The sequence below is a fragment of the Hylaeus volcanicus genome, chromosome 8 (genome assembly GCF_026283585.1).
Source record: "Hylaeus volcanicus isolate JK05 chromosome 8, UHH_iyHylVolc1.0_haploid, whole genome shotgun sequence".
NCBI classification, from domain to species: domain Eukaryota; kingdom Metazoa; phylum Arthropoda; class Insecta; order Hymenoptera; family Colletidae; genus Hylaeus; species Hylaeus volcanicus.
The window spans coordinates 13,238,391-13,299,338 of NC_071983.1; the positions used below are offsets into that span (position 1 = coordinate 13,238,391).

A 60,948-nucleotide genomic window follows, 5' to 3' on the forward strand; every position below is an offset into this window, starting at 1 on the left:
ATTTTTCTGTTTACTCTCCAGAATTCGAAGTAAAAATATTTTGTTGCTATAGATATTTAATTAACAGTAAAGTCCAATGTAAGCCAGTAGAATATTATAATTTAAAGTCAATTTTTCCGATTTATATTATAATATAGTGTTAGACGACAAAATTGTAGAGTCAAATTAAATATATCTGTAAGAACGCAAACAACGAATAAACATAGATATTTGTGGACAAACAATGCACTGATTAATTCCATGAAACAAAACGTACAAAAAGTTGAAATTATAAACACATTTTTTTATTATTCGGATTTAAAGTCGCACTTGGAGTCATCAGCGACCAGTTACTATTAGTTGCGTGGTTGTTCTTAAATATTTGACCAGGTGTACGCGTCTTTGAGTAGTTGCATTATCTTGTTCTACACGTCTTTTGTTTCAACGTTACACCGTAACATTCAGCTACACTTATTACTATCAATTGGTTACTCGTTGCGTTCCTTCTGTTAGTTTTATTTTATTAATCAAGTATACTATACCGGGAATACAAAACTATTTTTTAACAAAAACATAGTTGTTTAACATAATTACGTTCAATTTAAGTTTCAGTTCCACTTATTCACATACATTTCCACTCGTTCAACATAAACATAATTCCTAACTCCAATTAAAATTTGTAATAAGCATATGTATAGTAATAATTCGATTATGAATGTTTATGCAAATGTGAATAAACGAAACTCGAGTACCGCAATAATAATAATAAAATATATATAATGTATATATGTAATGTAGTATAACGTAAAGTAGTATAATAAAGATATATATATAATATTAATTTTAATGAAGACAATATTGAAGTGGAACGTTGTACAAAATAAATCTTTTCTGAAACATAAAAATAATTTTTGTCATAAAATACCACCAAAGTAGCTGTCTTGACCACATCTGAATGCACTTATTAGAAAACGAAAGCAGAGAATTAAATATTTTATGTAATATATCCTATGTGTTACACGTATTATATCGAACTTGAACGGTTCATTCAAGAGCAATCGCGGGAAATATGATTGCGACAGCTGTCTGCTGAATCTTCTTGAGGATGTATGCATCGTACAGGTAATTGTGCAGCGATAGATAAAAGCACTCGTGCTTCAACGAGTATGGTCAGTGTGTTCTCGGACGTCGATCGGTGAACCACGTGAATTTTGTTCAGAATCGCTTCTGTCGTTACACGATTCCTTGAACATTCGATTAAGAATAACGTAATAGTTAAAAACCGTAGTGAAAAGTTTCAACCTGTTCGTCTTCGTCATCGAGTTCACTTGCATCGGATCCCTGTGAAAAGTATTCCTTATCTCTGGAATTCGTGAAGGTGATTTATTGGATTTTACCGCAGTTTAATATCGGTGATGATGAAATCGCAAGAATGTTTGATGTTACTTTTAACAGTGGTGCATATGGAACCTAAATATATAATATAATAATATAGTAGATATACTGTAGTAAAGATATGAATAAACGCGAGCGAATGAAGTAAGAGTAAAGGAATGTCTTGTGTTCTACACGCTATACATGTATATTCTATTTCAGATATTTTATATATATACTTATCCCAAAAATCTATAGTAGATATGCTATAGTATTATAGGTTTGAAAGGTGAAAAATTATTCACGGCTGAAGGTCAGGAATGGGCAAAATTTGCATCGAATATTACGTGACTGACAGTTTCAATATCAGAGGCAGTGTCTCTGATCTAACATATACATTTCATCTGTTTTGACAAATATAATTTTTTACTGCTCTGAGAGATTCAATAAATATAACTGCGACCAATAATTTTATCGATGATACCGTGTAAAACAAAGTAGAATGAATTGTTTATCGTTATCAACTTCATTTATGAATCAACGCAATTGTTTGTATTTCATTCTTTACATGAAACTTTCATGTGAATATTGCCATTACATTCATCTACGCTGAAGGTCGTACCGCTTTTAAACGGTTTCAATGGACTCCATGCATTCTTTATTTTGTGAACAAATATGCCATGAATAATATTCGATTTAGGACGATCGAAGATCCGGTACAAAAGTTTATGGGTTTCGTCGAAATAGCGGTAATTTGTAGGTCAACGGCAACTTACTTTCGTTCTGAGACGATGTGAATATTCCTCGATATTTTTGATGTCAAATTATGCGTTTTAATTGTCCGTATTTAAATCATTCGATCTTCTACTTGTGTAGCTACTTGTAATAGCTATAAACGTCGAATTAAGAGTCTTTACATTTTAGACCCTCGAAAAATGGATCATCTGTGAACATTTTTTCGACGAAAAGTACAAGCTTGATCATCCTCAAACTTGGCACCAATCTTTATCCGTTATTTAAAACGTCCTTACATTTTTATAGTTAAACAATCAACGTGTAGTGTCGCCTCTATAACTTCACGCGCAACCATTGCATTGTAGGATAAAGTGAGGAATAGCTGCGCGAAAAAAAATTCAAAGGAAAATTTTGTTTGTTAATATTCAAAGGTATCCCAAGAAGATTGAAAATAAAATTTGCTTATAAAAGTCGAGATTTTTCTTTAAGCTGAACAAACGGAAGTCTTTGAATTATAAAGTAATATGCATCATATTACATTATAAATAACCCTGAAATGTCTATTTAGAATCTACATAGAAGATTTTCTGAAACTTCAGAATACAAATAAAATATTATCTCGATCTGTCAATCGAAAAAAAATAGCGTGTAAAATGAAACAAAGGATTGATTAGACATTATTGAAACATTATTATTGTACACCCGACAACGTTAATTAAATTGTCTTGTTCCATGTACCTAGAGTCAAAAAATGCACGTAGATAGAAATTTTAAGCACCCCCTAAAAAGCAAGAAAATAAAAATGAAGAATGCAGCTGTAAAAAAAGAAAGTTCTATTTTTGAGGTATCTAAAGTGAAAAGACTACTTCAATAAGTCCATGGATCTATTGATTTATGAATAGTAGCTTTGAGAAATTAACGGATGCAAAATCCGGAAACATAGGAACACTGATTTGAAGGCTATAAACTGCCAATGGATTAATCAGATAACTTATCGTATATGTTGCAGGTTTCATTTAAAAGACATTCGCGCCGTATGCAACTACTCCTCGAAGAGGTTGAAACGTCTTATCGTCACCGACATCCATGACTTGACTAGATTTCTATTATCTCACGCATCGATAGCGAGTAAATAATCAACGAAGCAGTTGTAAACTGATAGAGCTTGGGTGTTTCAAGGAAATATCTCTATAAATACGTCGAATCTCCGGCAAGCAACGCAGGAGAAACTTCTTCATCGGATTGCCACGAATCTTTGTGAAGTTCAGGAAACGGAATCGACCTTGGCTGTACAACCAGAATCAAGGAAACCTAAATTCACGAGAATAATTCCCAAAATCATACCCTTGGCGCGAAAACTATAATCTCTGGTAAAATCGAAGAAGAATACGTAAAAAACAGACGCTTAATTCACAAAGAGGTTGTGGATGATAGAAGATGTTGCTGATGATTCGAGTGGTTCAGACTTTCCATTTCGATTTCTCTGCGGTTATTGACACGTGATTCTTGAGAATCTTCGCGGACAAAGCTACACTAATACGACGCAAGTTGAACTCTTGAGAAGTTTGTTAACAAGATAATACGGATAAAGGGACACAGGAAGCTGAGGAATCCGCTTTGCAAACGTTTCAGGAACGTTATAAAAATTTTATGACAGTTTTCGCAGATCCTATAAAAAGATTTCGGGGAAACATGTCTGGAAACACGCAGAAACTTTTCATATTGCTGCTCCATATTCTTTGCAACCTGGGGATTTGCATCGCCCATGAGAACAATGAAACAACTATACACTTCTTCCCTTTGGTATGTATAAGTATAACGTAGTAATGAGATCGGTAAACGAAAAAATAAAATATAGATTTAAACATAGCAACGTTATTGCCAAGTGACAAGTAAATATCTGATACAAGTCTTTATATATGTTACATAGTTTACATGGTTTTCATAAAAATATGTTAATTTATATAGAAATGATAAGTAATCATCTATGGTACATGTACTATTACAAATGTTACAATATAATTTATACACCCTGAATATAAGTGGTGGAAAGAAAACGAGAAAACACTTCCTTTTGTATTAAAATCATCAAAGTGCTCGAGATAGACCAGTCACTTTTTCACTCGCTGAAACTCAAAAATTTTAAATAAAACAATGAAAACAAATTAGTTTTTCTTCTTGACAACACAAATGTTTTCTATGCAACATTATAACTAGAATGTCACTAATACACGATTAAATAATAGCAAGATTTAAAAAAGAATTATTAATTAAAATTAAATTAAGGGTGTTCATACGTGCAGTTGATTAGTCTACAAAATATTCAAATATTCGAGTAATTGAATTATATTTAAATGAAATCATTCAGCAGATGAAACATTTGAATGCAGATGAAACTCAACAAGCAATCTCAGCTCTGACAGAAGTCCAACCATAATGATAAATAACAATTTCTAAAATTACGTCCAGAAATTCCGAATGTCCATTTCACTCTTATCACGATGATTTTCTAAATTCTATTGCACATTTTCTCACAGTGTGTGCGTTATAACGTATTTCATTACATCTCTGAGAAGAAACCTAATTAACATATTCATCGGTTTTGAAATTTCAATCTAAGGGAAAAACACACAATTGCGTATTCGTTGTTACAAAGTGCGATAAATATAGGCTCGTGTATGTTTCCAAGATTATTTTTAGAGATCTCGCTATCCATTTACCTCTATCTTTGATACCATTCGAATTTCCGATTTACGTCTGGTTCTAAAAATGAACTCCGTCGATTATCGACTCACCCAGTCAGAGACTGTTAACGATTATGCAACTATCGTCAAACGAGGCAAAGAGGAAAAACCTCGACTTTCATTACTATGTATGATTTAATTAGCACTGCTCGATGCAAATACTAAGCTTGATATTAATGTGTCTACTCGTTAAGTATCGACTTCAGTTCTGATGCTATGCGATTTCGTAAGCTAATGGTTCTTGGAGTTGGAAAACTTTCGATTAATTATCTTTCGCGTAACTTTCTCTAGTTGAGGTAAATTAAATCAGATTAAATTTTCAAGTAAATTACTCTTCTCTTTGGTAAAATATCTATTAGGTATTAACAAAATTTACGATGAAAGGATTAACAAATTTACAATTTTCATTTTCTCTAGTACAATTGCATTAAATTGATTCGTAATACACGTTACATATCATAAGAAAGGTTGTAACCACCTATCGTTAGTATTTTCGGTTATGCGAGCCGGAGAGGAGGTGACCGAAAGAGCCTCGCGTCCCTTTTGGGCACGTGGCTTATAATCACCTAACTTACAACGAACTAGTTGATTATACACCATCGAGTGAGAAGCAAAATATGGAGGGATGAAAAAAGGATACATATCAGTTTTTCATAATTCTCATACTTGGCCAAATAGGCCAAGTTAAAACCTGATATATTTGGCTCAATATGATAGTTAAAGCAAATATCACTTAATTTCCAGTCCCTTTAGTCGCCATATGTTTGGTTTTAACATTCATACTTTTATTAGAATATTTTGGCAGCCATATGGTTACTTGTCATAATATCTGACATCTGATGTAACAATAATACAAACTATCGAAAGTCAGGTTATTCCATAATTATAATTATAATTTCACATCAAGTTGACGTAAAATCCGTCATTGAACTTAAAAAGTGAACTTGATTTTATTTTGGAATCACGCTTTTTTATTCATTTCTGTTATACCTGGTACGTGGATTGAGGAATCTAGAACTTCTAGATTAGACTAGACTAGAAGAGCGTGTCAAGGAATAAAGAAGCCACTTGATGTGAATGAAACTCAGCTATCAGTTCTTTTATCAATGGATGGTGAAGCTGAAACCCTAGTAAGCTCCTTCTTATAGCCATCACTGCTATCGATGCATTATCTGTATGATTTTAGAGTCTGAAGTGTTAGAAAATGTTGCACTGAAATTTGATAACCAATTGAAAATGGTGACATCAATGTTACATTTTAAGAATGTTTCGAAACAGAAATGCAATATGTTCAGAACTAAACAGACGTACTTATTTGTTTTTATTTTTATGCAACTCTATTGTTAAGTTGAACATGCTCGGGAGCACCTAGACAATATGTAATCAATGAAATTATGGTGGAGCCATGATCTATATTTCACACCTGTCACCAGCGATCCAACGACGTCATTTTGACATTCGAATGACGTCGAAAAATTGGTCAATATGAAAGTACTAATTGGCATCAAAGACTACGTCTCATTTGACTTCAAGTTGACGTCACTCTGACGTCAAAAAAAAAGAAAAATGATTAAAGTCTAGCAGACCAAAATGTATTACGAAGTATTATAATGAGCAAAACTATGTTTATTTTGTTTACAATGTCCAAATTGGTGCAGATAATACTCCTACCTATAACATTACCTTTTAGAAGACAATGGAAATATTAACGGAAAATACTTTACTTTTATAGTATTCGAAAATAATTTCATATTAAGTATTAAGATGTCGTAGGAGTACTAAGCTTGTACTAAAAACTGGAAATTTATGTCTTATTTGATACATTACGATCTCTCTTGCTGAGTTAAGTTTATTATAATACTAGCGAGTTTGTTATGATATCGATGTCACGAATTCTCATTCGTTGCTCTTCCATGCATCCTGTAACAATAACTCACAAATTGCAATTTTCAAGGTGTATAATTGTTCCAGCAAATGAGCGAGATGCCAAGATAACCCAGCAGAATATTTCAAGGAAACTGAACTCATGAATATTTGAACATTCGAATGTACACTTTGTACTTCTTCTGTGTTTACATTTTCTGGTTACAGATTTTGACCAAGAATTTTTATAAATTCCTATAGGAATATAGAAGGAATAGATATAGAATATAGAAGGAATAGATGTACATATTAATTCGAATAACAGATAAACTCCGCGCAATCACGTATAGATCTTCGGATAAGGCTACTCTTAAAATTACTTCCGTTAGAGCTGAATTTTAAATTTTTTGATTTCATTTCTGATTCGATTAATTCAATTACCATGAAACAGTTTCCCATAGAGTTGAGCAACTAATTACATTGTGATTAGGTTTAAAATTGGTTAATGTAAATAATGATAATGTAGATAATGAATATTAGTAATCGATTAATCCAGCTCTTTTCGCTTTCACACGATATAATTTACTATTATAAATTGTGAAAATGACTTAATATCAAAACTCGAAACGTGTCAAATAGTTTCGAGACTGCCAAATATTGCCCTTTGGAACTCGATCGTTTCAAATTTCTTGTTATCTATGTCTATTGTGTTATACTGAATATTATACGACTAAGATTTGTATGAAAGCATTGTGTACCATAATTTTGCAGGAGAACATGACGATGATACCAGATGAATACAAGAATTTATCAAGGGTTGGAAAGTGTTGCCCGCCGGGCGAAGTTTTTATTAAAAATGGAGAAGATAAAGAAGGGTACTGCTCCGTTCCTCGATTACAGCTCAACCAAAGCTTTTCACCTTCCTTCAGTGATTTCAACAGAACTGGCTATTGGATTCCTGCTCAGAAGCATAGCGAGTTCGTTGTAATCTTTGGGGAACCTTGTAAACATAAAAGGTGACAATTTCAAAATTTAATTTCTCTTGTTTCGATAAAATATCCTTATCTCGCCAATTTAATACAAATTACCCTCTTGATATTCGAGTCGATGATCTCCTTCTCGAGGTCGATCCAAGTAGTTATCATTTTTTTTGTTCTATTCCCATGTTTAAACATTTGGAATGTTCTATAAAAGCATAGGAGAATTTCAAAAATAGAGACTGTACAGTAATAAAATATCATTCCATTCCTGACTTATTGGATTGATCCTTCAGAGCAATTGAAAATTATGCTAAATTATTTAATATTTTTAAATTAAATTTGGAGATGAATCGTCACTGAACTCTCCCTTTTTTAACAGCATGATTGTAGACTTATTAATCACTCCAATCGCTACAATCCTTGGCATTCCAAGATAAAGTCTTCCTCGATTCACTTATTTTGGATGGATTGGATCGTACTTCTGATATCACAATAAATAACATATTTTTGGTTGCGCCTTGTGATGCTATTTCGATTGTTTGTTTAAAGCTGTACTGTTTGCTGTAGTGGACTATCACTATTATGTAGTTTGGTTTTAAGAATAGACTGTCAGTGTATACGTGCGCGTGGTTAGGGTAATGGTTCTTAATATCTTTAAGCGCAAGGCGCGGTTAGGATAGCATTTTCAATCTTTTCGACTCGAAGCCCAATTCTACATCATTAATAATTATAGTAACAATTCAAGAGAACGTATCAAAAATTGATCGAGCTACCTTATTACGTAGCATCTTCACGTGAAATATTCTATATAAAAAGAAAAAGAAACAATTTTATATTGATTATGATTAAATGGTTATCCCAGGTACATCCTAAATCCGTGGAATCAAAACGATATCCATCATTTATTAATAAATGGATCTGTGTTTATACCGGATGAAGAGCCGTTAATGTTGATGCCCGGAGTTAATTACTGCATGGAAATTGTTGAATCATTTGGACTCATGACTTTCGTATGCTACGAAGGTAAGCATAAAAATCTGCCATTGTGACATTGACTGCTATGTTGGTCATTCGCCACCACTATGAACTTATTCTTGAAATGTTTACTACTAAAGTTTTTCACTTGGTAACTTCTAAATCTAGTTACCAATGCTAGAAATGTTATTAAATAACAATGAGTCAATTAACTATCGAATCTCTCTAGTTTTCATAGTATAGTTTGGATGGATGTCAAGGACGTTCCTAGCCATGGTAAACTTGCGTGGTATTCAACGTGATAACTAAACTGCGGATGTTGATGCGAAATTCATATTTTCAGAAACATTGAAAAAGAATTGTATTTTAAATGAAAGTTTGTCTCATCTTCCAAACGGCATAAAATCTATATAATTGTCGGTATTTTATATATTTTTACATTTGCACGCATTTTTATAGATTTACAGATGTTTTCATTCGCCATAAAGGCACAAACATCCGCAATGTCTAGTAATAACTTCGTTAGGTCAGAGTTGGTTAATCTTTTCCACTTGCTACTTTTTTACAAGATGAAATTGTCAACGACCCTCTTCTATGAAATATAGTTACTACGAATTCAACCATAGCATGCGATCGTAATAAGAGGATTGGCAATTTAAAGAAACACTTAAAACGTAATGCTTGAGATAAGCACATTTTTCGTGTAAAAGCAAGGATAAGATCATTTGTACTTTTTATGTTCAACGTTTTAAACAGAGCTAGCAATTCAAAGACCACCGATTTAACTCATAGATAATTGTCTCAAAAATCGAAAGTGCAATGAAATTAATTTGTCCTGCATCGTCGATTTTTGCATTAACATTGATACTAACTGTTTCAGACCTTACAACCATCGCATCTCCGCAATACAGTATTTACTCCGTGGGTCTTTTAATATCCGTGCCATTCTTAGTCCTCACTGTCGTGGTCTACTCCATCACTCCAAAGTTAAGAAACATCTACGGAAGACTACTGTGCCGTTACTGCGGATGCCTAGCAGTAGCGTTTACTACATTAGCGATAACACAACTAAGGGGTTCGCATATGTCGCAGATGGCGTGTACCAGTTTAGGTAAGATCGCATTCATGAAATGCATCTCTTACATTACTAGCGATTTTTCATTAAAAAAAAAAAAAAAAAAAAAATTGTGAACGAATCTCATATGTTTTCGCGTAACGTACTCTTGTAATATTTTCAAGAAATTATTAAAATTGACTTCAAGAAAAGTTAGAGAGTGCTTCGTGTAGAATAAAAAAATATTTTTTGTACGATGTGTAAACGCTTCATTCTTCTTGGCTACAATAGAAACAATCTTACATGTATGTGAAAAATACTGGGTAAATAATATTGTAAAAGAATATAACTTAACATTGTTATTAAGAGATGAAGAAGGCTAGAAGAAGTAAACGATTGCATATATTACGTTTTGTATCTTCTATGAAGCGACATTTTCTAACTTTAATGTTGTGACAACAATTTCGCAGAACCGAGAACCTTTTCTTCTTACTGTGTTTAGCACACTTTATGGTATATTATAAAGTGGCACGATACGAGTGATTCCTTTCGAAGATAGGCCAGTGGTCATGTGGGACCGATTAAAAAGCAATTTGCTTTTTCAGGGTTCGTCATCCAGTTCTCCTTCGTTGCCTGTTTCTTCTGGCTAAATGCGATGTGCATCGAAATGTGGTCACTGGTGCGTAGTCACGTGGATCGTGAAACCTACAAGAGAATGCAGCCCAGAACCATATTCCTTTATTACTCTTTATGGTGTTGGTGTCCCTCGGTGATATTTACCTTCGTTTTGATAATTGCGGACCTTACCCCGGCAATACCTGACACGTATACGAGACCTAACATCGTCAAAAACAGTTGCTGGTTAAAATGTAAGTAAAATTGAATTTTCTTTTCTTAATCTTTCACCGATAAAATTATACAGGAAGTCCCATAATTATTCCTGCCCCCTTCGTCTATTGAAGAAATTTGTTTAAATTAAACAATAAGATTGATATTTTCAAATAAATTTGTCATTATACATATACGTATAAAGTTTACATCTGCATATATTTATAACGAAACATTTATTTGAAAACATCAATCTTACCATTTAATTTAGACTTTTTTCAATAGACATACAGAGTACGAATACTTATGAGACTAAGACTACGTATGTTAAAATAAATTCGTGATTTATTTGATAGTGGCAGAAAATGACAGAAAATTGTTTGCAACTTTATGAAGAATGTTCTGCTTCTACTATTAAATACATCTCTAATTTATTCAGATTAACATATAATACAGAACTATGATATGGTTTATGGCTTGTTACGTCAACACAAACAATATGATGGCTATCAATCGATATGACTAACAATCTTAAACGAGAAATTATTAGCGCAACATTTCGGAGAACGTTACTTGAATACAGGAAGATGGCTTCCTAAAACACATTTAGTGACATCATGTTTCACTCGTGTTAAAACTCATTAGCATTGCTCTCTTATTAGGTACAAATCTATGCAATTTCAAATGATCATGTATTATTCATTTATTTCCAACGAACTTATTGGCAATTCAATACTCGTATTTATTTGATAATATTATTTTATGTTTTGAACGACAGAGCGACAATAATTATTTAGTTTTATTGAGTAAACGAGGAAGGTTGAAGAAATTTATTTAATTTTAATTTTACAGTTTAATTTTACATTTTGTTTATTTATTCACAGCAAGTTTTAATCCATCGAATAATTTTATACTTGTCTTTCCAAGTCGCAAACATGATTGGCATTTGCGTACGCTATTCTTCGCCAACTAATGTGTGCTCTGCTCTTGTGTTTTCTTTATACGATTCAAACTGCTAGGTGCCGTCGTTAGTAAAAGTAAACATTAGTTGACGAAGAACATAGTACGCGGAAGATGCCATTTGTTTGCGATTCATAGAAACAATTATAAAATTATTGCTCTACGAATAATTAAAGCTTAAAGAGACATTCAAATATGGCTTTGGCCAATTTTAAATACTTCTTCTTAACAAACAGAAAATTATATATTAAATTCAATACTTGTACTGTATTACGCTTTGTTTGGGATTAAAATATGTATTTAAATCTTGAGAAAAGATTCTTCGATTTTTGCTACAATTGCATACCCCCCCGCTCTCCCTTTAACCCTTCACGTTGACCAATAATCATCATCGTTAATTCTTTCGATCATCTTACAGCCGACGACGAAGTATTGACAGTCTTCTACCTGTTGACCGGACTGCTTCTTTTCGGGAATATAATTCTCTTCGTTAAAATGTTCATCAAACTGAAGAAACACCAACAGAAGGTTGATGCAAGTATCCTGTCGAGAAATGATGAGTCCGATCATCAAGATATGAAATATTTGAGACGCCTGTCGATAATGGCGTGCATTAGCGCGTTCATCTGCTTCTTGATGACCTTCAATTGGATGTCGGAGCTGATATACTGGCTTGTGATCAGACATTCGTTTGCCTGGACGAGTTTCGACATCGTGAACGCTTTTCAAGGCGTCCTTATCTTCGGCTTGTTTGTGCTACGAACACCTCAGAGGCACTACGCTTGGTACAGGATACAACAGATACGCGGCATCGATGCTGCGAAACCAAAAACGGAAGACATGGTGACGTATTTGTTTCCAAAAGAATTGAGATCGATTTCAACGGTTTAAGTGCGCGCGATGAAGAGTCGTTGCTATTACCTCAAGTTGCTTCAAAGTTCCTACGAAGAGACATACAATTCCAGTGTGACTTCGCCATTAAAGCATCGTGACGAGTTATGAAAACTCGACAATTTCGATGAATCTGCTTTAACCCGCAAAGATGGTACAAAATTATTGCTCTGCAATATTGCAGGTATATTCACAATATTGCAGCAGTATGTTTGCGCAACATTATTCTGAAAATATTTTAAAAATATTCTGACAATATTACAAGGCCTTCAAGTATATAAGTTTTATATATATATAAACTGCTGCAATATACATATATATAACAACTTAATTTTGAAAAGTTATTCTCAGTAATTGATCAATGAAGAATAATACTGTGATATTCTGCTTGCATATTTCGCAATGACGTAGTTTTTATCTGGATTTTTTTCACATTCTATAATTCAAAGAATATTAGCGAATGTAATTTGTTAGGAATATAACATTTTTATTTATTCAATTTTTTTAATGAAAAATTTTTTTAATGAAAAAAAATTGTTAGTGTTTGAATAGAAATAGAAATATATACCTGTAATATTTTGAAAGTCTTCGGTCATCGTAGAACGGTAGTTAACATTTCATAAATATTTATATTTCATTGTACAAAATGCGCAATGTTGACTGTTATTATTTAAAAAAAAAAAAAGCGAAATCGTATCATAGGAATTCTAATTTCCGATCGGGGATTATTTGAAATAATTTATTAAAGAAAATTGTTACTGTTCAATGCAAATAATTCGAACAATTTTCTTAGCATACTATTCGAGCGAACGAAACCTAAATTTCTAATGTATACGAATATATTTAAAATCTTACATCGTGTTCGATGTGTAGATTTCACGCGAACGATACAAGAGGTTTGCAATCGCTGACATTTTATTTATTTTGGCTGTGATAATGTCACACGCCATGCCAAACGTGTATTGTAATTATACTCGCAGTGAGGCACAATTTAGATCTCATAGACTGAAACAAATATTGAAAACATTATTTTTCAATAAAAGCCCAAATTCGATTATGTAAATCAACTTAGGGTACTGGTCTACCAGACTCGAAACTGCGTTTAAAATTAATCTATGCTGTTTTACAAAGTCATTAGTGTTTTCGGACAAAAAGAACATAATTCTTGGAAATGCTTGTTACATAAAAATGTCTGCAACTCGTTTTACAATTGGATGTGCAAGTCGTGATGTCTGTATACCTATTGCATAATAGTGAGAAACAGGATAGGATGTGTTGTGACCTTACATCGAACATTTACGTTCTACGAATCCTGCAAGTAATATTAAAGCATTTTTCACGACTTCTATGTACAAAATTATCTTCTCGAGTACATGAGATATCATTAGTTCAAAAATCACGTAGTATTACTTCCTTCATTTTTCATTCATAATTTACATAAAGTCGCATGTACAAGTCATGTATATGTATATAATAACTTACCGAAAGTCGTACATCCAATAAAATACATAACATAGCATACTACAATATTTTGGCTAAAAACCAGAATGTTATCTTGTATATAAACATTTTCGTATTTTACTCAATAAAATGTTCGAATAACTTTATATTAGTTTTAAAGCCATATTGTTTGTACGCTAATATTGTATAGCGGCCATATGTTATAGTAATTTTGTATTATTTATTTATATTATTTATAAATTATTACTCACAATTACAGACAAGATATGGCGTCCTGTAGTATCACAAGAAGAGTGTACGTTTTATTTATTGTAAAGCTCCTAAGTTATTTGTATAAAACTAACTTATCGAATAAACGTTTTCTTGTAAATATTTTTTTTTTTTCGACGCAGGATTAAATAATTCATCTACCGAGTAAAAAATATTATTCTTTATTTGCATACCCTTTTATACCACAGTGTATATTTGTTCGTTTTTTTGCGTTTCTATCGCACTATAAAAATAAAATAGCCGCGGATTTGTACAACCAAACCGTCGTAACGATTTGCTAAACCAATCGAAGGTATTTAAGGTAACGATTCTCATCTACGATAGCAGTCGTACGTCAGGTGCATAAAATTATTTCAGCACTCTCTAATAAGCTCCGAAGCGTAAGACATTTAAGCACTAGTGCCTTTGGGCAATAGCCCGACAGGAAAAACCAGGTACCAAAAGTAACATTCGAACACTGACAAAGAAACCGGTTCTTACATGACATTCGTAAATTAGTTTGTTTCTCCTGTCTAATACAATGTTACTGTACGATTCAGTAAATATTGCACTTTCAGAATTGAGGAATGTAATCAGTTTGATCAATCTCGTATATGCGAAGAAGCTTGTTATTCGCATATTAGTTTAAATTAATTAATTAGCAAATCTTTTTAATATAAAAAAAATGAACTATTTTGAGAAATGTACGTTATTTACCGAACGATACAGTATCAACTACAATTCTTATTTCAGTTTACTAGTCGCAATTTCAAATCCCTTACATTTACGTTTTCAATCTTGGTAACTCATTATGCTATTAAACAGTATCGTATCTAATCCCTTTGTGGTCCTCTGATGTATGATATATGTATATCTATATACATACATATACATATTATTTTATTTTCATTACTGAAATGTAACAATTTGAAACATTAAGGACACGTAATAGATTCTTTTACCAATTTCGAAGTAAAATATACTGTAAACCTAAATATAAAATATTGCCCCATCTCTTTGCGAATAAACATCGCAATAAAGTGTTAAAAAATGTTGGACCTCAAAGAGTAAAAAATTCAACGAAAGTAATTTACAGCGACTCCATCATAGTGTCTCAATTCTTATGTGAATTTGACAATTAAACACATATAGCAAGTGCATCGGCTTATTTGTAACATATACATTAACAGTCGATAAATAAAAAAAATTAATCAGCCAAGTCTGTGATATCCTGGGAATGGTGGACTAACGCCTAAAATTCCAACCAAATTCCCCTCTTGAGCAACATAAACCAAGCGATATATTCCCGGTGCACGAATAGCCGTATCGCTGAAATAAATTCGTTCCGTGATCGCGTGGGGTTCAAAAGGAATCGGAGACGCTTTACCTAAGATACAATTTTTATTATACACTCACCAATATGATTGGGCCATATCTAAAATGTAACTCGATAAATATGTATAAAGTTGTACTGAAAAAACTCTTACCTCGACCTACATACTCATAGACGATATATTCATCCAAGCTAGAAAATTCATTATGAAAAAGGCCTACCCAGTCACCACTAGCACGTTTAGCATCTCCTAACAATCTATACGATACAGAATTTTCTTCGTCTATGAACCATTGTGATACAGGTTGGAACTCTACACCATGATCCGGCACTCCAGGCCTAACCTACAAATCGTATCATTATATTTGTTTAATGAAAGAAGGTATTATCATCCATTAAAATTTTTTTTAAATTCTACAAAAAGTATCTTACAACAATATCAAACTCTCCTGTGACAGGTTTATGGTCTGATTGTATATAATTGGAATGACTTTTATAATTCTGCTGAATAGCGTTAAGTTTTACATCATCGTAAACATCTGCATTTACTTTGTACAAAATTCTATCAGTCCAAGAAGGTCTACGCCTGCTTGACAAATTTTTAGTTAAAACAACGAATGTTAAAAAAAAAGTATTATACAAATAAAGAGATTATACTTGAGATCAAATTCCTGCGATGCAAATTCATATTTGTAAGTTGGAGGAAATGTAATAGCATTTTCATTCAACTCGGCAAACGCTTCGCCATTCTTCATCACAGATTTCAGCTGATCTTTTTCCAGCAAGCATTTTAATTGATTTCTTTTAACCATTAAATCGATTTCGGTAGCAGATAAATCGTTTTCAATTAATCGAAAATTTAAATCTCCAATCCAAAATACATAGCTGCATAAAATGTTATTATTAGAATATACCTATAACTATATCACTTTTTCTTATAAAAATTAATTTTAATTAATATACGCACTCGTGATATAATATTTTTGAAGTATCTGAACAAGTAAAGCTATGATTTGTGAGTATCGTATTATAGTCTATTATTCTGTCTGCCAGTAAATGATCATGAGGTGTTAAGTGCGTGTTTACGATACACATACTGACTCCATATATATTTAATCTTATACTGACTGCTCCTTTGTTGCCCTGAAAAAAACATGATTCTCATTAAAAAAATTACCAACTGCGTCGTACAATTAAAATATCCTCTTACCCACATGCCTTTGAACCCCGTTTTTGTATACTGGGCTTCTATCGATCTTAAGTGTGTAATGTGTTTCCGTAAGCAAAAACCATTTAAAACAAGACCTTGTAAACGCTGCGTACGTATTTTTACATAATCATACTGTTTCAATATTTCTCTACAAATATTTCATATATGATAATTTGTTTTAATATAGAATAATTATATCCATATTTTCATGTAGAATTAAACTTGTCTCCATAACATTTTAAACTGTTTAATATGCTCACCTAAAAGACTTAGTCCATGGATCTTCAAAGAACATATCTAAAACCATATTCTGTGGTTGAGCTTTCACTTCCTGCAATCTAACATTACTGATAAGTTCAACGGTTTCCCACATAATTAAAAATGGTAATATTTTATAAGTACCCAATGAAGTATAAATCTGGTAATGTTCTCGATGAATTACTATGAGTAACATCGAGAAGTTGATATAAATTTTGTTCCGGATATTTAGTCGCCACATTCCATGTGACAAAGTAAATCCTAAAATAAATAATAAATATTTATTAATAAAAGGGTATACAATCAACTACGAAATATAAGTGACAAATAAAATTAAAATTAGTACCAAACAGAATAGAACTTTCTACCTGTCAGTAAACTTTTAATTCATCATTCATGTTTAAAACATACAGTACCAAGATGAAAATTCGTTTCAAATTACTCAAAAAATATTGATTAAAACGGACATATGGTGAAAGAAAAAAAGAAATACAATAATATTATTACTTACCTGAGATGTTCCAATCTGTCAGCCATTTTTAAGTAACTGTCGTGTGTTTTGTAAAGTAATTTCACCCAAATATTTACGCAACTATATTAGTATTTGAGGACAGGTTATATTACGGTGACTGTGCAAAGTGTTTGCCAACACATTTTTGAGGTTAAGAAATATTGTTCGTAATGCCAACGTGTGGCTGAATGATTTGACGGACGTAAATGTTCATTGAAGAATTATTTTTAATTGATCCACTGGGTAATTCACGAAAACCACGAGGTTTCTCGTTTTACCGTACATCAAACCAGCTATTTAAAGAACCATACTATTGACAGCTGCGGAGAAATTCTATCTCCCCCACCATCTAAGTTCGCCACGTGACGTCAACGGAGCAATTTGTCGCTTGCTGTCAAACAAACACCACACGAATGTGTAATCATTTCCTAGATAGTGAAGTAGTGGGTACGAAAAGCGCCCTAATCAATTTCCTAAGCCTTTCATTCCCACTTGCAACCATATAGTTACATATTTAAAAGTATTAAATAAATTATTACTATCATTCGTATATTCAAATCTGATAGTATGTATTAATTTCTTATAACTAATATTTTTCTCAATGAATTTTTAATAAGATGAAAATGAAAGAGTTTTATGTAATTTTGCTATTCAATTTTAACAGAAATATTTTACTGTAATTTACTATTGTAAAAATAAACACTTATTGTTTGTTCTAATAATATTCGTGCCACCATTGTTAACCAGAAATCACAAAGATTAAAATATATCACGTATATACCATGGTGTACGTTTCAGAACTGAATGCACTTTAACTGAAATCGCAATCAATGAATTTAAATGGATTTATCAATACAGATAATAAATAAATGGCGCAAACGGGGCGAACAATTCTTATCATTCAATTGTGCAAAATATAGGATATCCTCTAATAAATGTAGCTCAATTTCTGTTAAAATCTTAATTTAGTATACGGTGAAAAAAAGAGATGAATGTATACAAGTGATGGAAAGAAAAATAAGGATTATAAAAAAATGTCGTACCTTTATTAAAAATTGTTCGCGTAATTCGCATCCGGCTGCTATCGTTTGATTTTTTATCAAAATAACCGAGCACCGCTTCTACAAAGAAACGTTAACGACACTCTAGCGACACCAGCTCGTATTATTATTTACAATAACAAAGTGAACAAACGGGGAAAACGTAGTCCATTGTGTTGTGGCTATCTAATCTAAGAACGTAGGGAGTTCTCTAATCAAATCCGCAGACGATTGCGTGAAAGAGTTTCCGGGGATGTTATCAGTACATCATCCCTGGATGAGCCGCACGTTGGAAAAATACATTCGGGTTCGCTGATAGTGTTGTGTATAGGTTTCCTGCGTCTTCCGGCCTCAAGTACATGCCGTGTGGCAAAACAAATGTTTCCATCGGCCCATGAACATCTGCAAAAGACATATGTTTCATTATTAATCGCATTCGTTGCGGAACTTAGTACTTTATTATTGTCGTTGACTCTATTAACACGTTGACTGCCATGTCACCCATATATGGGTGACAGTGCTTTTTACTGAAGAAATAAAAAAATTAATTTTGAAAGTTAAATATCAAAGAAAATGAATTTACATGAATTATTTGAATTTCGGTGAAGTTACAAAAATAAATACCACAACAAATGTTTGATTATGTAGTCTCCAATGGTCAATAAATAAAATTTCATCGCAGTAGAAACTTGTAAGAGTATTAGTGTGGCAATCAACGTGTTAAATAGTTTGATATACTGTCATAGCTAGAATAGTAGCGGAAAATAGTCTTCATAATTTGGAAAATTGATATGGTTCTTGGTAAATAAAAACAATGCAATTTACGTAATAAACGCCAATACTTAAACTGTTACATAATTTGTAAATGCATTATTTGTATACGATGACTTTTTTTTTCTGCAATGAATTAATGCACATTGATAAATGAGTAACAATTTATTACATGTTGAAACTAATTAACAAAAAAAAAGAAAAAGAAACTAATTAAGTATTGATCAATTTTTACACGAATGAATATGATTACTCTTAATAAAAATAAATAGGATTTTAGTTAGAATGAACACAGAAAATATACATATTCACATTACATGTATGGGTAATTTATCTGTGACCTGGCGTTTTATAACAGTTAAAAACTTCACAGACAATTGTTAAATTGTGTATGGAACATCAGGACAAAGTTCCCATTAACGAGCGGCACAATTACTCGGCAAACCTAGCCGCGATTTAAAGTGGGTCACACCTGTCACACTTTTCACAACCTTATAATTATTCGAAAGTTTCTTGCAACGGACGAGTAATTTTATTATCTTTGAAATCGAATCGCTAGGAAGAGGTGATAAAAACTGGATGAAACGGGCCAATAACTTCCACTAAGAGGAAGCTTATTCTCGTAACCGATGAGAAACTTAATGGAACTACTATACTATACATAATGTACATAATCATGAATTCTGTGTTAGTGCTGTTATAGTTTAATGAACAAGTCCAAAAAATAAAACAATCATTACGTAACATAAATTAATCGAAAAGAAATAAATTACAAGAAAAATATATAAAAGAAAGAAAAAAATTTATGCAAAATTTCCAATCACATAGTGACTTAGCTAATCTAAAATTAATTTTATTAACAAAATTCTTCAAAATTGAGGTCACTCTACAGCAAATAGAGTAGCGATCAAGGCTTGTTATTTAATGAGCCCTGTAATTAGTTCCCATACCCTACAGACTATCAATATTGTTTTTTTTCCATTATGAAAGTCATACGAAAAAATGTTATTCTACGTTCTCAGTTTGTTTTTGCATGAAGAATCGTCTGCTTCCTGGTTGCGGTATAATTACCGATATACACCGTAAACAATTAAAAAGAAATTGGATATTTGAAACAAGATTGCGACAGAACGTTTGATAGAAAAACATCTGATTTATGTAGTTGATGTTATAGCCCTAAAGTGACGTGGATGAAAATTATGATTACCACGACCGGTGTCATAAACGAGCGGATGGTTTATGCCTGGCAGGCTGATGACCTTTGCCTCGCAATTTGTAGTATACTCCACGCCCTACTCGCAATAATGGACATTACGGTAAGAAGACATAATACGAAGTTAACATGGTTGTTCGATGCACTGTGCATTTAAAAAAAAAAAGGTAATTGTCACTGTACTTGCATAAAACCAATTTGTGAATAGAAATGAAGATTGACAGACTTATTAAGAAAATGTTTATTCAACGCTTCGGACTACTTACTGGTTTGGTTTGCTTTCAGAATTGTATAACGCACGATAGGATATAGCTTAAAGTAACATTTATACAATGTGAGAAACAGTTTAAAATTAATGTGTCTATTATAATGTAGAAGGTAACACATTCTGATTTCTTAGTCTTCATTATCCCATTATATTTACTTTAATTTTAAATTATTCTCATAAAACGAGAGTCTAATCATTTTATATTGTATTTAAAAATTCACGAATTAATTTTGTTGTTTTTCATTTTTAATAGGTATGTGTGAATTAAATTGGTAGTTCTTTGATAACTGAAACAAATTACGCTCATACTATTCAGCTGAATAGTAAAAATATAACTTGTCTAATTTAATTCGCATTATATTATATTATATTTTATACTGCACATGTTTTATTGTATGATATACAATTCTGAAGGTGACCCAAATTCTACTTACATGAACGGTGAGAAATAGCGTGCATTTGAGCATTTCTTATGAGCAATATTTTACGTGACCCATAGCATGAGTAGCCATTCAAAAAGTAGATCAAAGAAATTGAAAACCTGAGTATCTTCAAAGATTATTACTTTCTAAACGTGTCTATTAAGTCTTTCGATTTCTTTGAATGTGTACTACAAATTCCTAAATCGTCTCTTTATAGTTTATCTACAAGTTCTCCAAAAAAATATATTATCACATTTATGATCAATTAATCATTATCTATCTACAGTGCTAATAAAACCGAATGGAAGGTATTTACCTGCAACGGTACTTATATTATTTGGAACTGACCGATCGTAAAGTTGTGAAACTTTACAGTTATCTTCCGATAAAAACGGAGCAGGTTTTCGTTATGGTTTCAATCGAAGTTTCAAATTATACCCACTCCGAGCGTAAAATGAATAAACTTCGTTTCGCTCTGTGCATATTGTCAACGTTACAACCTATGTAAACTATTCTCATTTTTTCAATATTTTCTAAGTCTATCGACCAAGTTCCAATTTTTTTGGTTATTTTCGATTTTGTTTTGTCACAGCAATTATTTGTAACAGGTTAATAGAAAGAAAACTAGTTGTTGTACGAAAATAAAATATTTCAAAGATACAGAAGGACCAGAAAATATGAAGAATATAGGGTATCCATATTCGTTTCAAAGGGTATACAAAATTCATATCTCTGCTCGTAAAAAGGGTTCGATCATTCACCGACAAGAGGACACCGATTAACTAGCGTCGTCTGATCTAACGGGATTCATTTCCCCTTCCAGTTTAATTCTCCAAGAAGCGCTTGACCTCCGCCTCGAAACTTTCTCCCTCTCCAACCTTTCCACCACGAGGTTTTTCCTCCCTTTCGTTCGTTCCTGGAGGTGAAGGTCGCCAGAGGCGACGCCGTAACGGAGGAAAAACTTGGTAGGGGAATACACCGAGTAAACGAACCCAAGAATTTCCTGGACGACTTTACGAAGCGTGTCATTTTTATCTATCCTTCGACACTACGGTTGGATCAAAGTGTCGGTTTGATTACCGGGGTGAGTTCTACGAACGAGGATCATCACCCTCTTATCCTCTTTAACCACGTTTACTTTATGTTTTTTCTTCGTGATATTTCTTTTTCTTTAAATAAAAAAACTCGTTTGCCTCTGTTACGAATTATAACAATTAATAAATATTCCTAGTTCCTAGATAATCACTCAAGGATGCAAATGGAGGAAAGAATTCTTGTCAGATTCTTTTTTTATGATGATTAAATATATTTTCATCATTTGGTTTATGCAGTATCGGTTGATTTGTGTTTTCTGTCTTACGAAATGATTATTTTAATTATGAGAAGACTATAAATAGACCTCTTTTGTACTGTACAATAGTACAAGGGAGATTAGTATAAGTAGGGACGTAAAAATAGTATTTACATATTTAGAAATTGGTATATCGTTTATAGTATACAAACGAAGTGACGTAATAATTAATGTAATATAATTAATATATATTCATTCATATTATATTACGTAATTAACATAATTTGTATACTATAAACGATGCAACAATTTCAACATATTACGTAAGTACTAATTCATGTATAATAATTAATATATATTAATTTATATTATACTATATAACACATATTAACTAATGAATTTCGAATTTCAATAAATTGATATTATATCATATTTATGGAAATAGTGTTCAATTGAAATAATTATTTTCTTACTGTGGCTACTATTAAAGTGATTCGTAGAAAATGATTACGACATATTCATGTTTGTTAATAACTCGTAAAATGAGCGATCGGCTATTAAGTAAATCTAAATCCACGGAATGCTTCATTGAATTTCCGCCATTGGTTCAGGAAACGTTAAACCTGGCGTGTCTATAAATACTTCAGCGTGCACTTTAAGTTATTGTAATCGATAATACCGGTATTTAATAACTAACTAATTTCTGAAAAGTCTCACCGTCGGAATATATGGGGCTTCCACCGTGCCTGCAGGCAGTACATCCAGGTATAGCGGATGAAACTAATGCCACACGATCTATAATTCAAAGAGCATCGACACAGTTAACACAACATTAGAAATAGTAATATTTCCATAACGCTACAAGCTATTTGCATAAACATTTCCTTCGCATTATACGCGAGGAATATCGACTAGATAACTTCATTCTATAAATTTAACGTCAATTTGATTGTGAATATTATATCCAACATATATGAAACATCTGAATTTGTAACTGTCTTTTTTATTTCAATATTTCGCTGTAGTATGCGTAGATGCGAGAGACAGGCAAAATTCTTATCTAAATAAGCAGTACGGGTAGTAAATACAAAGTAGACTATCATTTGTCAAATAAAAATTTGAATTTAAATTTGAATTATAGAAATGAATATAATAGTTTACAGTGACCAGATCAAAGTATTAACTGTATATAATTGTTCAATCGAATGAATAAGTCATCAATTATTGCAATACAATTTTCACCATCTCTGGTAGCTCGCTGTATTAATTGAAATGTATAATAACTGAACAGTAGAAACAGATTCTGTATTTTTCTGCTTAGCCTTTATGAAAAAAGATATGGCGAGTCTATTAACAGAGTACTGAATGAACGAAATGGAACGAGAATCACGAATACTACGCAGGATATAATAGCAACCATTACCGTACAGTGCGTGCATGAAAACGCAGGTGAAACTAACTTGTTCGACAAAAAGAAAAGAAAATTATGAAACCACCGTTGCATGAAGTCGAGCTTCAGGTCTTAAAAAATATTATTTACAGACACTAACTGTTCGAGGCTATGAATAGACAGAATTCAGACCATCGGTGTTGATATAAATTCTGAACAACTGGTCTATTTGTCACAGAAGTAGTAGTTGATTTAAGTTTCTAAACAAATTTTTGAATGGACAAATTCCTTTGCTAAGTAAAATATGTTTTAACGTGTCTACTAGACACATCAGAAATTGTTTGAACTTCGACGTTATAGTTCTAGCCTAAACCATGCAGTCCTATCATGACCTGATCCTATCAGGTGAATGTGTCACCTGATGATTTTGTATAGCAATAATTATAGACTTGTTTAATTATTTACTACTTCGTTTCAATCTATCGTTTGTAAGATCGCGTTAACAAGTTATTACTAACAAATATGTTACAGGATTACCCTTTACAGAAACAAACAGATAACAGAAGATTTATATAGACTGTATTTTATATACTAATTACTATATAAACTAGCAGCCAAAAATGATAACCATTGCGCAAGTGCGAGGTATATTTTAATATTCTTGCAATGTTACATCCTCCATATTTTATTGGATCATTTCCCTCTGCAGAAATGATTAAATAAAAGAAGATTAACAGTGAGACAGTGTCCTGTTAGTCGATCCCATAAATGTATAAAATCCTCAGTCTGGAGATGAGATGGGTTGTATAAGCAAATGTGACATGAATATATAATACCAGCACTATGATAATGCAGCTTCCTCTTCAAAGAAGCTTCGGCTGGCTTGAAGTGGAAGAAGGAGGGCGAGTAACCGCTGCCAGGAAGCGAGCTGAGAGCATCATCTCGATCACGAATCACCGTATCAGGAGCTTCCCGACCAAGGGCAGCCAACTGCCGTCCCTTCGGCAGGAACATCGTCAGGAACACGAGGAGGGAAGTGGTCAATAAACCATAAGCTAACCAGGCTTCTCTGTCACTCTCCGAGGAAGCAGCCACCGACCCGATAGCGCTGGATATCCAAATCGACAGCGACAAACCAACAGCGAGGCCAATAAACGCTGCTTCCCGGTTGTTGTCTCGTACACCGCGTGCTCGAACTGCTAAACAAGCTACTGCAACCAGCAGTGCACCAGGATACCTGAAACCAAGTGACTATGCTCTTAACACTTTGGCTACGTACGAACCCGACACGCAGATATTGAGATATTCAGATCTACATGTTTCAAATAAATTTATAATACATTACTGGACTGCGGATATTTATGGGAATTCAGATAAAGAATTCACGAAGTGAAAGTATGTCTTATACTCTAAACAGTACAATATGTATTCTATCGTTGATATTTGATATATTTTTAGATTTATTACCGAACATCCTCCTACATTTTCTCATATTTTCACTTGCTGTAAATGCAGAAACATCCGCAGCGTGTACATTATAAATTGTTTATAAGATAATCATATCCTATAATTGATGTTGGAACAGTTATAAAAATACAATTAAAACAATCGTATTCCATTGTGTGCACAAAATTAGTTAATGCCAAATCTTATTACGAATTAATGTAATGTTTATAATCAATTCATAATAAGTATCTATTACGCGAAAAATATGATTTTTTCAGAATGGAAAATGAGTAACTATAAATGCAAATTAACAGAAAGAGGAATAAATTTTGAATTTTGAATTGCATCTAAATTAACGATTTTTTAGGTTTGAAAAACTAGTGTCGCTGGAAGGTTTACATTTCAAAAGTTTACCCGAGGGAAGCCACTATCTGCCCAAGAGGAGTTTTGCAACAGGAAGCTGAAGAGCTTTGTCCTGTAGTTTGCAACTGAACCACAGCTGGTGGTTCACCGTAAAACCATTGTCCAACGATGGCTACCTGCACCAATACTGCGAATCCCAATACTAACGCCTGCAACGAGAAGAATAAAATGGTTAACGTCTAAAATAGATTTAAATATTCATAATCACAACCATATTTGATTATTTTAAGCAATAAAAATTTACATCAACTTACTGTTAAGATAGATAATGTCTGATAGATATCTTTTATCATCTCTTTCATTCCCAAATTATTTACAAGCTGCCCAAAGAAATATTTACTTTTGGTTTGGTGTATATTAGATGAGAAATAATTCAATAAAATATTTTGAAAACGATTTTATAAAAGAAACGAAATTGTAACAATGATTGTGCAACAACTTTTAAAATACATTTATAAAAACACTCGAAAAATATAATACGTGAAAAACCGCTCCAATTTTGTAAGTAATTGAAATTTCCTAATTTGTAAGTCGAATATAATCTACCAAATCTACCTAATTCAAGCCAGAAATATGTATATTACTTTGAAATTATGAGTAGCCGTATGGCTACTGTGGGAACGAAAGGATTAACTGGAATTGAATGGTAAGTCTCGATCGACGTTAGAATGTAATTAGTAACACGACGTATGTAATTAATGACATACTATTACCACTCGTCTTCCACATTACAATTTATCTATAAACGAATGGTTACTTAACGTAGCCATAAAAAGCATTGAATCGCACGTCAAGATAATAAGAAAATATTATAAAACCGGAAGGGGCTCGATGAATATTTCTTTTAACAAGCTGTTCCACGGTGCAAACTGGTTTTTACTCTTATCATTGCTTCCTCTAAAGCGTGCAATCACACCTATCAATAATGCGCGATAAACAGTCACCTGGTGAATCCGTTAGGCGAGGCAAAAAGATGTATAAGAAACATTCACGTTATTCATCGTATATACGAGATGTACCCGGGGGGAGTCAGAAAAGTATTTACACGCAGTTTTTTGAGAATGCTTGTTAGGAGGTAGTGAATTAGTTTACTGTACGTGATTTTGTGCTTCACTATGCGTAGAAACAATATGTTAAATTTGAAACTACAGGGTATAATTAATGATAAATGAATGAGATATTAAAAATGTGTTTTGTATTTTAAAATTAAAGTGTAGGTATGCCGATACAGTTTCTTTTTTTTTTGCAGCTAACTTTAAGAATGTAAAGGGTTAATATGTAGTTAGAAATATTCAAAGAAAATGATTGTACTAATACTTTGTTTACGCATTATAAATTTATTAAGCCAACTATAGTGCGCAAATACTTTCTTCACTGTGAAATGTTCATTTTCTTTGTATTACTATTTTCGATCAATAAACTGTTAGCATTTCTAAGTTAATATTTGTGTCTGCGTATAAAGCATTAATAGACGTACACTATATTTGCGTGCTACTTTTTTTACAGGCATTTATCTCGAAAAAAAAAACTGTGCGTGCAAATACTTTTTTGACCTACTGCAGTTTACGACCACGGCAGCTGCACTTACTGCTATTACTAGCGGGCGTTACTACTGCGTTACTCTTCATTCAAGTCCCGTCCAGCGCGTACAAATAGATCGAGATCGACATCCGGATCTCCGACACAACGAAATAAGAAAACTCCCCTGTATCCTCCGCCAGAGTCGTTCCACGAGTTTCTGCGGGACGTTTTATAAAGTTCCATTCACACCGACGTCGCGGAAACTTTCGATTACGTTTCGAATCGATCGGTTCCCTTTTTCCATCCGAGTGATTTGAAACTTTCTTCAGACCTTGAATTGATTGCTTTGCTACAGGTTAATTTAGAGAGGAGGATACCGTTAATTTAGAACGTGTAGCTATATTGTGATTGCACGAAAAGCAAGTTAATTTTTAGGAATTTTGGGAACAGATTAATACTTTGTTGTATGAATGAACCTAAGTAACAAACTGCTGAACCTGCAGGCCTATTGATTGTCTTCATAGAGAAACTTCATTCATAAATCCCATGAATTGTTTTCATTTATTTATATATCATGTCAAATGGAGTACATGTTTATAATATAGGTAATAATATGTAGGAATAACTAGTTATAATATTTGAGGTTTTTCTTTTGAAATATAATAATAATAATAATAGAAATTAAGTACAGAAACAATCTTTTAAAATAAAATAAATAACCAAAACCTGTAGTGCATTTGCAAAGCATACATATGTATATAGTACGTGTGGAAATTTAGTGATGTATGTAAAAAAGATCATTGAATCGGGATAGTTGATCCTATCTATAAAGTAAACTAAATTAACAATTATAATTATTAATATTTAGACATACAGAACATAATGGGCGACAAAGTATTCACAGACACCCATTTACATTTCATGTATTTATACCTCGATAATTAAAACAGTTAATTTGTGCTCTGTTTGACATGATACACAACTACAAAAGAACCTAAAAGAATATTTATACCAAGGGAAATTTACATTTCAATCGAATATTTCACATGAAATGAATGTACAACTGGCTATAAGCACGAGTTACGGTTGTTAATTTTGATAGAAACATTCCCTGGATTTATACGTGTACTGAAATATTATCAAACTCACTTGATACGGTGCTGGTAGATAGATGCCACTATTTAACGAAAGTAAGAAGACGCACTTAACCAGAAGAGCCGCGAATACAAGGGCGGCGGGTAAACCGACTAGTCGAAATGCTGCACAGGATAGAGGATTTTGACTGAGGGATGCGGCTGCTGAGAGTCCTGCCAGGAGGAAGAGGCCTAAAAGAAGTGCTTGGCCCAGAAACAAATGTCGTCTGTTCGGCGCGGTTACTCTTGCCTGAAAAATATCATCAAATCCGTTTTTCGTTAATTATACACTTCTTTTCGTTGACACGTTCGTCGTTGAATAAAATTTGCATGTTTTTGTAAGTCTTTCCTTATATTTTACTTTCTTTTTATTTATGAAAAATATTTCAAAACTGATTTAAGGATTTTAACCCTTTGCACTCGAAACCATTTTGTTGCAGAAGATGCCAAGAGGAATCACGTCGTATTAAATAATGTAGCATAAAATTTATTGTAACGCTACTTTGATTTATTTGTTCGTGCTACTTGAATGAAAACCTCCGATAAAGTGTACGCCTTTGAAAATGTTGTGCTCCAGAGAATTTATCTTGTCTGATCTCTACCAAAGTTCACTGGGCTTCCAACGTTCCCTCTGAGGGGACATCCGAGTGCAAAGGGTTAATAACAAAGTATTTCTAGCAGTAGAGTTATGAACGTCTCTCTTCATTTAAAATAAAAGAATCGAATATATTCCATAATATTTATGTTCTATTAAAAAATAAAATTCTAAAACCTCTTTTAGGAAAACCCTTTACATAGAGGCACCTTCAATAAAAAATTGTAATACCTTGACAGGAACTGGGTAATCGAGTAGAACAGTTCTGGTAAAATGAAAATTATGTCACTGTTAACATTTGCGAATATAAGCATGATTGAAAAAGAAATGATTTACAAAGAAATAAGTGGGTTAATGCGTAACCAAATGTAATATATCATAGGAATTTTGTAGTTCAACTTGTTCAAGCAAGACATTTTACATGACATTTCATTTTCGATTATCGATGTCTTGCTCGACAAGAATTCAAATACGATCGAAAAGAAATGAATTTCTTGCCAAGCAAGAAATCGTACTCTTTTCGATTGTATCACGAATAGCATTCCAGCCGGTACAGTTTTCAAATAACACGCGTTTCGAGTAGCATTCGTTATTACCAAAGAGAGACTTTCAGATGTTCACGATTTTCTAAGAATGAAACTCTGAAAAAACGATGTACACGGGATGCTCAATGGGAGTTCACCAGCGTGTTCTAATTTTTTCTCCTTTAGCGAGGAAAACCTGAATACGGCGATCAGAAAGTAACCTCTTGGTATGTTTCAAGGCTAACTCTTAGTCTCGTTTCTCTCCTTTTTGCCTTATTAATTCCTGACGAATTAGAAACATATAACGAATACGGTACACCAAAGTATATGCAGAGCGCCTAGTTTGTTGCGTGCCACGGTACGATTAGAAACAAGTTAAGGTAATTACATGGATTAATTTCACCAAGTGGAATGTCTAACAATGAACTCTTACAGGTCAGTAAAAATTACAAACAACGCTTTGTTCTTGAGCCATGAACGAATCTTCATCTAGATAAAAATTTAAGTGCAGGTACTAGCTAATGTAGCATTTGTAAAGAATAATTTTCTAGCGTTAAACAAGCAATTACTTATTTTAACGTTTCAACTCTTTTACAGTCAAGTTCTTGTAAAACTTGTAGACCTCTTACTCGACTCCATATTTTTGAATATAAATTTTATAAGATTGTACAATATGTACTCACTGAATTGATATATGAAAAGTAAATAATGATCCATTTCACGTAAGAAACTAAATCGAGTACCAGATAGAAAACAAAAAAGAGTTGTAGTATGCTTAAGAAGAAAAGAAGCAATATATCAGAACCTTTTGATAAAAAACAAAGACAACACGCTATAGTACAATTATTATAATAAAATCTCAACTTTGCATCCTCTTGATGCCCGACTATTATCCATGCCTTTTAAAATTTGAATTACTATGTTCACACTAACAGCTTCGATCAAACAAATTTAAGATTAATATTTGTTTCGATAACGATACAAAACTTCCATATATCCGTAAAGGGCACGAAAGTACATAGACACGGTCTTGGTAACAATTAGGTTCCCGGCTTGTTTTCCATTTACGATAACATATTATCTTCTTGATCGTTCTATTCTAAATTGAAACAGAAGGTAATTAGTTTGAAGATAGCCGGCAATGTAACGGTAGCGTCGGAGGTGGTATAAATATATCGAGTTTGGTATCGGAAACTTTCCTGGCTACTCCTGCTCAATGGAGTGTATCGATACGAGCAGACGACACGAGCACAAGAAATAGGTAATCGACATGCAAAGTAGGCCTAGGTCTCGGCGAAATTGCGAGCGTGCTGGTTATTGGAGCTTGTCCAAGTACGAACGAAAACAATTACTACGGATTCTTGTACGTCAGTGATTCTTAACCGTCTATGTCAATCGATCTTCTTTGTGCTTTGGCAACAAATTCAATGAGCTATACTTCGTCATTTTTAAAATTCTTACTATAATACGATTCCATAAAGAGAAGGCATCAATTTAATCCTTCGTTGCACGAATTCTATATTAACCTTCAAAAAAGAAATTATTCCTTTGTAGATTATTTGTACACTCATAAATTATTAATATGTAATTCAGTAGAGGAAAATATTTGACTCGAAAAAAAGCAAGAATATTACTTTATCTTTCAAAAAGAAATTATTCTCTGATTATTTATATACCTACTATTTAAAAGCAACTTCGACTCTTTTGAGTAATTGCAACATATTTATTTTTGAAAAGTACTTTCTTTGCTTTCTTCGTTTCTTTCCTATCTCAATTTTGTATTATAATAATTTTCTTCTTTCTTTCATGCTTCATTTCGAAAGGTCGTTATTAAAACATATTTGACACAACAAATAATTGTTCAAAGTCCCAGTGTATGTGTATCTTTACTTCCGCTAGATTAATCTAATCACAATCCTGACCAAGTTACAACAGTTTTAATTTTGTAATATGGATGTTTCTTCGAACTGTGTCAATCTCAAAAATGTTAAGAACCACTGCTGTACGCTCTACCACGTGCTACAGGAAGAAAAATAGATGCAGATTATGTCCTAAGCTCTATTAACTCTCCGCTTCCTCGAATCTCAATTGCCAACGATTATAGTACAGCGAAAATTTGTCTCGAATCATTGCACGCGACAGATTCGACCCCTTTTTCCCACATTTTTCCCCAACACGTGTCAAAGAAATTTCCTTTGCGCTAGATATCCAGCGATAAAGTAGCATAGTTATAAATTACATTTTACAACGGTCATTCTAGTTTAATTCCAAAGTAATTTCGTTTGCAATTTATCGCCGCGCTGCACAACGCGTTGACGAAAACTGGTTTATATCCTTCGAAAGAAACTCTCAAGAATTCTTATTCCAAGAATTTCCTCTGGAAACAACTTTATGTACTTTTGTAATCGTGGAATTGGAAAATGTTAAATTTGCTACGGGAACACATATTTTCTAACAAAGTGATTCGCTTATTTCTTTTCCTCTAATGGATTACAAATACATTTGACAATTATTAGGTGTATAAAGGAGCAAAAAAATGCAACTTCGTGCGCGTCTGGCACCCCTTACGTTCCGCACAAAACGTTTGGCAATATTTTTTTGTTACTTACTAAGATGTACTTAATCGCTATACCAAAATTCAGCCATTTCAAAATGACGCGTCGTTGTTTCAACGACTCTTTGCTAGACGACGGTTATCGCGATAACCAGTTATTATACTGTCGTAATAAAAGGATTATTTTCATTTGAAAATGACGTAAGTGAAATCATCACCGACTGTTAGACTATTCCCCCAGCGTCGAGTCCGACGTGCGATGAGATCAGTTTGGAAAATGTTGTAAAGGTAAACGAACCGACCTTGAGCAGTACGAAAACCTCGAAGCCAGCCATGAGGAGCATCGTGGCCGCGCTAAGGGCCGCCAGAGGAAGAGCCCAGGGTCGTTGTCTGAGCAAGGACCTCGGGTACGGTTGAGTATCGGCCTCGATCTCCTGGCTCTTTTTCCCAGGCATCCTGAACACCGAAACCGTCCTGTTCGGCGCTGGAACGCTGATGACACTCGCCACGCTTGCCAAACCATTCTTGTCCATCGCCACATCGCTGGGCACCAGGAAGAATTCCGTCGACAGCTCGTAGTCCCTCGATGCTTGGGCTCGTATCGCCGTAGTTCCGGTTGGACCTAGCCAGCTTGCCGTGGCCCACGACAGGATAATCGGACTCAGTCTCATCGCGTCATCCGTACTTCCGTGGTTATCTCTGTGTATGGCCTTTATGTTTTCCTTTTTTTTTTGTCCTTTTTATTCCTCTTATCCTTTTTATCCAAGTCGCTACAGCGTCACCGGGACATGCACCGTTTCCTGCGTAAGCGCATCCTTACGCGCCCGCTTCCCTTTGCTCGGAGGAATAGCGCACCTGCAATCACGATTCGCCTCGGTAATTAAGACTCGTCGGCCCATTTGACTAGATTTCAGTGCCGTTTAAGAGTGAAAATCGCCGCCGGTGGCGGTTTGTTTGATAATAACGTTCGCAATCGGGACAACGAAAGTCGAGCGAGAGACTATCGCAGATGAGGCTGGAAACGTGGTTGCAAGGATATAGATACTAGTTTGAAAGTAAAAAAACACAAAATTGTTAAATTGACCGAGTAATTGTCCATTTTTTTCCATAAAATGAATTGTGTTAGGGAGACCATAATGTATTTCATGATTTTCTGATGAACTGTCTCTGAAATACGAAGCATGCACACATTCATACACGTGGAATTTTTAAACCTACTTGACAAGTCAACATTCGGATGGTATCAATGCCCTATTTTACATCCTTTATATTATTAATAATTGTAAGTGTAATAAATACACGAGCTAAACGAAATGATAATGAAATTCCAGAAATAATTTGAATTATTGAATATACTCATCAAATATTTGAAATATACAGAGGCCATCGTGATAAACTTCACGATTTTCTGGAAAACCGCTCCTAAAATACAACGCAAAATGCAAACATTCATACATTTCGTACGCACATTGACACGTATAAAATCTTGAAACTCATTGTCAAAGCTAAATTTTGGAAAACTTCAATGCTTTGTTTTACATTGTTTATACTATGAATAATTCTATCAAAAGTAAAATAAATATTCGAACAGTAATGTAATGATAATGAAACGTCTGAAACAATTTGAATAACTCGATATACTCGCGTACAAAAGTATTTACATATATAGAAGTTACTGTACGAAGGCCTAGATGCATACATGCATACAAAATTTGTTAATATATACGTTAGCAGAGTTAATATATGAAAATGTTTATATATCGTGTCCACGCGCAAGAGCAACAGTTGGAAACACTTGTTGAACACGATTCCTGTAAAAACTGTTACATGCAACATTTTCATTACAAACGATTCAAACGTTACATTTTAAAAATACGTTGAATTAAAAACTAAGATCATCCGTACTAATGTTGATGTTGCACGTGAGTAGCCGACGAAACACTTGTTGAATTCGACGCATGTAAAAACAGTTACGTTCATACTGTAAACATAAAAATGTGCATACCGACGTAATAATTGAAAAGCATAGTTGCAACAGTAACACAAAAAAACCTTCCAGAATAATTCCATTGGCAGCCAATGCAAACAAACTACAGCCCATTCTCTGCGAGAGCCAAGCATGACCAGTCCGCAGGCATTCATGGAGTCTAACACCATTAATTATTATGAACAGGGTCAGCCGTAAGTAGAGTGAAGCATGAACTGAGTAAAACCGGAGTAAAACCGTGAAGACAGGGGTATCGCGGTGTGCGCCACTATCACAGTCGAATTTCTATCGAACTAAACGTGGATTAACTACGATTCAATATTAATCTCCGTATTGACCACTATAACAAATGGACCTTTTAAACGTCGATCATCCTCTGCCTTTGATATCCCGACGACACTGCTTCCAGCGCATCTCTTTTCGGTATCGAGGTCTCCGAGTGTTGGTACTTTGGTCCTCGACGCAGAATCGATGGAAACACTATCGATATCGCGAAATAATCGAGCACTAACCGCAGGATGCTCTTCGAAGGTGTTTTTCGTGTTCTTGGGGGACGATAAATCGTGACCGGATAACGCAATCGAACGAAAATCAACCAACACTGCTCGCGATGATGGAGGATAGACGTTATTGAAAGATATTTTCTGTCAGATCATGGGTCGATTCCCCGGCGCGATAAGTCGACGGAGTGGCTGCGAAGCGCGTGTTAGGAGAGCCGAACTCCGACTAAACCGACGAGCATTCTCCGGGGAGAAACTGGAAGCAGACTGGAGTTCCGTTCTGGAGGTGAAGCCTATCCGTTACGAAGGAGCCAGGGAGATGGTGATGACGATGCCGAGGTGGTAGTGGCATACAACAGGAGCGGATTCACGCAACTCCCAGAAGAGGCTATTTATCGATGAAGGAAGGATTCGGAGCTGGAGTACATTTTCTAGAAAATGTATCGAGGCTCCCCTGTTGGACATTGGATACATTCTGATACAGGAAGAAATGGAAATTATTTTATTTTGCCACAAGCTTGAATTTTTAGTGATTCTGTAATTTTATTGTACGTTAAGAATTAGTAGAAGCTCCAGTAATTCGTTTGATGATCTTACATTCACGTAACAGTAATTGCCGCGTGCATCGTGTTCAACAGATGTTTGAACTGTTTTGTATTGTCAGCATTTTAGAATATTCAAGTGTACGATAGGGGATAATATAGCAGGGTTGCTATAATTGAAATTAAAATTGAAAATATGATATGATGTATGTCAAAAAGAATTTCTCATTAAAAAACTGTAACTCCACAATCTGTGATACTAATTTTACACCTTGTTTATCGATTTATTAAAATGTTTATATTTTTCTAACTCAAATCACAGTATGTGCAAAGAAAAACTCTGTTGTGATCTTGTAAGCATTTCTGTTAACATAGTCTACTTTCTAATCGTTACTATTAAGTCGATATTTTTTCTTTTTCTGTTTTGCATAATCGCTCTGCTAATAACTTTCTCGTTTCTTTGCAATGTTCTCGCTCAATTCAAGCTCATTTATTTTTGTTTGAAACGCGCTTCTAGATAAGGCTCAAATCTTAGATCAAATACTGAATGAAAATGTTTGGATAGAAATCGGAGCAACTTTTACTCCGAGTAGTAATAAATATACACAATTTCCTCTATGTAACTGACAGAGGAAATAAAGAATATTTTTACAAATACATTTAACGATGTCAATCTGATGACTGTTATAATCAAAAGGTATCCTAAAAAATTTAATCAAAATTCGAAAACCTCTATTCCTTCGATATGAAAGACATAATTTGGTTGCATAATTCAGATCATAATTTAATTATTTATTATTAAACAATAAAGGTATTTATCTTCTAATCCTCATTCGAAATCTCTAGCTAAATAAGAATTTGATATATAATCAATAAAAGTTAAACGGCTATTCGTTCATTAATTGTTAAATAAAAACAAAAATTTCAATTACAGAATAAAATAATTGATGAACAATACTTAAGAATTGAACTGTTCAATCTAATAAACACCAGGAATAAATTGTTACATGTTCCCCTCGTCTGTTATAATTCGTTCGAATAAAATTTAGCCCGTGATAGATAAATCACTTCGATCAATTAAGCAACGACAATTCCTATGAATTCCAATTAATTTGCAATTATCTCCAGACAGGACCGTTTCGTCGAGGCGTCAATCCGATCCGCCCCTGGCAGGATGAGAGAAGGAACAGAGTGAAATAAAAGAGAAATAGAGAGTAGGATCGGAATGAAAGAAAGAAAAAGAGAGGAGCTGGTCCTCCGACGTCGAAGACCGGACCCGGCGACGCATTTACATATCGTACGTGTAATAACATCGAAAAAGTTTTAACAATGGCCCGAGGTTCGCCTCGGCTGCGAAAACGAGGAAAAAGGGAGAAAAGAACCTGAAACCTTAGGATGAGGATCGATTGAAGAAACGTTTAACAAGCTTCTTTGGACTTTTCAGCAACGAGACATCGGTAACATTTTTGCGGAATTGTTTTCTGTAGGTGGAGAAGTTCACGAAACACCGACAACAAAAGACTATAAACTAAGAAATTTAAACGTGGACAATGACCATCTCAATAATTCCATTCGAACCAAGTTTTTGTTTCCTTTACACTACCATTCCCATAACTCGAATTCTGATCCAACATGGACAATTTTGATTTTGATAAGGCAAGAGATAATATTTGATAAAACTAAAACAATTCGTTTAACGAAGGAAATAAGAACTTTGCCTGTTTCATGAATAAAAGTGTCGAAATCGATACAATTTATTAGATCTCGTATGTTTTCAGTTCTTTTATGTTAGATGCCAAGCGAAAGATACCACCTAGAATGAAATTACATTAAATATTATATGTTTGTTTCTTTGCCAGAAATTATATATTATTATTAGCCCAATATATAAAATTTACAATATATAAGCGTAGCATCACTTCAAGATCAATTCTTCGCCCTAATTTAAATAAACAGTCCTTTTCCATTTGGCAATTGAAGGCTTTATTATGGAAATATAAGAAGTTAAAATTTGTGCGGGTGTGAACGTTATGGTCACGTGTTTCTCGCGTATGAGTGCGCTCAATCAGCTGACTGAGAATATAAATGGCGCGTACATCAGTGAACTTCGCTTGCTTATATCTAGGCAACGAAGGTTCAGATTGCAAAATGATACAGGACTTTTCAATTTCTTTTCATATGAGGAATCATTCCTGAAAAATGAAACTCTACATTTTTATTCCTGTTCAACAACATCAACGAACACATGGTGTACTGCAAAATCCTAGAAACATTTTTATTGTATCGTAAAACTATTTTATTTGGATTATAATTCTTGACAAATTTAGTTATAATCAAGACGAGCGTGTCTTTCTCAAAAAGGTTCGTTTGACAGCTCTCCTCAAGGATATTATTATCACTTTCTTCTTATAATTTTTTAGTCAAAACAGTGCTCTCGTAATCAAATTAGAATATTATATTTTCGTCGCTGTAATTAATGCCATTCTAGGAATAGATGATACTTTTGCTCATAGATAAACGTTAAACAACATGAACAAATAATACGAATATTTTCAATTATTTTTCCACGATTTTGAGTCATATAAAATGGCGCACCTTCAACGCGTTTCATCGCGCAGCGAAGGCTCAATTGAATTTCGCTATACGGAAGCGGGATTGAACGTTTAGGAATGCAGCGCGACCATTCATCCCGTATGATTAACGCGACAGGTATGAATTATGTACCTTGGCCCAGAAATCGGCTGTAAAATTATACTCGCCGGTGAAAGTGATAACAGAGAGGGTTTTCATTCCAGATCCGAGGCAGGCGCGTCTTATTCGACGCTCGAGCGTTCAAACTAGATAACGTGTAGGCGGTCCCGCGTCACAGATCAATGATCGTTTGCGCACATACGACACGTTCGGTAGCCGTACGCGATCGATCCCTTGCAACCAAGGTTCGATGAACTCCTTGCCTCGAAAACCGGACAAACCGTTTGCACGTTCAGTTCGGGGGCTCAGCTTCCTCAATACCGAGTACAACGAACATGCCTTACGTTTCTGGCTCTTCCCGTAACAGTGTTTCCGCCGACCAAGCCCGTCGAATGGCAGGCATAAAATTTAAATGCATACCGATGTGTTCCCCGATTTATATTTTTGATTCGTACTTGAAGTCACACAGAAGTTTAACGGCCTTAGTGGTAGGTTGTCATTGCGTCGATGGGTCGTTTTACACCCTGGGAATTCCTTTTCTTATAATATAATTTTCTATTGTGTAATATTTTGATTTTTCTGAAAATACGTCCTGAACTTCACATATCAGAAGAACGAAGCTACATTTCCTAAATAAGCACATTTTATAAAATATCAATAGCTAACATAGCTGATAAGACCTACGTATAATTTACTTATTTAATAACATTTTGTATACATCTATTATTCTCCTATTTATAATTTTAATATCTTTATTGATATAACTTAATTCATTCATTTAATAATATTCTATGTAAATGATTTGTACCTCCATTATTAATTTTCATCATGAAAATGAATCAAGTAATAATGATTGACTAAGTAAAGTAATTTACTACCCCAATAATAATCTTTAAAATCATTTTAAATCCTACATACTATGTAGATAAAAATTTGATATCACTATTTAAACAATTTTTAGAGCAACCATTTTTCTAAATTATCGTACAATTATGTAATAAGATGCACTTGAAATGATAAATTTAAAAAACATTCGAAGGGACGCGTATAAATATACAGTCGGTGTAATAAGTATTCGTACAGGAACCATTTATTTTAAATTGGTTGCTGTACGAATACTTCTTACGCTGACTGTATATTGAACGGTAATTTGAAATGAAACAAGTTGGCTCGATTTTATTCAGTTGAAGCTCTTATTGCGTCCCTGTGCAGCTTATGTACGGTATATACAATGAATAAATTTTTTTTTCATTCCCGTTGAAGCTCTCCGACGGTCCACGCGTACCAACGCAATGTGTTGTGTACTTCCCCATGTCCCGTAACAATGTTACCGACAAACAGGCTGGAGGAGAAGACATAAATATTAAACCTACCGAATTCAGGACGAAATTTCGCGGTGTGCTTACGAAGACAGTATTTCTCCTTTTTTCTTCGGTGTGGATGGGCTCGTTATCTGAAACAAAGATCAGTGAAGTAGAAGAAGGAATGACGATAAATTCAAGGCAATACTCGTAAAAAGATGTCTGTATACGGTTCTTACCTGTATACTGCAGTCTCATTTCAAATACAGAGGACACTTTCATTTAAGTATCCAACTTCTTCCAACTAATATATTATCTGCTTTGTTCATTAATTTAAGTGCGCCTAAAACTTATTACATGTAAATTCAAATCGTGCAAATCAATAGTGGTAAGGGTTGGCATAATTATACAAGTTTCTCGATAAGTTCCAATTAAAACTTTTGGAAATACCTTCAACCGCAACATTTCTACCTTCAGAGAATTGTCAATACTTCTATTAAAAAAGATTTCAACTTTGATATTGATTCTTTCAGAAATGACTTCAATTGCAGCACTTGTGCTTTTTGAAGTAGGTGCACTTAAAAAATGAATACTTTCAGAAATAAACAGCTGTGACATACCTATTTTTAGAAACAACTTCAACTATAACACATTTGTATCTTTCTGAATGTTTGAATCTATTTATCTAAAAATGTTTCAGAGTAAGGAAAGCATTTTCGAACGGTATAAAAGTAAAAATTAAGGAACGATGCCATGTGCAAACTGTTTACAAAACATTAATGAATTAGTCATATCTATAATAATGTCACATTTTGCATCTAGTGCGCTATCATTTTGTCTCACGCATTTTAGCTTCACTTTACATTTGTTTCCACAACCTTCGCGAAACACGGTTCACGGCAAACGCGATTTTCAGTATGTTTACATAAAATGAAACGTTCGATAAACAAGGTGCACGAAATATATACACATTCGTACGTACGAGTCTAAATATAAACAAAACGTTAGATGGTCTATTTTGTCCCGCATTGTACAGCCTTGCGGGCTGACGTTCGCAAATATGTACTTTTACTACCGTGAAACGTATTAAAGAGTCGATCGAAGAAAAAATTCAGGGAACAATGGACGTTGCCAAAGGCCGAACAGCGAAAATCCTTCCCCGAAGCTCGTGTAGGCAAATGCGTACAAAGTACAATGTCTCGCAATGGCCACACCCGGTCACTTTCTCCGCCAAAGCCAAAGTCATTCTTGTACTGTAAGTTACTACGCTTAATGACGCAAGCTGCCCACGCTCTCGAATCTAATGCAAAGTACGGTGAACCGCTTTCATCCTGGTACGTCGACCAACGATGGAATGTAAATTACAAGCCCGACCGTGCAAGAAAAAAAAACAGTTAATTATGACGTGACTCTTTAACGGCAAAAAGCGGAAGATCGAGTCGTATCACGGCCCTGACCGAATTTCTTACCACCTCGAGATCAATCTCCGAATCATTAAGCTTTCAAACATTCGTAAACAAAGTGACGCAACATTCGAAGCAGCTCATTGGCATGTGATTGGTCATTATCTCGTTTTGAAGACTGATTTGCTGTTTTTATTCTTGAGATGAGGTGAATAAGGTAATTATAGATATTTCTTTTTTGACAATTACCAGAGTGATGATAGAACATTTTAGGTGTTAATTCTGTCTACTTTGTAGTATGAAGATAGATCGTAATATATTAGTTTTTTACTTTTTTATCAAAATAGTTCATTTTAGATTAATTAATTTCTCAGAAAACGAGTCATGAATACGTCGGTTGTCGACATACGAATTTCATGTACGACTTCGATGTTAATTTAACAATTGTAATGGTCGAAATTATAGTCTAAGAGTCAAAATAAATGAATCGTTTGACCGAATTAGAATTGGATGACTACTTATGAATAGGTAACTGTTCAATTCTAACATTTTTTAATTATGTGAAATTCCTTGAGAAACCCTATAATAATTACTTCTTCAATTTAAGAACGTGAAATTTAATTGTTCGAGACTTTCTGTACCGAGGATTATTCCGAAGCGTTGGGAGCCGTGGAGAGCGTGGTGAGCGCGAAATTCCTTCCTCCACCCGAGGAACCCTAAATGATGCGGAGTACCGAACTCTCGGTGTTGCAGTAAGAGAGAAGTCGCTTGCAACCGGTTTCGACAAACTAAAGCTAAATAAAGTCATGTACCGGCGTGAACGAAGGAAATCGTTCTGTCGATAATTGCGCCCTTGAAAAACTTTTGGTCCCTGCTCGTGAAACGATCATTACCCGCTGCGTAATATTTAAAAACAGTAATCATCATTTTCGTGTACACAACTCGCATAATACGAGCGCTCGGGACATATCATTTTGTACGTGATATGTCATTTTATACAGGGTACGCCCTTCGATACAAACATTACTTACACTATGTAAATGTATATTTTAAATATATTTTATATATTACATATACATACTACATACATATAAAATATAAATATCAAATATATGTGTGTGTGTATTTTAGAAATTATCATCAAAACTTCCCTTTATACGACAATATTAAAAATTATATTATCTTTTCTGCTATGATTTTACTTCGAAATAATGTCATTCAAACTTTGTGCAAATAACTTGAAATTAAATTAGATTGTGATATTAAAAAGATTCTGAGGATGAATCGATTCAAGGAGCTCAAGGAGTTATGTAAATTAGTATTATTATGTAAGTTAAATATACCATCATGTACAAGGTAGTAATTGAAGCAAACGAATGTAAGCAATCAAATAAATCCCGAACAGAAAAGAAGAAAAAAAACGCGAGGAAGAATACAATATAAATATACGTTTATCGAAAAGAAAATATAAAAAAACGCGAGAGAGGATACAACATAAATATATGAATACCTATGAACATTTTATTATTATTTAATGTAATAAGAACGGACCTGTATAGGATATACCTGTAGGATACACCTGTAGAATGATTCATGAAAAATTAAATATAACTTGATAAGGTGAAAATAGGTAAAATCACAGAGGTATCCTTGTAAGAAAAATAATTTTAGAAACCTTAGGGATTAAAAATGTATTTGAGATAGATTGTTTCCAACTTCTCACAACCCACTTAACATTTTTTAGGGACAATCAATATCCTCAAGGATTTTCAAAACTCTGAATTTCTGATTTAGAATAATTTCCAAAGTTCAATATACCCTCGAGTATTTGGAGTATTTCCCTGCCAAAGATTCGAATACCCTATCAGCATCCAAACGACAAACGACCAACGATCGGTCACATTGTCCCTCACGGATTTTATTATAGACCCCGCGTGACCATGTGTTCCATACGAAAGAATTAATTATCGTGGAACAAGCGGCCCCGAGATAATTAATAACTATTCTCTCGAGCGATACCTGTGATCGATCAAGAAGCAAACATTCTTTCGCGACTCACCCTTCGTCTATCCTTCGCTTCGTCGGGTTTGATACGTTGATAAGTCGACCCTTCCACGGCGATTCATTTGAATATAAATCCGGCTGTGTACACACGTTGGAAGTCCCACGAACCGAGAAGGTAGAAGAGGACGGCGGCACAGGTAGGAGAAACGAAAAACTCCGTGCAAGAAAGGTGAGAGAAGGACGAAACGAAGAATTCTTTTTTCGTTGCACATTGTAACCGCAAACCGCGGTGGTCAGCCGTGCAGGATATTTTTTATACCTCTTATTTTGGGTTCCTCCCCGTGCTTCATTTTTTTTATTCCGTTTCAACGGTTGCGCGCGAATGGAATTTGCAAACTTATTCGCAGTCTATACGAGATCCACTCCTAATGTTCGAATGCATTCGAAAATTATCGACTACGTTAAACCAGAGGGCTTGATACAGAGCTTTATGAGGAAAGCTTTAGGATTTTGTATTATTAATAACAATAGGTTATAACAACATGGTCGATACTTAAGCGACGTCATCTTTCACCTTTAATTGTAATCATGTATACCTTAATTCAAAATAAGGAGATCGGGTATATTTCATACCATTAGTGTTATATTAAACAACAAAATTCTATAAAGCCTCCTTTGGAAAACACCTTACTTAAATATCTCATCGAGTGACGCGAATTAATTTTATCATAGTCTATATCTTGCAAATTTCATACGATAGTCAATAAGAGATTAGTGATATTACCACAAAGTTTCTTCCTTAAGGACCTTAAGGAAGGCATTATCTAAATTCCTAGTACAGAAACGCTGAAAACGTCGAAACTTCAAATTATTAGGGAGGCCAGAAAGTAATGTCGTTTTTTTTTTACATTAAATTGAAACAAATAAATTTATAACAAGTTCTTATTTTTAATAAATTATATAATCATACTCGCTATCAACAACCTTTGCTATCTAGTGTACAAATTTTTAATACCTGATCGATAAAAATCAATTGGTATACGTTAAACATTCGCAGAAACGATATTACTTTCTGGTTCCCCTAATATTTCGCGATAACTTTTGTTCAATTCTGGTTACAAAAGAAAATAGTATCAACCCTTTCTTAAACTCTTCTATGTAGATTCATCACTGGAATTTATTAATAATCATTCAAGTTTCCACCAATTACTAAATATTTAATAATCGAACTAACACTAAACCTACCAAACCAATCATGTTACCTGTCGCATTTTTAATTTCCTTAAAAAATTATTCAATTATTAACAATCCCTTTGAATTAATTACATTCATAAATTCATTTGGCCCTCCCACCCTTTCATCTGTAATATATTCCAGTATTTTGATTAGACAAGTATTAACCTTTCGTAGTTTTACTGTTAAAATATCCATTAAACAAATGTTGAAATTAGTAAAAAGTTGGAAGAAAAACCTAACCAACTTTTCGCGATCCTCCTCTAGATTGGAAATATTATCGGTGTATTTATGGCGCAAAGGGGTTGATGTAGCGTTCCAAAAAGGGCAACTATTATTTTATTCTGCGCAAGCGAGCGCATTGTTAGAGGCGAACTTTTATTACCTCCACCAAGGACGAAAGCTCACCACGTAATATCAGGGAAAGTCTGTACGGAGTCGTGAAACGTTTACATCCTTGCGCACGTACCGCACGAAAGGAGTACGTGCGTGTGAAACCGCGACGCGCGCGTCTGCGTGCGCTCACGATGGAGTAACGATATTTATTATATGTCGGCTATGAATTATGGGCCGTTAACTTTGCCTTCGTGACGCGGCCCTTCGCTCCGCGACCAGCCAAGCCAACGAATCGCCTGCGCCGCCTTCGCTGAAAAATACACGCCATGTCTGCTTGTGTTCCATCCTTGGCGAAAAGTTCGTGTTTAACTAAGTGGCTTGTTTGCGCGTGCAATTAATTGAATTTCATTTAATGGAAACGTTAGATCGGCGTCAAGTGTCTACTTGGAAATGGAAAAGCTGGTGGTGTTGCAAGAACTTTCTTGGTAGTACAATTTTTAAAATACTTTTTACAATTTTTTGATTTAAGATTTTATTCTATTACATCGAGAAATGTATTCCCTCAATGTAACTACGTTAGACAAGAAAATCTATTTTCCTCATTATCACCTTTTTTTTTCAATTTTAAACCCCAGTTGAGACTATATCCCACTCCCCACTTCCTCGATAATTAAATGACGTCAACGCTGTGTACATAAAAGTCACAATACGAAATTTCGTGATATTTTGATAAACTATTCTTAACATAAAATATGGACCTCCGATTTCAAGAGCACATTTCGTGAAAGGTAGAAATTGAAGCAAACGAATGTAAGCAATATAATGTGTGCCGAAAAGAAAATATAAAAAAACGCGAAGGAGGACACAATATAAATATAATATTAACAAAAAAAAAAACAAAAAAAAAACACGAAAATATATACAATATAAGTATACAAATTCCTATGAATATTTAAATTATTAATACAATAGGGTCATGCATATATAGATATGCAAATAATGAAAAGAAAATATTAAATAATGCGTGAAAGGATACAATATAAATATACAAATACCTATGAAGATTTAATTATTAGTACAATAGAGCCAAGCATATACATACATACCGGAATAATAATCTATTCAAAATTTATAAAATTAAAAATCCTTGTTAACTTTAAACAAAATTATTCAAAAAAGTCCTCGAGTTTATTGAACACAATATTTCCAAAGTTTTCTCAATTATCGAGTTCCCAAAGCTTTCGAACCAGTGAAACGGTTAGAGGTTCTTAAAATTCATGCCTCTTTTTTCGCCTACTTGCGCATCTGTAACTTGATTAGCCAGTCGAAGCTCCACGCGAGCAATGAAATTTTTTAATATACCGTTCGTGGGAAAGACACGCTACAAACGTAACGCTTAAACAGCTTTAACGGTAAACTTACGGGTCTTGACAAAAAGCACCAAGATAAATGCTCATTAGCATTACAGCCAGGAAACGGAATGGTCGTTCAATATCCTTGCCTAGATCAATTTTCAACTTTAAATCCTCGAGAACTATTCTCTCTATGCTTGTTAGACGAGCAAAGCTAACATAACGTATATATTACACCCACATTGAATTCTCCAAATCATTGTCATAAGTCAAGCTTTACGAAACCTTTCAAAGGTGGAAAAAGAAGGCCCCACTAAATTTTTTAAACGAAAAGTGATATTGATTCTTTGTCATTTGAATAGCTCCTTGATCGCCTTCGGTTAATACTTTGATCGAGTGTAAGAAATTTTGTTTCCTTTTAAAAACTAGAATAACAACAAATTCTTTAACTGGAGTGAGGTTAATTATCCCTTACCACCCTCTCGTTGCACTACTGTATCCAAAGTTTCGTAGCCTAATTTATTAGAAAAATGTAACGAACTTTAGAAAAGATCTAATGACTCCGAAATCACTGTAATTGTGTTCATGGCCAAGTAATTTTCATTTCGAGAAACTTTCGTGGATAATTATTTCGGAAACACGGCAGAAGCGTCGAATAAAACTCTGGATTCTCGCAGAATGCTCCCTCGTAATAGGAAAACCTAGTGCCGGTTCGGCGACATTCCAAAAGAAGTATATGACGTAACGCAATTAACTCAGCGGCAAAACGATAAATACAAACAAGTTTCCTGAACAACGTTTAAAGAACAGGATCAACGATAGCATTAGTCGTCGCCATGGGAAGCTTGCGAATGAACGCAGTAAAATAGTTGTAAAGACAATTTTTTATTACACACAGGTGTTTGAACTCGCCGAAATCAAGATCACGATTTGCGAATGAATAACACGAAACCTTTATGGTTTTCCTGTTTTAATATACAGCGAGTCCTCAGTAACGTGACTAATACTTGGGGCCCATAGACCCCAAATCTTTCCCCTAAGTCTTGTGCCGTATTAGGGCACGATGATGTTTTCGACAAAAAATAATCAAGAAATTACGAAGCAATATTTATTAAACTAAACTTTTGCATAAAATATTTCTGATTAAACTATTACGGGACTTCTCCATGTTCACTATTTATTACGTGTTTTATTTTTACGAGGGAAAAATGGGTGTAGTTAAAAGAACAATCAGGAATTGACTGAAATTTGAAGAAGGCGTAAAGCTTAAGACAAATTTTTAAAATGATACCTTTGCTAAAATAGCGAAGTTCTGGTGATTTATTTTATAGTTGTACACGCAAAGTGATCCAAAGAATCGACTTATATCATAAAAACATACATTGCTATTAAAATGAATTATCCTGATAATGTAACTCTCTTCGAACTATTCACGTTTCTCCATTAACTCGTTTTTCTAAATACAATCAGGGAAAAGATATGACTCTGCGTGGACCACCCTTTATAGTACCGTTTGCGCGAAAGGAAAAAAAAACGCGAAGGAGGATACAATATAAATATACAATTAACGAAAAAAGAAATGAAAAAAAAAAAATGCGAGAAAAGATAAAATATAAGGAAATATAAAATATATCGATCCTCTAGCACAAATGGGACACGCTTTGACTCATTGTCATTACCTCATAACAGTATCCTTAGATGCATCGTTAACTTCGATAAATTTTATCATCAATTTTAAAATCTTCCTATTTTTTAAAATCCGTTAAATAAACCTCCCAAATAAATTGCTACATGGTACATTTGATTCGTTATTGATTATTTCAATAAAATTTTGCCCATCTTCGAGTAGAAGTCGTGTTGTGGGTCGAGAATGTGACCTCGAACACTAAATTGAGATGTTGAAATCTACTATACATATATAACTGGTCGGTACGATTAAAAAAAAAAAAATCTGGAAAAATACTTGTTCAATGTAAGTTTAGCAACAATGTGGAATTCCTTCCAGGTTCCCACTCGGGGACTTCCCAATATCCAGTAGTCACTGAGAAATAATTTCTATCTTAACTTTTGGAATCTTTTAGGATTGAGACACATCTGCTTGTCATTGACGTTAGGAGAGGTGAAATTTCATATTCTAAACAATAAACTCTAATTTCTTCCGCCAAGATGATTATCTCTACGTCCGCTAATCAAACGCACGAACTGAAAACATTTCGACACAATAATAGTAAAGTTCACGACCATGTCAGTGACTGACGTAATAATGATAATGTAATTTTTCTTCGTCATCCAGGTTTAAATTTTGACAACAGTGTTTCTTAAACTCCTGTGTCCCCTGGTCCACCTCAATAAAAGAAAATATCTGATGAACCTTCTTTCCTAGAGTAGAATTAAATACTTAATTTTTTTTTTAAATCGATTCTTTGAAAATTTCTATATATATATATTAACTGATTATTATTTAATTAATTAACATTATACTTTTGAATTTGAACTCTGCGTGTTTTTCTTTACACAAGAAGAGAACAGCAATAAATATGAAAAAGATTGCAAGGACTTCCATTTGGAATGCTAACGATTCTATCATTTTATTTTACGAATATGCTAATAAAGTTTGATTAAACCAGAAAGAAAGAAATAATTTTCATCTGAAAGGGAGTATTGAAATCTCAAATAACGAAGCGCAAGCATTGCGGTTGACTGGTGACAAAGCTAATAAAACCATCGTATCGTCTTTTGCGGTTATGGAAGAAGACTAAAAATAGTAGTCAGATGTTAACATAATGCGCATGTATCGTAATAATAGCGTAGAATAAAATAGTAAGTCAATGTAAATATAATTATAATATAAATGTTCTAAAAATACAAAAAGAAATACATACAATAAATAACAATAAATGCTCAAACTCAAATACTAAAACCATATTTCGGATACATAAGCCAAATTTTTCCAAGCTTTATTTTTTTTATAAAATAGAGGAACAAAAGCTTTGAAAAATGTTTGTCTAAGCTTTTCGATACTGGTTCACGAAGTAATCCCAGTGGTCGAGACGTCAATGATCTCGTGCATTCGCTATGATCTCTGACGTCAATCGGCCGTTATGAATTATTTCTAAATGTCGATTAAAATTACCGATAGTACCGAAAAGATTATACCAAGTAAAGGTGAGGACAAAATAGGAATACGGGATTTCTATCAGCGTCGAATACTCGATTAATATAAGGCTGTTCATTTGAAAACTTTCCCGCCGATAACTCGAAAAGTACGGAAGATATTAAAAAAGTGTAAAACACATTTTCAAGGATTTCGAGGAGGACAGTGTCAGTTTTTTATTTGGGTGGCGTATGGAGGGTCACTTGGAGGTCAACTTTATTTTTTTTTTTAACGGGATGAGGTATTTTCATTACTGTATTTCTTATAGCTGACTAGCTGTGGTCCGCGGTTTCACCCGCGTGGAATACTAACGCTGCAACCCCTTTTTATTCCCTTAGGGGTTGAATTTCGAAATATCCTTTCTTATTTCTTGTATACATCATAAAGGAAACCTCTGTGCAAAATGTCAGCTTTCTAGGTTCAAGGGTGGGTTGCCTGGACGTTGATTGTAATTAGTCAGGGCTTCATTCTTATAATATAGAAGATAGATGAAAAGACGAACTTAAACATGTATAATATATTGATCTTAAGGTGACCTTGTGAAGAGTTATTCAGAATTTGAGTCGAACATGAAAAACACGAGCCAGACACGTCGTATGAAAAGGCGCAAGGAATTTTACATACTCATTATGCCATTCACGATCCTACAGTCAATCGTAGGTCAAAGGGTTCGTTTTTTTTATCATTTTATATTCCATTTAAAAAAAAAAACAAAGTTGACATCTAACTGACCTTCCAAACAAAATAAAAAAAAAACTGATACTGTCGCTCTTTTTCTCCTTCGAAATCCTTAAAAATGTGTTTTACACTTTTTTTTTATATCTTCCGTACATTTCGAGTTATTTGGCTGAAAAGTTTTCAAATCAACGCCCTATACGAACACGAATCAGGAGGCAAGGAAGAACTTAGAATAAGTTCCATAGAATGCGACAAAATAATATTTTGCTTAATATTAGCGAGTTAAGTCGAATCTTGTTATATGTATACTTATAACTCAGTGTTAATAGAAAATAATCATATGTCTGATTGTAATTTATAACCTTAAACACCTTACTGCACTTCCTACAGTCATAAACTTCTTAACTACATTTGCAAGTTTTATAAATATTTATGCATACCGTTCGATAAATGGTAAAAAAACCATACGAATGTCTTTCAGTATTTAACGTGCTTGTAAAGATTAAAATAATATTGCGTGATAATGATATCGATATAAAAATAATAATTACAATGATAATTATTATCGTTGACAAGTTTACATAAAAATATACATTACAATTTGTTGTATTCGATCGGTGAAATATCAAGTTCAGTCCTACTAAAAAGAAACTCGTAGACAAAATAACAATTGGTAGAAATAATTGTAGTCTTATTTAAGGAGATTCTATTTGTCCAGTTCTGTACATTTATGAAACCTGAGAAAACCATATTACTGAAATTTCATAGTAGTTGTGGTGAAATACAATATTGTACAATGTAAAACGTTAAAAACAGCTTGCAATTGATGCAGGAAAATCTCAGGCACCTGTATTAACGTAATTATGTTTTCACAAAACAATTCTTATGAATATCGTGTAAATATCTAAGTAAACGTTGATTATTAATCAGTTAAATAAAAATACACGTTCGTCTGGAATCTCAAAGTTGGTAGCTTTATACCACAGTTTACAAAGATTTCATTTCTGTAAAATATAGATACCATCTTTTTTAGTTGACTATAGCGTTCTAAATGCAAGAAATGCAAAGATATTTGTATTGGCAATAAGCAAAGAGTTTGCTTAATTTCAAGAGTTTGCTAAATTAATGTACCGCTTCCTCGTTTCCGTCATGATTGAGCGATATTAAAATCCTGCATATTTTTACACGAAACAAATCGTACATGTTTCAAGAGTTTAACAGTAGCATATAAATGCTTAACTTATCTGTACGAATCTAGATAATATTTTATCAGAATAGACAAGAATTAACCATTGATTGACACGGTAGTTATTCGAAATGAAGAAAATCTATTTATTGCCAAATGTTCCTGTTCTAAAGCATCACAAAATCCCGACCTGTATTAGATTTTTCACTTTCTGAACTTTCACTACCTTCTTCGCGGTCTGCAGACTCGGACAAAGGAAGCTTTTTATCGTCAGTAGATGAAATTTCTTCATTTTGAGTATATTCTGTATGTAATTCTTTTGTACTAAGTTTGTCTTCTCTGCAAAAACAAAGGCAACAAATATATATAGAGATTATAATAAAATCATATTAGAAAAAGTATGGAAAACTTGTTACTGTGATTTTTGACGTACGAATTAGTCGATGTTGCCTCGTCAGAATCGAAATCTTTTTCCTTCTTTCTTTTCTTTTTATTAAGTTTTTTATCAGAGTCTGATGTAGAACCATAGTAATCGTACTGAAAATAAATGTATGTACAATTTGTTCCACATAAACAGTGAGCAATTAAAAATTGATATAAACCTGATAAAGGGGCCAAAACGAAGCGAAGAATCCAACATCTGCTGTCAAATTAGGGAAAAGCCAGAGGTGACATCTGCCGAGTGTTGGAACCCAAAGAAGACAGAACACAATTAATCTAATAATTGCTAATGCCAAAATGAATATGAGTAAACCAGCAGCTGCAACACTTATATAATATACACCAAGACGGATTGTTGATGGCCATAATGGAAAGAGACAGAGACCAATTGCACCTAATACTACAAGTGTTCCAAAGAACCAGTAGTAGACTTGGATTGGCTCATATATCCAAACATAAGCATCGTTACAGTCAACAAAATACTGTTCCATGTGCATTTCCAAACGTACCTGAATTAACCAAGACTCACTTAAATCATATTCTACTCCATTTTCTACATAACACTTATATTATTTTATAAACACTCAAAGAAAATTTGTAATTATTTAACCTATTAAACTCACTTTTGGTTTTTTCTTTTTCTCCTCACTTTTGTCTTCTGTATCTTTTCCACCTGTTGCATCTTTACTTTCTTTGGACGACTCATCCTTCTCTTTTTCATTAGGTTTCTTTTCTTTTTTAACCTCTTTAACTTTTTTCTTTATTCCACGTATCTTACACAACTCTTCTTCAGAAATCACTACTTTTTTTGCTCTATGAAAGAATTTATGTTGTAACATCAAATCAAGGAATTCTGTGACCTGTTCGCGTGTTTCAAACTTAGATTTGCTCCATGGCGAGTTCTCCAACAGAGCATCCACGGCACGAGTGCCAGTGAAGTACTCGACATTGTGGCTCCTGTAAAATTTTGTTTTCTTCGATGGTACATTGTTACGAATCCATCTAGCCACTACATATTCGTCTTTAGATGGGTTGTCTTGAATAACTTCATTGTCTATATTTGACACTTCCTGTTGTGGGAAACAAAGCTTTTATTTTTGACGTTTTTATGACGTTTTACATACTATTTCCACTTATTTAACTTATGACCGCGATATTGGCTGTCAATTAACTCCATATTTTGCATTGTAATACAAATGTTTATGTAAAATTTGCCGCGTTGAAAGAACTCAGAATAGTAGAAATTTCGACGATGCAGATGGTGACTTGAAGTGTACACGAAATATAATTGCAACTAATACGGGACTTTATGCAGGAAATACTTCGACACAGCTGTTAAATTTTTATAAATAAGAAAGTAAACAATTTACAATGATAAAATCAGTTGTATAATTAAGATCAATGCAAGAATTTTAAATAGATAGTATAAGTGATGTGTTTGCTACGTCATTCGATGGACTCCGTTGAAATAGTTATTAACAGTGACACGTGTCTTAAAGAAATAAAATAAAATTAACCTAACACAAAAGCGAGCGTTATACTTCCGGTTACCAAATAAACAAAACAACACACATATACGATTTAATAATTTCGTAATAATTGCAGCCATATGCGATGCTTACATCTTTGCGCTTCCTGCTTTTCCTGCGTTCCGCCATGTTGTAAATTCCGTTTTGCGCTTGCGCACTCAACCTTATCTACTAATTAACACAGTGTTCCTCAAATTTCACCTACTTGGGGACCTCCTCAATGAAAGAAAATTTTTCGCGAATACTTCTCCACGGTAGAGTTAAAAGAATAAATATGAATAGAATGATAAATCTACTTGCAACTTAAGAGACGGCTCGAAGAAGAACTATATATCAAAACACTATATATCAAAAATTAAGAAAGAAAAAAAGACTAATTAATAATAGAGATAGAGTCACCTAGATTATATCGTACTACTCACATATATTTCCTTAAATTCTTATTCCATTAATAAAAAGTAAAATTGTTAAAGAAAAGATGTATTTATATTTTAAAAATTCTTATCTAATTTAAATGGTTTCTTAACTCAAACTTTTTATATGTTGTTTACTAAAACAATACACGAAAGTAAAAATGAAGAATAAAGTAGTCGAGTTACGTTGGTTGCCCTGAAATTTATTTAAAACCATACGATAATACTCCTAAGATAATGAATTTTATTTTAATATTTTATTACACGATACATGTAATTTTTTCTGAGAGCTTGATGGCCTTTAAAGGTCACGGACTATAGTTTGAGAATCACTGCATTAGCAGAAGCAACAAACGTATGTAGCATGTGCTTCTGAGTAACTTGTCAGTACCTGTATACATATACATACTGCCGGCTTTCAGTCACAAACGAGGTATAGAATAGATTTGTGGGAAGTCATTTGACGGGAGCTGGTGCTCAGACCAAATTTTATTCAAAGAAGACTACCATTGAACTGAACTGCCATCTAGCAAGTATCTTGGACGTTTTACCGACGATGAAACAATTTACCGACCGAAACTTTTAAAATTCTTCGACCAGTTCATCGCTAAATGGCGCACCATGTATTGTTCTATGTGAAAGCGCGCGCAAATTTGTATTTGCATTTGTTTAAATATTACTTACAATCACGGTTCGGAACAAGTATTCATTCAAGCTTGATTTATTCTATTATTAAATTATTTAGTTTTCAATTTTATCAGTCGACACAAATAATTCGCTTCTTCCTAGCAGCCAAGCAGCCAAAGTGGCTGCCACTATGATTCTCCGCAGCCTGAGATGGTTGCGCTGGATTTTTAATTAGGGATTCGTATTACTTGGTGCACGCGATTTGTTCTTTTTATACTTAATAGATTAGTGTTTCGAATAATGATGCACCTCGCGATTGCTTTTGATTAGTTGTTTTTCGCGTTTTCTTTCAGGGTAGTGTTGCTAATAACTATGAATCGCGTTTGTTATTAGTGTTGCGTCTGATACATCGCGTCCGTTTTGAAGTAACTTCATAGTTTTAGTCAGGGTAAGAACAGAAAAAGAGGACTCTAAGGATTTTTTTCATAATATTTGGAGAATAGAGAATAATATACGTTTGTTCTGTTGCAGGTGACTGAGGCGAATTATGGATGGACTGTTTGACAATGAAAGTACTGCTATAAAGTATACACATATGCTTAGTATGTTTCAGAAATCATCGTGGGGTGAATAAAGAAATTACACGTATACGTATCTTTCGATGTTCTCTTGTTCGTTCCTGATTTATTTTATTGTGAGTGCACAAGTAATCTAATAAATCTAATATATATATTCTAATTTTGTATCAGTACGACTAATGTACAATAAGAAAATATATTTATTTGTGTTAATTGTAGAGCAGTAATGAACAAAATTCCTGAATTAATGTTTCAAAATCGATGCTTACGGTTTAATGGTTTCAACTTCGAAGCATCCGGTTGAACGTTTTTGACTACGACGCTTCGGGGAGGGAAAGGGGGGACAGCTCTTGTCGGAAAGAAAACTTGATTTTAGTAATGGTATTTCTTCCCTTATCTGCTTGTTAATAATTTGTTATTTTGTTAATTATTCAGTAATCTTTCGTATGAGTCAGGCAATTTTAGGCATTGGTTTAATTTGCTAAAATTGGTGGTTAAAGTTGGTCTAAATGTGGAAATATAAGGTCACGAATGTCAAAAAAATTTCGTCTATGTAAAACTACTCTTTAGGTACAGTAATTGCATCAGGGGCTTCTTTTTCTATATATAAACATTCAGGATATGACAAATTTTAGTAACCTCTTTCAACAAGCAAAACATTTTAATGTATTCATTCAAAATATAAAGAAATACAGAATCTCTAGTTGGTTAACATACTTAGTATTCTCATACAATGAATTAAAAATATACTATTCAATTCATCATCAAAAGTAATAGAAAGATTTATGGTTTTATTTCCAGTTTTCAAGGAGTTTATGAAATATATATGATTTATATTATTATTTTAATCCTTTTCTGTCTATATTTAAAATGACATTTAAATAACATTAAAATATAGTTGAAACTCAGAAATCCTTTAGTTTTAATATTCTATAAAACTTTTATATAAACCTACAAATGAATAAAAAAAAAATGTGCTTAATACTTCTCATGAAAGAATATACATGGATATATGTGAATATATTCATACATACTTTTTGATATGACGGAGGCACATTTACCAGATGATATTATTAATATAGTGGCTATACTAACATAGTTAGTTTAGAAGTGGGAATCTTTCTAGTCATAAATGTAGTTTCAATATTTTCTCTTAATCAGTTTTCTTTCTTCTTCATATACATTCAACTAATTATATTTAACAATTATTTTAATTTACACGTATAAAGTATTCTTGAATTATGTGATCACTCTTTACCCCAATATCCTACTAATAAAAAAGTTATATATGTATGATAATTAGTGATAAGAATGATAAGATTTGTTCTTTATATCGGACACAGTGACGTTTGCCTTCCTAGTTTGAATGCTTCCTCTATCAAGAAACTTTGAAATGCTATGAAATAAAGAAACTATTTGCAGTTCTATGTTTAGGTGACAGTTTTTCATTGGAATCATTAGTAAAATATACTGGTGAAGTTTGATCAATTTTGAGAATACCTTAGTATGTATCTTATGTAGTACATTACACTATATTACATTATATATAAGTTACATTGTAGATACTAGGAACATAAAGTTCACGTCATTTAAAAATTCAACAAGATATTACAATTTGATTGGCACTATTTATTATGTAATTTGTTCAGTTGGAGATTTTGTGGAACTTATATCAATAGTATGTAGAAATGCTATTGGATCAAAATGAAGTTGACCTAAGTTATAGTATTTTTCTTCATTTTGGTACCATTTTCTAACATCGAAGTCTTTAAAAAATATTGCAACTTCCCGTTCTACTGATTCTGTTGAATCTAGAAACATAATGTTGGATTAGACATAGAAACAATTCTACAGAAATTTATATAAAAGTTACCATACCAGATCCATGTGTTGCATTTCTTGTATCCGATAAACCAAACATTCCTCGAATTGTGTCTGGTGCAATATATTGTGCTTGATAAACTTTTGTGGGACCCATTAGTTTTCTCCACTTGACAATAGCATCATAATCAGCTAAGATGTGAATGTCAGATGGGCCACTGCACATAAACGTCAAGAGACGATTAAAAAAAAATTTTTCCTTGTGTTCAGCATAAAATAATTCTGCTTCTTTTTGTGTAATTATTGTTCTGCGTGATCTGACAATTTTGAAATTATTGTCGATTATTAAATCTCGAATTTTCTGAAAATTTAAACAATACTTAAGTTGTAATATCCTGATTTTATATCAAACTGACCCTTGTTTCAATACAGCTTTCTTACTACTTAAAAATTACGTCTAGAGACAGGTTATGGTCAAAAGTTGGGTTAAGTTTCCTTACTTGAAGAACAAAGGGAGATTTAACAACATGAGGCTTGATTATTGCCAACGTTAGTTGAAGATGCTTTTTCAATTGCATATTATCATTCCTTAACTACACTTTTTATTGAACTCGAAAAATGTCATTATGCAACGAGAATGATTTCAAAGTCTTCGCTAAGAACCATCATATATTTTTGTAATATAACTGTTCAAACAAGATATATAATAATAATTAATTAAATTTGTGTATTGAATCTCGTCTATTTATGACTCGTTACTAAAATCGTTACGAAAGATCGTTATTTACGCGTCAAACTTTTAAAATTAATTTGAAGATTCATTAGGTATTTTCTACAATAAATTATGTAATTTATGTAATCTATAAGATACATTACTATTTATATAAAACTTGTTTAAAATATTTTGAATTACATTGAAACCTATAAGGTTATTTCAAATTATATTGAACAGTACTTATTTTAATAAATCGAAACAATATAATTTTCAAATAGATGTCAATATTATACATTTGTAATGATTAAAAATGCTTTTGTTTCACTTCATATAGAGTGTTTCAAAATTGTATAATGGACAGCAATGTGTAAATTTATCATACTAAGAGAAAGCAGAAAGTCATACCATTTTGCAAATTGAAGCTATGTTTTGATAATATAATAATATAATCAATTGATCCTCGTGGCCTGTTAAATTTAGTACTTCAAATTTTATACGTTTCTGGGTAGAGTGGCAAGCAATTTTATTTGTTATTCGATATTTTTCTACATTTTATAAATTTTGTATATACTCGTACTGTTACCCATCTTCTCATACTATTCAGACTGTTGCTAAATGTTGGCCTGATATTGTATTTTTCATTTTACAAGTTAAAGCGGATAAGCTGTATACCTTCACATAAATAATTGAATTATAAATAAAACGTTTCAATAAAAAAAAAAAAAAAAAAAATACTTTCAAAGAACGGTACAAAGAACAAGATAACAATGCTGATAAGTCTTTTTTGTTTTATTATTCGGTAATATAAGATACATTGTTCGACAAACGATAATACAGACATACAATACCCAGCAATTCGTTTTTTGTGTATTTACAGTGATGTCGAATGTACTCCCACATCATTCACTTTCTTAGCTATTTACAAAGTATTAATTGATGTTTATGTTTATTACATTATACCAACTGGAACCATAGGTCCATGGAATTCGACTGACTTCCTTTTTTCTCTCGTCCTTTCTATCTTTCTTTCTTTTTCATACACTCTACCTGACTTGTCATTCTGTTTCACACTCACGCATGCACGCAAACATTGTCATTACAAAAATTGGGCGTTGATACAAGCAATTGAATGAAAAAATGCTGGAAACGTTTCAGCAAGTTTCTCATGCGCGATTATTTCCGAGAAAAAGTGGAAAGTATGAGAGATACGTGCATAGGCAACCCATGGGTAGAGTAATCTTTAGAACCGAACAAAATTGCAAAACTTTGGAGTATGATAAATTTCTTAAGCATGGCCGGTTTGCCACAGTCGCATGGGAAACTTTGCTTTGACAAACGATGGGCACAAAGTTTCAAGGAAATACTTATTATCGTGTTTTTTTACTATCCGTCTTTGCAATTCTTAAAGCGGCTCGATTTGTACAATTATGTGGAGTGATTTACAAATTGGAGTTAGGAGATCAGGGACTGCGAACATTATTGTTCTCGTTATCGCTAATCTAATCTTCCAAGGATCGGCTCATTCCTCGATTGAACCATTTTGTACTTTAAGACAAAGTAACAAAATTTAATTATGAATTGCGGTACTGCCACTGCTGTTTTCAAGTGACAACATTGGGAACGTTAGCTTTATCGACAGAGGGATAGATGGCGACTTGGCGTGTTTCATTTTCATCTGAGGCACACCGAGACCTGCATTTTCGACGCTCGATAATTGAAATTTTAAAAACGGCGTTCCACTGGTATAAATGTATTTACCATTCACCGTTAATGCAGAATAAATACTTGTATTCTTTATATCTTTATGACGATAGTTATCGACGGAATGGTTGTGTTCATTGATTAAAATGAATCTAAATACGATCTCAGTTGGACTGTATTTAATTATACTTTATATATTTAATTATATATTAATATTTAATTATACTATTATTATATCATAATAATTAAAAATAGTTTTAACGAGGTCGTGTTTGGATTCATTTTCGTCGCAAAAATCTCACCAGTCCATTGATAACATTCTCATGGAAATATAACAAATGAGTAAATTTATCATTTTTATAACTGTTTGCCGGGGAATTTTACTGTCGCTCGAATCCAGTGTGAGAATTGCCACTTAAAATCGGGAATTACTACAGTTTCTATAGTAGAGTGTCTCTTACACATAACGATCATCCTGTATGATAATTTCTAAAATATATTTATATACAATTTAATATTGTAGTTTTGTCTTCTCTCACGTACTGGTTGATGCGTAAACAATTTAGTATCACGTAGTCAGTTCTAAAAAGTTGTCACGAAAGAATTTTTGAAAAAGCTTAGAATTCGTTAAGAATCGAGTAAAAAGTTATACCAAATTAAGATAGAATAAACAAAGTCTTAAATTAAGCGGCTTTCACCTTACATTCATCGTAGAATGTAATTTCTTAATTATAATTTTAGTGTTATTAAAAGGACTAAAAGATTTATTGATGTCGTTGACTTTCCTTCGAAACATTGATATTTTGATTCATTAATAAGCTTCTACGGATTCGTAACGATAACTGTCCCTAGGTTTTACGAATTTGTACAAAAAGAAAACTAATTTCGTTTCAGCTACGACTACGTAATTCGATACAATTCGGGCAATCAACGTAACGTTAATGTCAATTATCACTGATTATACATATACGTACACGCATACACACGCTATGTTCAGTCAAAAAAAGAGTACAGAAAATTAGCAAATTTCCTGTAACGTTGTTTTCCGATGAAAACTGTAACGAAACGCGAGAACGTTATGATTAATATTTCTTAATGCAAGACATTAATTTTTCTGTACAAAGATTTACAGTCGGTAGAGAACGGGTATCGCAGAGAATTCTATAAAGTGCACAAGAGTGTTCTCTTTCGAACGTTAATAGACATTTTTCAGTCTATGACAGAAATGGTGATGTTCACTTCGACCATATCAGCTATTTAGTTTCTCCAGGGCCGTCTTGTCAGCATTATGAGTCCCTGGGCAAATCAGTCTACTGGGGCTCTTTATCTATACAATTCACAGAAATACAAATACAAATGGTTGATAAAATGAAACATATATTTTTATTTTACACAAGTATTAACAAAAACATTTTGGAAATTTCTTTGCAGAAAATTGCTTTATAATGTGTTTGAGAATCCATGGTCTTCAGAATGACATGGTTTACACATTTTAGTGATCAACTCCGCAGAAAACTCACATTCATTTCCATAATTATATTTGTGCTACAGATGTTGACGCAATCAGTTCAACGTAGCATAGATTAGCTTGAGGCCCTTTAGTTTGTGGAGCAACTTTGCAGGGTGTCCATACGCTAAGACGGCCCTGAGTTTCTCCGGTTTGGAAAATCCGCATTCGAGTCCACGGAACTCTTGTTTAGACGAAAACGATGGAGAGTGAAAATAGAAATTCAGCCTTAACGATTTAATAGCGCTTCTCTAACATTAAATTATCTATCGTTATTATTGTACAACGTTTAATGCTATGTACAATGTATCATAGAAAAGTTCATTAACGTCGTCACTCTTATGGATATCGGTGTCTATTCACCAATTGTTAATAACGATCACAAGGTGATCCCTTATACGTTAACGTTACGTGGTATTCGCAAAGACTTACATGCTAAACCTCAACAGAATGTTGAACTGCGGTTGAATTACGTTAATCTGCAATTTCGTGTAGGATTCGCTGCAACGGAAGGACGGCAGAAGCAAATCCCGCCGATTCGGTAATTGCGAAGATTGAATCAGCGTAGAAACTATTTTTGTCTAATGATTCGTTCAATTCTTTGCTTGAGCAATCGACGCGCGTTTTCTCTTATAACCTGTAGGTATCTTAGGCTACGGAGGGTATATTAGTGGGTATTTTTGATGATGAAAGCAACTCGATATTCTTCGGCTTTTATATCAACACAAGCTTCTTTTACTTATTGATACAGAAACGTAAAATTCTGGGGAATTAATTAGCAATTTTTGATAATTTTCTATTATTGATACTAGTACTACCAACCAGGTCACTTTGACACATGTTTTTCAATTATTACATTAAAAATTTAATATTTCTTTTTAATATTACATAATTATTATCAGCTTTACTGCGATTTTCCGTGACAATTATTGACATAGGAAACGAATTGATAAATCTCTCTCTCGATTTTCAAAGATATAGTAGTATTCAAAATAAGTATACGTTAGATTGTTAGTAGTCTTAGTGTTAATTTCCATCGATACCTTCGTCGGTAGATTTTTGTTTAGCAACAGAAATGAGCCCAGTAAACTGGATACGTATAAAACGTGTTAAATATTCGATAGGTTATCGGCACTGATTGCTTGCTACTTTTTAGAAACGTGAACGTAGAAATAGAATAATTAGTTCGAAACGAAAATGGATTAAAATTTGCTATTTTGTCTCGAGTACACGAATCTACCAATCAGAATTGC

General features: G+C 33.4%; 5 protein-coding genes across 7 annotated transcripts; 1 reads left to right on the forward strand and 4 right to left on the reverse strand.

Annotated features, from left to right (window-relative positions):
• Nucleotides 1-1,165: 1,165 nt before the first annotated feature.
• On the forward strand, nucleotides 1,166-14,111 carry LOC128880855 (G-protein coupled receptor Mth2-like). Its single transcript, XM_054131355.1, has 7 exons — nucleotides 1,166-1,357; nucleotides 3,098-3,891; nucleotides 7,467-7,711; nucleotides 8,538-8,698; nucleotides 9,531-9,761; nucleotides 10,310-10,573; nucleotides 11,911-14,111. Exons 2-7 carry the CDS (start codon nucleotides 3,739-3,741, stop codon nucleotides 12,381-12,383), a joined length of 1,527 nt encoding a protein of 508 aa, XP_053987330.1. The 5' UTR covers nucleotides 1,166-1,357; nucleotides 3,098-3,738; the 3' UTR covers nucleotides 12,384-14,111.
• A 148-nt stretch (nucleotides 14,112-14,259) lies between these two features.
• LOC128880857 (inositol polyphosphate 5-phosphatase K-like) lies at nucleotides 14,260-18,587 on the reverse strand. 3 transcript variants are annotated; one of them, XM_054131359.1, is made up of 10 exons: nucleotides 18,449-18,587; nucleotides 17,406-17,796; nucleotides 17,039-17,155; nucleotides 16,897-16,974; nucleotides 16,637-16,784; nucleotides 16,394-16,569; nucleotides 16,084-16,311; nucleotides 15,859-16,012; nucleotides 15,581-15,770; nucleotides 14,260-15,480 (listed from the first exon to the last, which is right to left on the reverse strand). In XM_054131359.1, exons 2-10 carry the CDS (start codon nucleotides 17,429-17,431, stop codon nucleotides 15,305-15,307), a joined length of 1,293 nt encoding a protein of 430 aa, XP_053987334.1. In that variant the 5' UTR covers nucleotides 17,432-17,796; nucleotides 18,449-18,587; the 3' UTR covers nucleotides 14,260-15,304. The 3 variants fall into 3 exon arrangements, with proteins under 3 accessions (XP_053987334.1, XP_053987333.1, XP_053987335.1); XM_054131358.1 differs by having other exon boundaries at nucleotides 15,859-16,015; XM_054131360.1 differs by lacking the exons at nucleotides 17,406-17,796; nucleotides 18,449-18,587 and having other exon boundaries at nucleotides 15,859-16,015; nucleotides 16,897-16,967; nucleotides 17,039-17,124.
• Nucleotides 18,430-35,042, reverse strand: LOC128880856 (uncharacterized). The gene is made up of 7 exons (XM_054131356.1): nucleotides 34,339-35,042; nucleotides 32,299-32,851; nucleotides 28,340-28,573; nucleotides 25,661-25,818; nucleotides 24,637-25,037; nucleotides 23,128-23,205; nucleotides 18,430-18,847 (listed from the first exon to the last, which is right to left on the reverse strand). Exons 2-7 carry the CDS (start codon nucleotides 32,665-32,667, stop codon nucleotides 18,705-18,707), a joined length of 1,383 nt encoding a protein of 460 aa, XP_053987331.1. The 5' UTR covers nucleotides 32,668-32,851; nucleotides 34,339-35,042; the 3' UTR covers nucleotides 18,430-18,704.
• Nucleotides 35,043-48,170: 13,128 nt separating this feature from the next.
• On the reverse strand, nucleotides 48,171-52,514 carry LOC128881318 (translocation protein SEC62). The gene is made up of 5 exons (XM_054132260.1): nucleotides 52,427-52,514; nucleotides 51,428-51,874; nucleotides 50,966-51,313; nucleotides 50,797-50,900; nucleotides 48,171-50,702 (listed from the first exon to the last, which is right to left on the reverse strand). The coding sequence occupies exons 1-5, from the start codon at nucleotides 52,460-52,462 to the stop codon at nucleotides 50,531-50,533; spliced, it is 1,107 nt and encodes a 368-aa protein (XP_053988235.1). The 5' UTR covers nucleotides 52,463-52,514; the 3' UTR covers nucleotides 48,171-50,530.
• A 2,570-nt stretch (nucleotides 52,515-55,084) lies between these two features.
• LOC128881319 (nucleoside diphosphate kinase 6-like) lies at nucleotides 55,085-56,596 on the reverse strand. The gene is made up of 3 exons (XM_054132261.1): nucleotides 56,273-56,596; nucleotides 55,830-56,133; nucleotides 55,085-55,762 (listed from the first exon to the last, which is right to left on the reverse strand). The coding sequence occupies exons 1-3, from the start codon at nucleotides 56,348-56,350 to the stop codon at nucleotides 55,584-55,586; spliced, it is 561 nt and encodes a 186-aa protein (XP_053988236.1). The 5' UTR covers nucleotides 56,351-56,596; the 3' UTR covers nucleotides 55,085-55,583.
• Between the last annotated feature and the right edge of the window lie 4,352 nt (nucleotides 56,597-60,948).

Excerpts from the sequence above, each read along its gene's own strand:
- LOC128881318 (XM_054132260.1), bottom strand. The coding sequence starts at position 52,462 with ATGGCGGAACGCAGGAAAAGCAGGAAGCGCAAAGAT. Across the intron at positions 51,314-51,427 it reads AGAAAAAGAAAAAACCAAAA|GTACGTTTGGAAATGCACAT; the intron begins GTGAGTTTAATA and ends TGGTTAATTCAG. Across the intron at positions 50,901-50,965 it reads CGTTTTGGCCCCTTTATCAG|TACGATTACTATGGTTCTAC; the intron begins GTTTATATCAAT and ends ATTTATTTTCAG.
- LOC128880856 (XM_054131356.1), bottom strand. The coding sequence starts at position 32,667 with ATGAGACTGAGTCCGATTATCCTGTCGTGGGCCACGGCAAGCTGGCTA. Across the intron at positions 25,819-28,339 it reads ATCTACCAGCACCGTATCAA|GCGTTAGTATTGGGATTCGC; the intron begins GTGAGTTTGATA and ends TTCTCGTTGCAG. Across the intron at positions 18,848-23,127 it reads AAGCCCCATATATTCCGACG|ATGTTCATGGGCCGATGGAA; the intron begins GTGAGACTTTTC and ends TGTCTTTTGCAG.
- LOC128880855 (XM_054131355.1), top strand. The coding sequence starts at position 3,739 with ATGACAGTTTTCGCAGATCCTATAAAAAGATTTCGGGGAAACATGTCT. Across the intron at positions 3,892-7,466 it reads CTATACACTTCTTCCCTTTG|GAGAACATGACGATGATACC; the intron begins GTATGTATAAGT and ends ATAATTTTGCAG. Across the intron at positions 8,699-9,530 it reads GACTTTCGTATGCTACGAAG|ACCTTACAACCATCGCATCT; the intron begins GTAAGCATAAAA and ends TAACTGTTTCAG.
- LOC128880857 (XM_054131358.1), bottom strand. The coding sequence starts at position 17,431 with ATGGCTGACAGATTGGAACATCTCAG. Across the intron at positions 16,785-16,896 it reads CCATGGACTAAGTCTTTTAG|AGAAATATTGAAACAGTATG; the intron begins GTGAGCATATTA and ends AAATATTTGTAG. Across the intron at positions 16,570-16,636 it reads CGGGGTTCAAAGGCATGTGG|GGCAACAAAGGAGCAGTCAG; the intron begins GTAAGAGGATAT and ends TGTTTTTTTCAG.
- LOC128881319 (XM_054132261.1), bottom strand. The coding sequence starts at position 56,350 with ATGCAATTGAAAAAGCATCTTCAACTAACGTTGGCAATAATCAAGCCT. Across the intron at positions 56,134-56,272 it reads AATCTCCCTTTGTTCTTCAA|AAAATTCGAGATTTAATAAT; the intron begins GTAAGGAAACTT and ends TTAAATTTTCAG. Across the intron at positions 55,763-55,829 it reads AAATGCAACACATGGATCTG|ATTCAACAGAATCAGTAGAA; the intron begins GTATGGTAACTT and ends TTATGTTTCTAG.